Source organism: Peromyscus eremicus, chromosome 6 (assembly GCF_949786415.1).
Source record: "Peromyscus eremicus chromosome 6, PerEre_H2_v1, whole genome shotgun sequence".
Taxonomy (NCBI): domain Eukaryota; kingdom Metazoa; phylum Chordata; class Mammalia; order Rodentia; family Cricetidae; genus Peromyscus; species Peromyscus eremicus.
Genome location: NC_081421.1, coordinates 36681977 through 36754065, shown reverse-complemented (window position 1 = coordinate 36754065; position 72089 = coordinate 36681977). Strand labels below are relative to the sequence as shown.

The window sequence follows — 72089 nt, the reverse complement described above, 5'->3', positions numbered from 1 at the left end:
TATGAGACCTCACAGCTCACCTCCACAGTGACACTCTTCCTCCAACCAGGTCACACCTATTCCAACAAAGCCACACCTCCAAAGAGTGCCACTCCCTTTGGGGGCCACTTTCTTTTAAACCACCACAAGAGAGTAGTTTAAGCCCTTTTGTGCAGAAACTGATAGTAAGTTCTGCCGATGGGCAAGTTACCTGGATGGCCCTACAACCTGGAGGGCTCCCAGTTAGATACAAGGGACTCTGGACAATATTGAAATATAAAATTTATGGTAAAAGACATGGCTCAGCTATTAAGAGTACTTACTGCTCTTACTGAGGACCTGGGTTCAGTTTCCAGCATCCACATGGCAGCTCACAACCATCTGTAACCCCAGTGACAGCCAGGCACCTGGAACACTTTTGACGTACACACATACATAGAGTTCATGCAGACATACACATAAATTAAATATAAATTTTTTTTAAAAAAATTTAAATAAGATGAGTTGCAATGAAGTAGGGCAGATTCTATGAAGTCACTCAGAAATACAAGCTGGCACCAGGGAAGTGCATCCGGACAGTTTAGGCATGACTTGCTGGTGGACAATAAAAAGACATTGGGTGAAATGTGAGAAGTAACTTCAAACCAAAGGCAAAAATCAATTCAGAGGCTACTGAACCAACCCAGGCACCAGGATAAGGGCCTGAACAAAGCAAAGGTCTTTGGAGGAAGAAAACTAAAGCATAAACAGAGGACAGAAATCAAAGAAAACAGTGGACAGTTAGACCAAGGGAAAAAAGGTTAAAGAGTGTTATAATAAGAAATTAATTCCAAAATACCTATCATGTGAAAAGTAATACCATTATAATATCCATTTTTTATGTTAATCCATTTTTATTCAACTATCAAGCAATAAAAGTATACTTACAGAATTGGGCATATATTTTATATAATACATTTGATGCAGAAACTTGTCTGCCATTTGCCAAATGTCATTGCTTAAAATTCTGGTAATTTCCTGAAGTAAGTCTACTTAAAATAATTCTGAAGAGAATAATGATATTAAATTCTAAGTGACTTCCTGTGTAAAGTAATTTAAATTAACCCATCAAAGATTGATTCTATTCTATGTGAATTGCTGATGGGAATGTAGATGGTATTTTTTTGGACTAGGGATTGGAAGTTTCCAGTAAAGGTACTTAACCAATTTCCTAAGAAGTCTTACTTCTACATGCATACCAAGAAAAATGAGAACACCTGTCTCCAAAAATAAAATATTTATTACATATTTATTCAAAACAACAACAACAATACCCTGAATAGATAACAAACCTGAGCATGGACACTCCATTGTTCTCCTGTGGCAGAAACGACAGCTCCATGACCCCACTCAACACAAACGAGTGAACTGTAACAGCATAGACAGGAACAGTAGAGGGATTAGGTTGTGTGGCAGAAATTTAGCCATCAAAGTGTAAGTATTATATGACACCTTCAATATGAAGTTCAAGAGTAAGTGGCAGGCTGAGTCTAGAGTCACAAGCCTATAATCCTAGGACTTAGGAAGTGAAGGCAGAAGGATCAGGTGTCCAAGGCAAGTCCAACCTTGGCTACATAGTGGTTTGCAGGCTACCCTGGGTTATTAGGCATTTTCTTTTTTTTTAATAAATATTTTTTTATTAAGAGATTTTCCATTCATTTTACATACCAACCACAGATTCTCCTCCCGTCCCCCAGCCTTTCCCCTCAACCCACCTCTGATTCCCACCTCCTCCAAGGCAAGGTCTCCCATGGGGAGTCAGCAGAACCTGGTGCATTCAGTTGAGGCAGATCTAAGCCCCTCCATTTTCTTAAACATTTCTCACCTCAAAAACAATAACCAAGGGCCATTCACAGCCACTGTGTTAATTTCTCTGCTGTATTGTGGTGGTAACAACTTATCATATGTTTGAAAACACATTAACTCCCTTTAAATAGACAGAACATGCTCAGGCTGAAATGTCATGGTCATAGCAACTCTAAAGCAGGTAGGCGACAGCTAAGAGGTGGTCTAGAATTCGCCTGTGTTCTAAGCACGGAAAGTGAATGTGTATTGATTAAAAGATTTGGTGGCTGAATCATCTCTAGACAGCGTTAACTTGGAAACTACAGCCACACTTTGTACAAATGCCCTCTGTGTATGGTGTCTTAGGTCTCTGGGATGTGTCCTTCCTAGAGTGCTGCCATCCTCTCCCTCAGCAGAGAGGGGAGGTTTTCTGAAGGGACACTAAGTGCTGCCACAGCCTATGTCTTGGGCAGGAGGCCTGCAAGCCGCATGTCGTTTGTGGTAGATGATTTATTTGGAGCTTGGGATAGGTTCCTCAGGCTTCTAAGGAAAGTGTCATGTACTCTGAAACTCACATCTGTCACTCTGTTCTCATCTTCACCTCCCAACCTCCTTCCCAAGACTCTGGTATCAGCAGTTCATTTGTCCCTAGATTCCGGGCTGTTTAATTCAGCCACTGTTAAGAAGAGCCCCAGTGGAAACCTAAAATTACCAATCGTTTCTCTGCCACCCTGGCACTGTGAGGCCACCTCAGTTTATCACCCTAAAGGGATTTTACTTCCACACATACGCTAGGGCATCATTGATCCGAGACTAACATCTGCACAGCAAAGAATTTGTCTTTTCCAGCCTGTCTGTGCCAGCAACAAGTCCAGACATTACATGCTCACAACTATGAGCTGTAGTGCTGTCTAGCCAGTTACAACAGTGAGGGTGTATGCAAAAATGTCCTCAGCAGCAGCCGCTGTTGCTGTTGAAAAGGCTCCCCAGACACATGCATGTTTTTTTTAATTTTATAATTTAATTTAATTTCACATATCAGCCACAGATTCCCTTGTCCTCCCCACTTCCGCGCCCCCCTTCCCCCCAGTCCCCCCACCCATTCCCATCTCCTCCAGGGCAAAGACTCCCCCATGGACTGAGATCAACCTGGTAGACTCAGTCCAGGCAGGTCCAGTCCCCTCCTCCCAGGCTGAGCCAAGCGATCCTGCATAGGCCCCAGGTTTCAAACAGCCGACTCATGCAATGAGCACAGGACCTGGTCCCACTGCCTGGATGCCTCCCAAACAGATCAAGCTAATCAACTGTCTCACTTACCCAGAGGGCCTGATCCAGTTGGGGGCTCCTCAGCTTTTGGTTCATAGTTCATGTGTTTCCATTTGTTTGGCTGTTTGTCCCTGTGCTTTATCCAACCTTGGTCTCAACAATTCAAACCCTCCTCTTTCTTGCCAATTGGACTCCTGGAGCTCCACCTGGGGCCTGGCCGTGGATCTCTGCATCCGGTTCCCTCAGTCATTGGATGGGGTTTAAGTACAGCTTCTGGCTTCACCGCCTAACAGTATAGCTGTGAATGGAAGGCTAAGCTTTTGATCATGAACTAGCAAATTCTTAAGAACTTATTTTTTCCACATAACATTTTGATTGATTATTTGGGAATTTTACATCATGCACCTCAATAACACTTCCTAGCCCTCTGAATTCCACCCCCCCTTGTGACCTACCTCCCTCAAAAAAGAAGAAGAAAAACCCCACAAGTCCAATGTGTGTTGCCTATAGACTCACTTGATGGTGGTCAAACTCCCAGTGGCCAGCCCCTTAAAGGAAACTGAGTCTTTCATCACCCACCCTCCCCACCTGCCAGAAACCATCATTTTGTAGAGAGCTACATTTCAGCATCCTGATCGAAGTTTGTAAGAGTTCTCTTCAATGGTTTCCTGTCTAGTCTGTTACTTTTTTGTATACGTTGGGGGGTGGGGGAGGGTAAGAGGTGGTCACACAAGCCTTCTATGTCCCTCTTTGTCAACCGTGAGTCTGCTGTCATTGGTGCCACTGCAAAAGTAGCTTCCTTGCTTTGTACAGTCAGGAGGAGAACAGATCACGGACTTACACATGGTTTCTGGTGACAGCACAGACCACAGACATCCACATGGTCTCAGGAGTCAGCATGGACCATGGACACCATCAAAGAGCCCTGGGCAGCTGCACAGGCCAAGGACATCGACAAGGCCTCAGTTGGCTGCATAGGCCACTCACATCAACGTGGCTCCTGGTGGATATCAAAGTGGACAGCATGACTCATGGATATCAGTTAACATGCCTTCAGGCCGCAGCACAGGCCAAGGATATTTGAAGGGTCCTCAGTGGTAACATGGACCACAGACATCAACAAGGCCCTTGGCTGCAGTAGGACTGAGGACCCAGATATGGCTATAGTTAATAGTATAGGCTACTCACATCCATGTGGCCTCTGGTAGCAACTGGGACTATGGACACTAATATGGTCCCCTATGGTAACATAGACTGTGGAAGTCCACGTGGCCTCTGGCAGCTGCAAGGGCCTAGGACATTCACATGGCCTCTAGTGGCAGCCCAGACTAAGAACATCCACGTGAACCTCAGGCTTCAACAGGGCTTTGGGCAGCAGACTGTGGATACCAATGCAGCCTCCAGGGCCAGCACAGACCAAGGAGGTCCAATGCAGAAAATGAACCATTCTCCATCTCGGATACCCTGTCTTTGCTCAGAACCAGGGTGATGGTGCAGCTGGGCAGTGTGTTCAGGGACTGAGTCTGCACAAGCTCCAGCCTGCTACACACCACTCTGTCAGCTGTACTTAGTTAGCAACAACATGTTCCATTTTTCCACCACAGCCTTCTCTCACATCTGTCACCACCATCTTGTATCTAGTTCCACCTCTCTCCACCAAGCACTCACCACTCCATTTCTCCATCTTCCCTACCTCTCCATTGCATGCTCATTTGTTATCGTGGCATTGGAAACTGCAATGTGTCACTGCATATATATATATATATATATATATATATATATATATTTTTTTTTTTTTTTTCCCCAAACAACCTTACATGCAAACATTTATTATAAAGAATTGTTGGTCTGGTTCTAGGTCTCTGGCCTCTGAAAAACCATAAATACTGGACCATTGCTGAGACTCGTCTTGGATATCCCTGCTGTTTTCCAGAGTCCTGGTGTATTGCAGCTAGGCAGGGCATGGGGGTTAGGGGAGGGGTTTGAGAGTGGGAGGTGGAGGGAGTGGAGTTTGGAGGGTGGGGGGCAGGATCCGTGTTAGGTTCCAGCTGCTGAACAACTTCCCACCCTCTGCTGACCCAAGGCTCCCAGGCTCCACCTTTGTGCTTGTAGCAGCTCCCCTGCCCCTTGCTCTCCATCTCCCAACAAGGCAAGCAGCAGAGGCTGCAACCTCAGTAGCTCCATGTTCAGAGCTTGCCAGGAAGTATAGTGCTGACCCTATTCTGTAATGACCTGTTTCTGATGGAGTTCCAAGCCACCATACATCTCCCTGTTTATGGTGCCAGTCCCAAGGCTCATCAAGCACAAGTTTTGTAATTGCAGCCTGCTGGCTGGAACAGACACCTTGGCAAAGGGTATAGGTTGTCATTCTCTGTTTCACGTGACTCTGTTCCTCCATCTTTCTTTCCAGTCTTGTGAGTCCACCTTTTAAAAGCATCTTCTCATATGACTTGCCCAACCCCTCCTTTTTTTTTTTTTTTTTGGTTGTCAGGAGCTACTCTACTGCTTCATCACCCTTTGAAGCCTCCATGGGTCTCTTAGACTCCACCGAAGTCTGCTGGCAGCCATTGGCATCTTTGTTGTCTTTAAGAGCTTATTGTAACACAAATTGCTAAATGGTCTTATTAATAAAAAAAAAAATCCAGGAGCCAGATATTGGGGTGAAAGTTGAAAGATCAGAGAAACAGAACAAGCCACAGCCAACCTCACTTCATCAAATCCTCAGCTGATCTTGATTTTTCAGACTGAAAGCCTCTGAGTCCTTACCCAAATGGATCTCAGCTGAACTGCTGCTTAGTTCCTGTTTCTTCATGCCTTATATACCGTTCTCCACCCAGCCATGTCACTTCCTGGGATTAAAGGCATGTGTGCTTTCCAAACAAAGGCATGAGATTGGTGACCTTGAACTCTCAGAGATCCAGATGGATCTCTGTTTTCTGAGTGATAAGATTAAAGGCATGTGTGCCGTCACTGTCTTGCCTCTATGTCTAATCTAGTGCCTGGCTCTGTCCTCTGATCCCCAGATAAGTTTTATTGGGGTGCACAATATATCAGCACAGCTTATTTTATTTTTTATACTATGCCACTCTTCAGAGTTCCAAGCCAACATCAGTGTTTGAGGTGTAATTCTTAGCCAGTTCCAAAAAATGAAAATAAAGATGTTTTGATGGAAAGAGCTTCTGTATCCTAACTAAACACCACAGGTAACTGGGTAATTTTTATTCTGGAAGAGATTAGTTGAATCAGAATTTTTGAATTCTAGTAACACTGCAAGTGATTCTCAAGAGTCTGCACTGCTGGGAATGAGTAATGTAGGAATAAAAAATGCCTCATTAGAGTGTGCCTGTGGTGCGTCATTCCTTTTCTCTGTCACAGATGCCAGGCACATCTGGCCACAATCAGAGGAAGCATAGTGCCAGCCAAATTCTCAGGAGTCAAATCAGTGAGGACCCAGGTGTGATCTTTCACATTAACCCTGTAGCTGAACCCTGAAAGCTTCATTACGTCTCCAAAGGAAAGAGGGGGGAACAGCACATAATGGCACCACCCTCCAGCATGTGAAAGGCCACCAGCCAATGTCTGAACACAGCAGATAAAGATGCCACCCTCCGCGTGGGAAACTCCACCAGCTGTGTGATAAATACAAGATGAGGCTCAGCAGGAGTAACAGTTCTCACAGGACATTTTCAATTCTGCCTCCTCCAAGCAGACCAATACTCTAGGGATTTGGCTTTTCTCCATAAAATTCTCTCCAATACAGTCAGCTTTCTAAATAATGTTGTACTTTGAACTTTGAATTATGCACCTGTATCAGTCAAGGGGAGATGGAAGATACCTATTTTTCCAGACTGCACAAACATTGCTGATTAATTACCCCCTCCCCAACTTTTAGCTTCATCACAGATGCTATGTAAACATAGCAGTAAGAATCCTCTTTATCAGAAGTCCCAGGGCATGCTAACAAGTATATTGATCCAATTGATTCCCTGTTTAGTGTGTTATTGACAACTTATATATTTTTTCTCAATCTATCAAAATTCACTTGAACTAAAACACATTTCTCTCCTAATTGCAAGGTGGTTACTATAGCAGTATGACTTTGTAACCTCCACCCTCAAAGAGCGAAGTGTCTCAGGGCTGTGCTCAGCTCTATATCACTTTCTAGTCTGTCCCATTCTTAGAGAATGCATTACGCATCTTCACTGGAAGCTCACCATCAGAAGGCTGACTGATTCTGAGTTTTCATGGTACCCAACTGTCTAAACTCAGACTTCCATGTTATGTTCATTTAAAACCATTAACTGGAATATTTTGGAAATGTCTTAATTGTATCCACAAGCATGTAGGTGCATGTAGTCCTATTCAGCTACTAGAAAAAGTTGACTGGATACTGTAATCAGTTTTTCATGCTTTGGGAACTATATTCCTCTGATAGATTTTTACTACTGCTTCAAATTACTATGCATAGATAAATGGGATCAACTCACACACTCCTGTAGCCTTTAGTTTCTGATACGCCATAGCTAGTGAGCCTCCACTGGTCCACATTTTCTGCATGCCCACAGTGAGCCTCCACAGGTCCACATTGTCTGCATGCCCACAGTGAGCCTCCACAGGTCCACATTGTCTGCATGCCCACAGTGAGCCTCCACAGGTCCACATTGTCTGCATGCCCACAGTGAGCCTCCACAGGTCCACATTGTCTGCATGCCCACAGTGAGCCTCCCTGCTGTGGACCCTCAGCATGGTCACGTTTTATTTTCAGCAGCCTCTTCCCAACCACTCTGCATCTAACTCTCTTTTAAGAGTCTCTTACCTACATATGCAAGACCAAACATTTGACCTTGGTATATTTTTTGCACATATTTTTGCTGAAATGGATTATCCCAGCAGGATATTAATCACAACTTTCTGGGTAAGAAACAATTTATATCACCATATTTGTGCCTTTCTTCAAACACCCAGGGGTTATATACTCCCCAGGAACTCTTCTTTAGTGCTCTAGTCTTCTTTTATGCTTCTTTTAGATGTATTTATTTTATTTTTTATATGCATGAATGTTTTTTTTTCCACATGGTGGATATGTGCGCAGAGAAAGAGGTCGCTTCCTCCTCTCCTCTCCCTGCATCACAGGTCTTCCCTCTACTCTGAACTTGCAACTGTTAACTTCTGCCAGGGGTCATGCTGTTCCTAGTCTATTGCTTTTCCAAGGAATCAGATCCCGGAAAACTGTAATTATAGGTGGGTGTGATCCACCACATCAGTGCTGGAATCAAACCTAAGTTCTATGCAAAGAACATCTAAACCACTGGGCCTTCTCTCCAGGCCCCAGTGCTCTGTACATTAAACTGACATTGTGTTTTTTGTCAACCATTTGAAAGCAAATATTGCTATTTTGTCATCCCCGTTTAGTCTTGTACTTCAAGGTTTGGGTGTTAGTTAGCTCAGTCATCTATTAACAGAAAAGAGAGGACTTTCCAGCTAAGCCACACAAGATGTCTAAAAGAGTTGTTAATGCACAAGTAGAATATGTTTCTTTTTCTCTCTCATATTATTATGAGTGTTATAGTCCTGTGTGTGTGTGTGTGTGTGTGTGTGTGTGTGTGTGTGTGTGTGCACATGTGTATAAAAGGATTAGGGCATAGGATATAAGATTAACCTCATTCATAGGCTAGAATACCCAGGGTAACACTGTATAGTTACAGTAGTAATTCTCAATTGGGACAAGTTTGCTACTTTGAACCATTCCTCCTTTTGAAAGTGCTTGGAGGTATGTTTTGGTTGTCTAATCTCGGATGAGGGTTACAGCTGGCACCAAGGGCCTCAAGGCAGGGAAAGCTGCTCAATATTTGCAATGAGCAGAACATCTCCTAACCCACCACTGGAGAATTTGCTTGCCCCAAATAACTGCAGTCAAGGTTTATAAGTACTATGCTGGGTCATCTGGATTCAAAGATCTTTTTCTTGCCTCCTGGCCCATTTGAAAACTTGTAAGTTGCAGTTGTTAGACCAATAAGTGATGTCGTTTCTCTTTGTCTCAGTATTTTGATTCTTTCATTCCTTTAAAATATACCATTCTTCTCCTGTCTGACCTACACACTAGAAACTAAATTTGTGACACACTTCAGAAGCCAGAATTAATTATTTTAGTTAATGGAAATGAATAAGAGTGATATTTGCTTTGTGACCTTAAAAGAGGAAACTCTTAACCCCGTTCCTTCTCTCATGATACAAGTAATGACATGATGTTAGTGGTGTCTGTACTTGCAAATGTGAATAAGAAATTACTGGATATAGCAGAGAAATGGGAAAAGAAGAAACTTATGTCCTTGCATGTCCCCATGGCGCAGTGTCTTAGTCACCTATTTGCATTGCCCTCGCTGTTTCCTGCTGGACTGCTTTGGACCAAAAGCAGTGAACTTCTTTGAACCAAAGCTTTTTTTTTTTATTTTTGAGGGGGGGGGGCACTTTCATTTCTTCAATTTGACTTCTACTAATGCTAACTAGATACTGGATTTACTTTTCTGGATGATGATGAGGAGTAAGTAGCATTACAGGAGACAGATAGCATACTCACATAGTTTAGAATACTTAATACAAAAGTCAGAAAAAATTGATCAATACAGCTGGCTGACAGACAGAAGGAAACAGACAACTTTGCAGAAGAAATCATATTATCCACAGCCACTACTCTTTGTAGCAGTCAGAGAAGACAGGGATCATACAAACTAAGAATCATGAAAAAAAGAAAGAGGGAGGGAGGGGAAAAGGAAGAAAAAGAAACGAAGAAAGAACATTAAGTACATTTAAGTCTTGGTGATGCAGAAATAAAAACAACATGCAACACACACACACACACACACACACACACACACACACACACACACACACACGTATCCACCCCAAATTAGTAATCTCATAATAATGGCTCCCGGGGAGAATGATTCGGAAGAAGGTCCCGATGAAGAATCCAAAAGAGGAGGCTGGCAAGACAGCTCAGTGGTTGAGAGTGAGGACTGCTCTTCCAGGTGAAGTGAGTTTGATTCTCAGCACTCACATTGGGTGGCTTACAATGCCTATAACTCCAGCTTCAGAGGATATAAGTTTATCATTCACCTCTACAGGCACTGCACTCATATAATCAAGCCCACACACTGACACACATATACACATAATTAAAAAAAGAAAACAACAGCTGGGTGTTGTGGTGAACACTTTCAACCCCAGGACTTGGGAGGTGAATGTAGGCAAATATCTGTGGGCTCAAGACCAGCTTGATCTTCACAGCAGGTTCTGTGCCAGCATGGCTGCACAGTGAGATTCTGTGTGATTATAACTATGTTTAAAAACTCAAAGAAGACAAGGGTATGCTCCAGGAAAACAAAAAACAGAGAGTTGAATAAAATAAGGAAAATGCAAAATAGAACAATGCAATTTAAAAAGCATATAGGGTTGGTGAATAAAAGCCAAACTGAAATAAAATGGGAAAACTCAATAAAGCAATAAAAGTCTGAGTGCAAAGTTTCACCCATAGGATGGGTCATGTGAAAAACAAAGTATAAGGCTGGAAGATAAGGTAGAGGGATTGAATGGCAAGGTAAAGACTAGCTCACATTTAGAAAAGAAAATGAACAGAACATGAGAAAACTCTGAGAAACTGTATGACCTAACATTCTGATATGGGCACAGAGGGAAAAAAAAGAGGCATAGAATGGAGTATTTTCAATAACGTCAAAGAAGAAAAAAAATTCAAAATCTTGAGAAACAGATACACATTCAGGTATAAGAGGCCTCAGAATATCAAATAAACAGGACCAGAAAAGAAACTCTCCATGACATAAAGACGTATTACAGTGAAAGCATTAAAATATTGAATAGAGAGAAGATTTTAGAGGTGAAAGACAGACCATTTGGTTTCAGATAATAATTGGTGTGTGTGCACGCGCGCTCGCACACACACACACACACACACACATTCATTCCCAGGGAAGAGCACACCAATTGTGTATGCACATGCAAGTGTGCTCATGTGCATGTAATCAAAGATGAGGCCATTGATCTGAAAGAGAGCAAGGAGGGGTATATGAGGTGGCTTTCAAGGAGGAAAGAAAAAGGGGGGATAATGTAATTGCAATTTCAAAATATAAAAGAACTACAAAAAAGCAAAGGGGAGAAATGTCCATAGCCATTGCATTTGGCTGTTCACCATTACTAGACAGGTAAATAGAGAAATCATTTTGAACTAATGAGGAAATTCTCTCTCTGAGAGCTAGCTTTCATAGTGTAGAAGGAGATCTGCAGGCTGCTGGCATTAGTGGTCTTATCCAGCACTTGACACTGCATGCTACAATACTGACCTGTCAGGATAGATGTGCCCACTGGTACAATAATGGCAAAATGTTTATGGGGTAATCAAAAGCTCTCTTGATTTGATTTGAGGTCTAATTCCACAGGAAAGAATTTATGCTTGGTCATGGTCAAGACCCATGGCTAGAGTCATAAGCCCTGGAGGAAGCAGGGGAGTACTGCTAATTTTCTAAATGGTCATATTGCTAAGCTGCCTTGTAAGTATCTATGGTTTGGGTGACATATTTGTACTGCTCTCAACCTTGAGCAGAGAAGTGTCTTATTACAGTGCTTAGTGGTTAATGCAGAGACTCATGCTGTTCAAAGCATGGAGAATAAATTACTATGGGTGCTCAGCTGCTGGTGGAAGGTCTATAACAACTCACCCCACACCTCCTTCTCGAAGCAGTTGGGAACATTGAAGGGAAGGGTTAAAATATTAGAGCTGGAGAGTAGGGCAGAGCACTGTAAAGTGCTGTATACTAGACATGACGTGACTATTGCACATATGAGCTTACGTTGTGATTGCCTGTATAAGAACAGCACAAGATCAGCCAGTTCAAATTCCCGCATGGAGTGGAGAGGAGAGGTTACTCATGCCCCACCCCTAGCTGATGAGCTTGGGAGCTGATGACTGCCTGGGGACAAAGAATCACTTCCCTCTGTGGAAAGACAGCCACTGGAACTTGCCTATGCCCCAGTGGATGACCTCAAAACCATTCACGTATTAAGTGTATTAGTCGCACTTTTTGGACTTAGTGGGTTAATAAATCAATAAAGGCACCCATAAATAAGACATGAAGTTGGGATGGAGCTGTTTGGGAGGTTATTGGGTGAGTTGGAAGAGGAGAACGGGGATGGATATGATTAAGACACAGTGTGTACGTGTATGGGTTTTTTGAAGAATAAATACAAATGTTATTTTAAAAACACTCATATGAGCCAGGAATTTCAAAAGCCAAGCATCATAACAGTTAAGATTTTGAGATCTCCAAGACTGAGCTACAAAAGGCTTATCCTCCAGAGGTTGCTGAACATAGAGTTTTAAGGATAATTAGGAGAAAATGTGTGCTGATATGAGAATGTTTCCCACACAAAAAGGAAGGAGGTCTTATGAGGAGGGGAAGACTATTTTTAGAGAGATTATTGTTAGTTTGAATGCTGATGGTAAATGACCATCTGAGTGTTAAAATAAAGAGTCCTGGTGGATTTTTAGAGAGCTTGGAATGAAAGAGACAACTTTTCTATGAACCCTGAATGAATACAAAACCGAAAGTTACGACTTCTCATTGAACATGTACCCCATTAAAATTCCTCTGTAACTGTGGAGGAGTGAAAGCAGATGATGAAATAACCCAAGCTCCTCATAAATTTGCACTATCAGACATCTTTAGAAAGATGTCTGCAGCTGGAGTGATGGTGCATAACTTTAGTCACAGCACCCACAAGGAGGGGGTAGTCAATCTCCATGAATCTGAGGTTAACATTGTCTACATAGTGAGTTCCAGAATAGCCGGGGATAACAATGAGACACTGTCAAGAAAAAGAGGAGGAGAAAGACAGAAGAAAATGAGGAAGGAAGGAAAAGTAGGGGAAAAACAACAAGGAGCAGGAGAAGGGGAAGGAGAAGAAAGAAATGAAGGAGAAGAAAGAAAATGAAAAGTTGTCTGAATTTCTGAGAGAAATATGAGAGGTGATGACCCCAAACTCGATCACAGTAAAGAACAGAAGGGAATCAGTGCCACCAGACAGACATGTCCACTCTGGTCAGATGCACTCATGAAAACAGCCACAGCCATCTACACACAGCCACTGAGAAACTGAACAAAACCACTAAAGCACCCATGATTAAAGCACAATCATGAAGTTTTCACATGTAAGCGAACTACAGAGAACAAGGGTAATACAGAACCTTCTCCCAAAATGCATGAGAATCTAGTATTTGCCTTGTCTTTGCTGGAGTTTTAGAAACTAAGTATAATTGATTTAAGCATGTACCTGCTCCACACTTTAGCACAGTTCTCACTTCAAAATGTTAGTGTTTGTACAGGTGTGACTTCTAGGTAGCAGGGCAAAGGGTTAAGGTCAAAAGCTCAGGAGCCTGGGTCTCTTCTTGTCCCAGAGTTTATGCTCAGCTCTGAGCTGAGGCTGGGCTTGTCTCAGCTTTGAGACTAAGAGTAGAATTGTGCCATGTTCTTTCCTAGAAACATGACTGGGCACAGGCCCTGCCTGGCACTAGGATGAGCTTTAGTCTGGGGACTGGAGCAAAGGCTAAGTGAACTGAGACTGGGACTTGGGGTGGAGCCCCGGGCTGGATCTGGATCTGAGCCTGAGTTTCCATAGCAAGCAGAAGTCAAGGGTGCTGCTTAGCTGTGGAGCCTTGACCCTGACCAAACTGAGAAAACCTACAAAATCAGTTCTTTACTTTTGTAAGTGAGTGTGTGTGTGTGTGTGTGTGTGTGTGTGTGTGTTTATGTGTATGTTATGTGAATATGTGTGGCTGTGTCGGGGTGCATGCATGCATGTGTGTGTGCTGTTTGTGTGTTGTGTGTGTCAGTATGTGTGTATATGCGTGTGTATTGTGTTGAGTATGTGTGTGTGTGTGTGTGTGTGTGTGTGTGTGTGTGTGGTGTGACTGTGTGTGGCTGTGTGTGGGTGTGTGCATGCATGTGCATGTTGTTTGTGTGTTGTGTGTGTGTGTCTGTATGTGTGTGTATTGTGTGAGTGTGTATGTAGGGGTGTGGGTACACATGTGCATGTGAGTATGTGTGTGTGGGGTGCATGTGTGCATGCATGTGTTTGTATGAGTGTGTGTATGTATGAGGGTACTTGCGTGCATGTGTGTGTTGTGTTCTGTGTCTGTATGTTTGTATCTATGTGTGTAACGTGTTTGTGTGTGCATGTGTGTGTGTGGTGTGTATGTGTGTAACTCAAGATAAATTAAAAAATTTTGACAGTTTCTTGTTCTTATTTAAGACACACGCAATTGTTTCTGCCAGTCTGTTTGTATTGAAAGAATGCAAATAGATTTTAATACTGAAGTGGGACATTTGCAAGGAAGGAAAATCCGATGTTAAACACCCATATAATTCAGATTTTATTTGTATTTCACTTTGAATAACATTGCCTGTGACATCACTTCATCTTTAGTAGCACGGAAGGTAGAAACATATATTTATATTTTCTATTCCTCATCATGATCTTTCCTAACATTTGTTCTTCTAAACTAGAATTATTTAATTTTTTGTTAATTTTGTTTTTATTTTATGGAGACAAAGATCTCACTCTATAACTATGGCTTTCCTAGAAATCACATCACATACACTTATATCAGGTTGGCCTCAAACTCAGGCCTATCCTCCTGCCTCTGGCTTCTCCTGTTGGTATTGCAGGCTTGAGCCACCTGCTCAACTTCAGTTGAAACATTTTGATCACTGGAACTCTAGCATGTGTATAGAAATAACATGTTCAGTAGCTCTGATTAGTGACTCTGATGTCTAAGAAGTTCAGGGTCATGAGAAAATTATCACCCATGACCTTGGAGAGTTCACACCACTATGAAATTCAAGAATGACATTGTTAAAAATTGTACCATTGCTCAAAATACTTAAAAGTTTTATTTTATTTTAAAATGTGTGTGTGTGTGTGTGTGCGCGCGCGCGCGCGCGTGCGCGCGCGCGCAAATATGTGTGCAGGTGCCAAAGGAGCTCAGACGCTCCCATGCAGCTGGAGTTACAGACATTTGTGAGCTGCCCAATAGGGATGCTGAGGACCAAAGTCAGGTCCTCTGCAAGAGCAGCAGCTACTCTTAACCATTAAGCCATCCTAGCCCTTCATAGTACTTTTTGCTTAAATGTTAATAGGAAATTTTACTGAAGCTGTTTCTTAATGCTGTGTTTAGCCTGAATGACATAGTTTTAATGATTGTCCATGATGCTGGTCTCTGGGTCTATGCATTTTGCCATGAGTCACAGAACCTTGACCTCTGAAGTCTCTCCTGAAAGAACTGAGGATTCCATTTTCTGCTTTCTTTATTAATTTTCCCTTTGTGCAACTTGTGGATAATAAACCATTCAACTAACTGAACTATGATTTGATTATTAGAAACAAAACACTAACAAATGGTGAAAGAAGAAATGGCTGAATAGATTTAAGAAATATCAAGTGTTATGAAGAAGTGGTAGAAACGAATTGTGTGGTCAGAGTTAGATTGACACACACAACTGTCTGAAAGAGTTCTCTGATGTTGCGATAATAAAACCAGAAACTAACTACTTCCTACAATCTCATGCCATCTCTGTTCTCCCTTTGGAGTTTGGTAATGCAGATAACTCTCCCTAAAAGGATGCCATTGCACAATTTGTAGTGCAAAGAATCCTCAGAGGAGAGATGTAGCCCGGTGATGACTGAACGTGAGCCAGAGATGCTCCTAACCCTATGTGCTGATTTCTCTGGGGCTGCAGGAGCCCTCTCCTTCATTAACTTTGCAGACCTTTGCAGCATACTTGAACTCAGAAAGGCCTTCACCTTCTAGTCCTTAAAATGGAGAAAGTAATACCTACTTTGAAATTTGTTAGGAGGCAATGATTCCATTCAGTTAGAACCACTGAAATTTGCAATAGTTAACACTCAATAGATACTATATCTGGATGAGTTTAAAATGTTATAGAGAGACCCTGGATAGAACAATGATAGTTTGGAAATGAATGAGAAGTGTGTGTGTGTGTGTGTGTGTGTGTGTGTGTGTGTGTGTCTGTGTGTGTGTGTGTCTGTGTGTGTGTGTGCCTGTGTTGTGTATGTGTGTTATTTGTGCACATGCTGGGTATCTTATATGAGCTTGGAAGTATGTGCATGAGCATGTGGCTATGCATGTGGAAACAAGGAGTAGAGACAAAATGTCTTCTTCAGTAGCTCTCCACCTTCTATTTTTTCAGACACTGAACCTGAAGCCCACTGATTTGGCTAGGCTGGCAGGCCAGTGAACTTCAGGGATCTGCTTGTCTCTGCTTCTCCTCCCTGGGATTGCAGGGACACACTATTGTACCCAGGTTTTTGTTTTTACATAGGTCCCAGGGATCCAAACTCCAGTCTTCATGCATGTACATCAGGCACATTGCCAAACAATGGCTCTCCCTAACCTGATAATGTTTTAAAAAGAATTGTTCAATTGGCCTCAGGTACAAGAAGTTTGAGATTATTTTCTACATAAAGTAATTTCAATTATAGAATCTCCAAACAGAAAAGAACCTCAAATCCATTTGAGATATGATTTTTCTTCAATGCCTTCAGTTATACAGCACATTGCTTTGCAAGGTAGCCCATTTCATTTTCAGACAATCATTGAGACAGAGTATGTTGTTTTCTAGAACTGGAATAATCTTTTTTTTTGTTTTTATTTTTTTTCTTACAATATATTTTAATCATATCCTGTTCCCTTTTCCAACTCCTCCCAGATCCTTCCATCTCCTTCCCACCCAACTTCAAGTTCTTTCTTTCTCTCAAAAAATAAACAAAAACAGCCACAAAATAAATATCAAAGCAAGCAAACAACAACAAAAACAATTAGACAAAAATAGCAAAGTAAAACTAAACTAAACAAAAAGTACACATGAAAATAATCATGGAGTTTGTTTTGTATTACCCAACTACTCCTGGACATGAGGCCTACTCTGAAGTACAGTTGATATAATTTATTCTTTTCCTTCCCCAACAGGTATCACTTATTAATATCTCCTTAGTTACAGCAGAGACTTAGTGTCTACTTCCCCTTCTCAGTGCTTGGACTTTGGTTTGAACCTGTGCTGGGAATGTGATTGCTGTTGCAGTCTCTGTGAGTTCATATGTATCAATTCCTGTTGTGTCTGGAGGATGCTGTTTTTAAATTTTATGCTGCTTACTGGACACACTCTACCTCATAGCAATACAAATTCAATCTAATTTCTTCTTATTAGGTAGCTCTTTCAAATATTCAAAAATCTTAGTCCATTCTACCCACTACAACAAATTCTCTGCTAATAAAATGTGAGGCTTATAGGTAACAAAAATATATTGCTCACAGTTTGGAGGCAGAGAAGTTCAAGATGAAGATATTGGCAGATTCTAGGTCTAATGCAGGGTGCTTCCTGTTTTACAGACAGCCATTTTCTTGATGTCTTCACATGGTAACAAGGAGAGAAAAAGCTCTCTCATTACTCTTTTATAAGGGCAGTGATTCCTCTTATGAGTATTCCACCCTCAATACCTTACCACCTTCAGAACATTCACATCCTAATATCCTCCCTAGGTAATTTGTTAATAACTGAGAATTATTTTAGTAGTATAGAAATTTTGGGAAGAGGAAGTCTAAAGCAATTATATCTGTTCTAGATTTCTTTCTGTTTCTCTAACAAACACTGTAGCTAAAAGCGTTTTGTGGGAAGAAAGGATTTACTTGGCTTTTACTTCTAGGTTGTAGTCCATAGCCTTGGGCCACTTACCCAGGGAATGGTGCCACCCATGGTGGGCTGGGCTGCCCCACATCAAGTAACAATCAAGGCAACCCACCACAGATGTATCCACAGGCCATTCTGCTATATGTATTAGATTTTACAGAATGCTCTCTTTATTCATAGTTGTCTTAGTTGGGGTTACTATTGCTATGATAAAACACCATGACCAAAAGCAAATTGGGAAGGAAAGGGTTTATTTGGCTTATGCTTCCACATCAGTGTTCCTCACTGAGAGAAGTCAGGTCAGGAACTCAAACTGGACAGGAACCTGGAGGCAGGAGCTAATGGAGAGGCCATGGAGGTGTACTGTTAACTGGGTTTGCTCCCTGTAGATTTCTCAGCCTGCATTTTTATAGAACTTAGAACCACCAGCTGAGAGACAGCACCACCAGCAATAGGCTGGGCCCTACCCCACCACTCACTAAGAAAATGCCCTACAGCATGATCTTAAGGAGGCATTTCTTCAACTGAGGCTTCCTCTTCTAGGATGACATTAGCTTGTGTCAAGTTGACATATAATTATTATAGGGCTGATTGCCTTAGCTTTGTCATAGTTCATCTCCCTGAAGTTAATTCTGAGGCAAAAATGTAGCTCCTGTACGAATCTTGCAAAAGAATGTGACTGTTCAGCTGTGTCCCATGAGTTTGTCAGTCCCCTGAGACTGCATATTCTTTTCTAATCTCAGAATTTGTCTAGCTTATATGGCAGACTTAATCAAGTAGCACAGCTGAGTCTCAGCTCATGGTATAGCACTGCCACTCTAAGGCAGTAGTTCTCAACCTTCCCAACGCTGTGACGCTGTGACCCTATAATACAGCTCTTCATGTTATGGTGACCCCCAACCACAAAATTATTTCTGTTACTACTTCATAACTGTAGTTTTGCTACCTGTGTTTCCCAATGGTCTTAGGCGACCCCTGTGTAAGAGTTGTTTAATCCCAAAGGGTTGAACACCACTGTTCTAAGGTTTGTACATGGCCAAGTTTAATATATAAGTAACAACAAACACTCTGAAATGGTAGGGTACACTCCAAAGGGGCTGGAAAGTTCTGTGATGAGTGATTGTAAACTGGAGTTACTGGAAGACAAAAACAATTCCACATTCTATTAGCCCTCTATTTCAAAAGAAGTTCCTTCAGATACAGTTTGTAACATTTATGGATCAAAAGATAGACTGTCTGGGATGTACTTTAGAGTAATATAGGTGAGGTGACAGAAGAAAAAAATCTTGGCTAGAGAGCTGTCTCAGCAGTTAAGAGCACTGGCTGATCTTCCAGAGGACTCAGGTTCAAATCCTAGCACCAGTATGACAGCTCACAAGAGTCAGCAAATCCAGTTCTAAGGGATCTGATGTCCACTTCCGGCCTTCAATGAGTATTTCTGGTACATGAAGCACAGACATGCAGGCAAATCACCTATAAACATAAAATAAAATCTTAAAAAAGTCTCCTTGAACTGATAAATTTTGAGCGTACATCAAAGCAATATTGAAGTTTCAGTTATTGTTTTTGCTTGTTTGTTTTGTAAAGTGGTGCTGGAGAATGAACCTAGACTCATGTGAACGCTAGTGCTAATGTTTTGCTATTATTGTTATCTTATTATTATTTTTCTAAATTAAAAAAGTAAAGGTTTTTAGATTATTGGAAAGTTAATACAGCTTTCTGGCAGTTAGACAAAAGCCAGCGTGCCTCGGGAACTCATAAAGTCGGTTCCTCTCTATCAAAGGAACCTTTTTCTTATCACTGACAGAAAGGCTATGTGTGCTGCCTATCAGCACACCAAAGTGAATACTGGTCCTCCGGGCTCCCTAGAGATCACAAGTGCCTGTCACACATTCCAGAGTCCATGCTGGCATCCTGGCTTTCGGGGCTCTCAGTCCCATGGAGTTCCCTCTGCCCAGCTCCTCATTTCTCCTTATAACCCTGCTACTTTGGTTACGTTCCCTCTTTTGTCTTCCTCTCTTAATTCTGCCTCTATGCCCTCTTTTGGTCCTCACTCTTGGTCCTCCTTGTCTTCCTCTTTCATTATCCCCCCTCTCTTCTCTGGCATGACCAAATGCAGTCTCCTAGCCATGTTCAGTCTACTGCTTTCTCTCTCTGCTCTGGGACCTTCTAGATGCACGTTGCTATGCTCTTTCTCATATCTACAACAAAAACCATGGGCTTGACCGTACCTTGGAGCAGTCATGCTATGAGATTATACATCTGGTGCCAAAAGCCTCAGTTTATACAAGTTCAATGTACCTTTATCATTGGTACTCCATAAAATTCTAAGCTAATATTTGTTTAATTTTCCAATATATACTTGGAGTTAAACAGTTAAATACCATCTTGGGAAAGAAAGATTTCTCATAAATGAGATGATTTACTGAAAATGAGAAAGTTTTTGAGTTGTGAAAGCCTGGTGAAATGTCAAATGATTTAAAAAAATAGTCATAAAAAGCTCCTTTTGAGAAAAATATGTTACCAACACAAGTGAATGCTTTCCAATGAAGCCACTTCATTCAAAGATCAAATATATTCCCAAATACATACTTAGTAATTATTCTGTAGCTTTGCAAAATGAATACTTTTAGATCTTTTCATCATATCAGTATTACTAAATGCAGCATAAATGTCAACTTACAATCCCTTCTCAAATTCAACATAATCCAGTTGTCAAATTTTAAAATTCATTCATTGTTCTCAAGATATATCACTTCATTTTTCTGTTTGTGATATGATATTTTAGGGATTATTTCACTGTTTACTTTATATACCTAAAATTTAATGTGTTATCTATCCATTATGGTGCTCTTTATAATTTTTTGGAGAGTTTGATATGGAAGTACTATATTTACATGATTTCTGTGCTTCCAAGTACCACCTCTAACTCCTCCCACATCCCCTCTCTCTCTCAAGTTCAAGTTTTTTCTTAATTGTTATTGTTACACCTATTTTATATGCATACATATACATGTATATTCATGTGTGTGTGTATGTATAAAATCTACAGAGTCCATTTAGTGTTACTCTTAAGTATATACATTGTATGTATGTATGTGTGTATGTATGTATGTATGTAACCTATCAGGGGGCTCTTCCCTGGAGAAGATTGATTCTTCTTCTTTCAATAGTCATTGATTTTCTCAAGCTCTTCATCTAGTAGTGAGCCTTCAGATTTTTTCTTTTCTGCATTGGCATGTTGATTGGTGTTGGTATTATTTGGATCTTGTTTAGTAACCACATTGTTAAGAAAAGTTGACCGGGCGGTGGTGGCACATGCCTTTAATCCCAGCACTCGGGAGGCAGAGGCAGGCGGATCTCTGTGAGTTCAAGGCCAGCCTGGTCTCCAAAGCAAGTTCCAGGAAAGGCGCAAAGCTACACAGAGAAACCCTGTCTCAAAAAAAAAAAAAAAAAGAAAGAAAAGAAAAGTCACATGCAAAAGCCTATGTATGAGAATGAATTTCTGGGAGGAAAAACAAGGAAATTGAAGGGTATACTGGAAGCTGTTTATGCCGAATAAAGACAACAGAGAAAGTTGGACAAGGGTAAGATGGTGTCTGATAAAATAATTACTTAACCATTCAGTAAGTTTTGTTTTCTTTCTTGCTTAAGCCTTCTCCCTCTTAAAAAAAAAAAACTTTCTAAAAAGTTCTGATCTAAATAAAAACTCTTGAAGGTTCTATCTGTTCTGCAGTGCAAGCTGCTCAGCTTTCAAATGTGACAACTGTCTTTTCCCAGAGACACCAATGATGATGTCTGAAACTGCACACTGGTGGAATCATTGTCTTTACCATATTGTCCCATTTTTTTGTACAGGCAAACCCCAGCTTCAGTCTCTGATCAATACTCTGGAACATGACAGACCTTTGTAGGATTTTGATTATCTCCAAATTCACAATGATCTGAAATTACATTTCTTCTTCCATGCAATTCTAGTTACCTTGGTACATTTCTGCATTTGCTTAGACTATAATACTCATGTCTGTGTGTATAACACCCTGAGATAATCAAAAGGAAGTATTGTTTATTTATAGCCCAATATACAACAGAATGCCTGGCAAACATTAAGAATCTCAAAGGATATTTATTAAAAAATGGGTTCATTGCAGAGCAGGCAGGCTGTCACAGAATTCCACCTGTACATAAAAACATGACTTTTATGCTTATTTTTAATGAATTAGGACCCATCTCCTTATCAGTGTTTTACTTTATCTCATCAGTCCCTGCTGTAGATAGTTTAATGAGCAAATGGAACACAGGAAGAAAATGATTGACTAATACAGTGAGACTTTGTCAGCTCCACTCATTTGTGAACATGATAGAATTGTAATATGTCAATGAGTTTCCTCCTTTATGTTGTGCCTACTCAGAAGCCCTAAAATCCTGCACAAGAATTAATATGGGGCACCAAATGCTTGTGAAAGCACATGCCTCACTTGCTTTCTTACATAAGCTCACACTTTGTTTTTCCTTTGTTCCAGATCCATTTGCATGCATCCCCTTGGGATTGTTGAATCCAAGAGTTCTGACTAATTCCTTACCCCCATACATCTTCCCTTTCATCTAGCATCCCAGGTTCTCACAGGCACCAAAACCATTACCAGATGATTATACATGTCATCGTTTCAAAATAACTTACTGTTTTTTTTAGGTTAAGTGTGTGAAAATACTCATTTTTGTCTTTCTTTACTTGGGAGTTTGCTACTGTGTATGCTTGTTGTTTACAAAGGTAGGCTGCTTGTGACTCAGTGCTTTGCAATACTGGAAATAAATAACTCATCTGGAATCAGGTCATATTTACCTTTCTTCAAATAATTCAGACATTAGTCTTGCAGGCTCCAGCCAGGAAAAAAAAAATCCATGGGACTAATATTGTGCCTGTCCTTAGCACTGCCTGTGTTCTGTGTGTAAGACCATTTCCCTGGATGAGAAACAACTGAATTTGCCTCTGTGACTGTGTTTTGACAGTGGTGACATTCTGTTTACCCTTCAGAGAACCCTTTCTGCATGCAAACCACATGCTGCTTTCCCCAGTGATAGACATAGTAAATGCTAAGTGTGGTGACAATTCCACAAGTATACGTTAGTCTTACAGAATTTACTAACTTTCTGATAAAATGTTTATTACCCAGTTTGTCACATATTTGAACATGACAGGAAGCTTGCGCAGTATGTGGGAGCTAACCACAGCATCAGCAATGGCTTATCAAGTGTCGGGATGGCTCATCTCGTCATTCCCCACTATCATCATCATCATCTCACAGCCATGAGTGAACTGGAGTGAAGGCTTTTTAATTACACATACCTTTGTACACTTAACTTAATACAACTTTCTATAGAAAGTCATGAAGTTGGCATTCTTTACATTGACTTCAAGCTCTAGTCTCAAAGATTAAACATTATATGACAAAAACTACATTTTTTTTCAGGAACAAAACAATTAAAAATCTTTCCCGAGATCAGTCCTTTCATATAGCAACTATGACTCATAGTTGAGCAAACACCTTGTTGCTTAGATCTCTCGAAATTAAAGGCTAAGGTGGTCATTTGGACAGCATTTCACAAGGAAATGCCATGGAGAATTCATGTTCAAATAGAATGCTAGAGCAAGATTCTGGCATATGTTGAAGTCAGGCAGATCTAAGACTCAAAGTCATCTCTGACCCTGTTTCTGGAAACGTCTTTATGAAATCTCTTAAGGCCTGTTTCATCAGTAGCACATGGGGGAGAGGAATGCCACAGGCCTAGTGGGTTTATGTAGCAAAGCTAGAAACTATGCCCAGAATATCCCTTGCTTCATTTCTCCTTGAGAATGATGCAAATATATCGCGGTAGCAGTACATTTTACTTATTGACCCAGGTAGGATGGGCCAACGTGACATGAAAGTTGATGTGAAACGATTTACCATCTTTAGAAACCAGGTCAAATCGCTATTTTTCTAGCTAGAGCAAATAACCCAGGAAGTTTTGTGATTTAAACATAATGTTACTTTCAATACAAAGCCAGAAAAAAATAGGTCTTCTAATTAAGTACATTTTGTATGACTAGTGCTAGGGCAAATACAGCTATGGCTCATGGATTTTGCTGGAAATCTCATTAAAACAGGACTTTCTGTGTCATGGGGCAGGATTACTTTATTAAAGATCCTTTATACAAACATTACCGAGGTGTTCATTATTTAGGAAAAAAGAAAACTTCTATCTAGACAGAGTACATAGCCTCAAGCTTGTTGTGTCTTGTGAAAATGTTGTTCCTGGGTTCCACCCTCTATGACAAGGTTCAAAACTATTAAAGAATTTCCTACCCTGCCTCTGTAACTGGAATGAATCGGACAAGAGCCCATCCTCACATGGTTTTAAAGAATTTCATATCCTGCCTCTGTACCTGGAATGAATCGGACAAGAGCCCATCCTCACATGGTTTTAAAGAATTTCATATCCTGCCTCTGTACCTGGAATGAATCGGACAAGAGCCCATCCTCACATGGTTTTGGAGTCTTCTTCCATAGTTTTCATGTCAGCAGATTTCACTGAGGTTAATCACATGATGATCTTCCAAGTCAATGTCATCACAGATGATCTAAAGCTGACATGGAAGTATTATTCCTTCCTTGCCCTTGTGGTGTGGTGAGTTTATCAGTCATGGTCTCTGGAGTTCAGCCATATAACCCTGAGCCACCACTAAACTCCACACTTGGATTTCGGCATCTATTAACACCACTAGCTTTGATGATAGCTCGTGTACAAAGCGACAGAGCCTGGCATTCTTTTTTATCTCATGTATTTATTTATTTATTTATTTATTTATTTATTTATTTATTTATTTATTTATTTATTTATTTCACAGCCTGACTGCAGTTTCCCCTCCCACTCAGTCTCCACTCCTCCCCTCTGCCCTTCTACCTACCCCACTTCCATAATTACTCAGCAAGGGACAGGCTTCCCATGGGCTTCAGCAAAGCATGGCATATAAAGCTGCCGCAAGACCAAGCACCTCTCTGTATTCAGGCTGGACAAAGGCAATCCAGCATGAAAACTGGTTCCCAAAAGCCAGTCAAAGTGCCTCTGCTTTCATTGCCAGGAGTTCAACATAGAGGGCAAGCCACACAGTGGTCACCTATATGCAGAGGGCTTAGGTCTGTTCCACGCAGGCTCCCTGGTTGTTGTTTCAGACTCTGTGAGTTCCCATGATCCGAGCCTGGCGTACTTTAAAGTTCTCCCTGAGTGAAGTGCCGTCATTTGGATTAAATATTTAGATGAAACTTGGTGCCTGAATTCTGATCAATAATATGTCTTTCCCTCTAAGGTTCTGAAAAAATTTCTAATAGAAATCCAAAATAAAGAAAAAGAAGAGAACACCTGGTTTGGTACTAATAACCATGGATTCGAAAGTGAACTGGACCCTAAGATCATAGCAAGGTTTCTAGACTAATTTGCACCTGCGGATCTAGTCAGAGACAGCAGCTGGGAAACCTTGGGTGTTGATTGCTTCCGGATCTCTTATGTTGGAATAGGAACAGAAGGAAGACTGTCCCAGGATGGAAGGCAGGTCTGAATAAATGCTGATTTGATTTTATGCATGTGCACATGTTGTGTTGTTTTTCCTGACCTGCTGCACGAATACTTAAACAGCTCGTATTCCTCATTGAATGACAGAATACATCTCTTGCTGATGATAATGGACAGAAGAGAGAGGAGGGGGGGGGATGAAAAAGGAACATGCTGTACTCCAGGACCAGTGTAGTGTACATGATTGAGCTTAATCTTGATGTGACCTTCTGATGCAATCTCATCATTCCTGTGTTCTGTCTATACACTTGTCTCAGCTGGTTTCCTTGTCTTCCTATGGCAATGAGTAGGACAATATTTTAAATGGTAAGTCAAGCTAGTGTGGGATGTAGAGTTACCTTATATTTTTAAGCCTATTTTCTTCTATGGAGAAATTATTCTGCTGGTGGTTTAGTCACATTTCTTACCAAAAAACAGTGTCTGTAAGATCTGAGGACGTGTGAAAAACATGTGAAGAGTTTCCCATGAAAAAATATAAGCCCCAATAATGTGTTTTAAAGTTCTCTGTTTAGAGGAGATGGAAATGGAGGCAACGTTTACTCTATTTCCACAGCATCAGAATGTGACATCAAAATTCCAGACAGCACAATCATCATAGAAACAATGAACTCATTTTGGTGTGCTTTATTTTGCTATGAGTTTCCAACATATTTAGAGTTCTGAAATGGTGGATTTTCTAAATCCATCCTTGGCATGTGTCTTCCATATTTGAGTAAAATTACTATGGAATTTCATCATGGCCGAATTTCCTGAGAGACAAATTAGAACTTACCAATTTCCTTTGTTGAACATTTTACATTCTGCCAACACAAACTAAGATTCCTATTTGCTATAGTCCATCTAAAAGAAAAGGACTGATACATTACAGGTTAATTACAGTCCATGATTAGTACAGAGAAACAAATTACATTGCTTTATTAAGCATTGCTGTTATTTACATTTTTCAAGAACACAATTTCCAAAAATAACAGTTAATGGTGTAGACTGAGTTCCATTTATTTTTCACATAATGTTTTAATATTACAAGAATAAAAATAGCATAGAATATTTCCTAACCATGATAATCAGCCTGGCCAATGATGAAATGCATATAGCATGATAATCTAGCTATCTTTTATTTCTTTTACACTGATAGAAGAGTTCTTAAAATTAACAAAGTTTTGCATCTTAAGTCTCCTAAACATTGACAGCATTAGTTCACTTTTTTCAGTTCTTAGGTGAAGATATCAATACTTTTTAATGCATATTTTCCCATACTCTGGGTACAACCTGAAATAAGGACAGATAGCTGCTCTTCTGATATATGTATACCTATTTAAACAGACTAGCTGGGTGTCAAGACCCAGCTTGTACTCCAGCATTGTGGGTGACAGAGGAGCTAAAGCCTGGAGATAGTGGTCTACTTGGTTTTAACTCAGCTGCAGAGCAATTTAGATGAGTGAAGACCAGCATTCAGCAGCTCATGTCCTGAAGGATGTAAGGGACTTGAAGTACTGTCTCAACTTACTAATCAGCATCTCTCTGAAGTGGTCTCCCATGAGAAAGTAGAAGATGGGGTTGATGGCACTGTTCAGAAAGGCCAGAGGCCGGGTCACGATGTACAAGGTTTTGATGACTTCCTGCGAACATCCCTGTGGCCAGCTATCCAGGCGCGAGGCAATCCTCACATTGCGCATGATATGGTAGGGTGTGAAGAGTACAGAGAAGACCACCACCGCCAGGACCACCAGGCGCAGAGGCTTGTCCAGCGGCAGGGCAGTCACCTGCTGCCTACTCCTCATTCTTAGGAAGACTACCATCTTGTAATAGAAGAAGCACATCACAGAGAGAGGAAGGAGGAAGCCCAGCAAAGTCAGGCACAGGCTGTAAATGAGGTTGTATTTAGGGTTTCCAGAACTTGCGTAGTCTTTGCAGATGGCGTCTTTGTCTGTTGGGTCAGAATTTATGAAAGGGAGTATGGGTAGGACTTCTAAGGTCACTAAGACCCAGACAGCTAAAGAGATTAGAACGGCAAACTCCTTCTTTTGCAGAACATGTTCTCGGAAAGGATACTTCATGAGCAGGTATCGATCGATGCTGATGAAAGTGAGGAAGAGGATGCTGGTGTAGAGGTTGGCATGAAGCAAGTATCGGTTGCCTATGCAGAGAACATCTCCGTAGATCCAGTTCTCGTTGGCATAAGTCCTTATCAGCACCGGAAGGGTGCACAGGAAAGCAAAGTCAGAGATGGAAAGGTTAAAGAGATAGATGTTGCTGCTGTTCCAGTTCTTCAGACAGAAGAGGTACCCGAACACCACGGTGATATTCCCAAACATCCCAAAAATGAACTCCATCCCGTAAAATATGGATAGGTAGTACTTTTTGAGGATATTCTCTGCAGCCAGCCAGTTTTGACAAGATGAATTCTGTGACTAAAGCAGAAAGGAAGTATAAGATCAAACACTAGGCTGTGACCAAGGACAAATGGTAGAACACTAATTGAAAACCTAACACTTAACTGTGGAGAGCTGGCAAAGAATACATACATTAGTTATGCATGATGGGGCATGCCTTTAACACCAGGGCTGGGAAGAAGAGGCAAGCAGACCTATGTGAGTTCCAGGACAATCTAGTCTACAAAGTGAGTTTCAGACAAACCAGGTCTATGAAGTTATGAAGTGAGACCCTGTCTCAAAAAAAAAGCACATGTTCGTACACATTAGTACACTGTATGCAAACACAAATATTATATGTGTATGCAACTATATTATTTCAACAAGTCTTCACTGAACATTTTCAAACTGTATCCTTATCCCTGGGTGTGATAGCAAAGAGTAGAGCAGGGTGGCTAATGTGAGACAATAGATGATTTCCTGGGGAAAATATACAGGATGCTGTATTATAGATATGAACAAAAACGAGTACTAATTAAAATGTTAGAAGACAAAAACTGACTCCTGCAGTTTGTTCTTTGACCTCCACACCTGTACCTGCTCATGTACACATGTGCATGCTCATGCATGAGCATACACACACACACACACACACACACACACACACACATACACACACACACATAAATACGTACATAAATAATAAGTATAATGAAATGTGAGCAAGTTTTGGGATGGAGTGCAGCTTGCTGTCTGGGAAATAAGAACTAGATCTCTACCCGAAGAAGAGTTGTTTCCAGACAAAGGAAGAACATGTGCCAGAGCTCAGCATTGAAACAAAAAGAGGGATTAATAAAAAGGTAAAAGAAAGTGATTAATTAAGCAAGAAGATGACTCTAACTCACCTTTGTATCTTCAGGGCCAGACACAGATCCCTACAAATTTTGCTGAGTTAAACTGAATTGAACTCTAACCCAGGAAATGGAGTAGGGTTGTTGGATACAGTTGTCTTTTTGAATAGCTTGTACCTAGTTGTATATAGTAAAGATTTTTCTCATTTTATTAAACTTAGAACATATTACTCCACTTTAAAATACAGTTTCTTCAGATTTAAAACAAGATACTGGAAACCTAGAAATAATAATGGTCACCATGTCTTGAAAGCTAAGAGAGTAGCAGGCATTGTGCTCAACACTTTCTAAGGACTGCTTCATTTAATACAAGTATGAAGTTGGGACTGGTAGTAGAATCATTTGAGGAAGGATTTCACTGAAGTGTAGAAACTTCAGTATCATGCTATTTGAGTCAATTCCTGTGGCTATGGCAATACATCCTGTAGTGGGCAATTTAGCAATACTAGAACTATTTTACTTCTTTACACAGTTAGGGAAGTAAAGACAAAAGTGCCAGCAGATTCAGTGTCACGCTATTCTCTTAGCAATGACATAAGGGCATGGCAGCTCCCTTCATCCTCCGTTACAAAGACGCTATCCAAATTATGAGAGCAAAACCCTTTGCTTTCACAGAAGTTCTGCCATCCCGTACGATTAGGTCCCAGCTTGTGGATTTTGAGAGCATAACACTCAGAATTAGCCCTCGCTGAGGCCGCGTTCCTAACTTTTCTAGTTTCATTTCTCTTGCTGAGACAAAATGCCCTGACAACAAAGTAGCTTAGGGAGAGTTTATTTAAGCTCACAGTTTCCGTTTCTAGTCCATCACAGCATGGAAGACACATACACAGTCAACAGTAGAGCGAAATCATTGTGTGTGTGCTCATTTTTTTGCTTGCTTTACTCAGCTGGATTTTTCCACATTTTTAGAGCTTAGGGATCTGCCTAGGAAATGGTACTATCTACAGTGGGCTGCATTTCCAACACCACTTATTAAGACAGTCACTCACAGGCCAACTCAATGTAGACAGTCTCTCATTGAGAACCTATGTCCAGGTAATTCTAGGTCATGTCACCTTGACCTTTAAACTCAGCAACACATCAACTAATAAAACATTGTAGTAAGACCCTCTGAATACTGATCCAAGTCTCCAATATTTTGATAAATTCTCATTCTCTAGCAATAAGGCTATACTATAGTTGGAATATTTCAAGGACTTCAGTAATCTGGAAATATGTTGATTTAAAAAAATTAGATCCCAATTATTTCTAATAGAGAAAACAAGATTGAAAACAAAATTTTCTAAAAATTTCCTGTTAAGCAGGTTTCAGAGTATTAGTTAGGGCCAAATAATTGTTTCATTGTCAGTACAAATAACCTGACCTGTTTTCATATGAAGCTTTTATACACTCAGTAGAGTTTTCTCTGAGGAGGATATGTATAAAATATATCTACTTTTGTCAAATTCAAATTTTATTCAAGTTTATTGCTGGTATTTTGGCAGTGTTTTATTTATGAAAATACATCATAAATTTGTAGAAGACATCAGTATTTTATCGTTACTCTTGTGAGGGGTGTGTGTGTGTGTGTGTGTGTGTGTGTGTGTGTGTGTGTGTTGTGTATGTGTATGTGTATAAGTGCCTTTGTGTTCACATATGTATTTGTACATGTGATGGCCAGAGGTTAGCATATATTTCCTCATGCAATCCCTGATTTGTTGAGACAGGCTTTCTCTCTGAACCGGGAGCTCACCATTTGGCTAGAACAATTGTTCAGAAAGCATCAGGGATCCTCCTGTCTCTGCCTCTCCAGCCTTAGGGTTTTCCATGCCCCACCTCTCTTTTTAACATGGGCACTTGGCAACCACCTCAGGCCTTCATGCTGAGCCAGTTCCCATAAACCCCGCTGGAGAACCAAGTATTGTGTTTTCACTTTCAATTCCTCTGTAGATGATGGCAGAGTTCATTACATCTCTCAGTTTCATATTTCTTTCTGCTTTCAGACTTCTTTCCAGCTACTCTACCCTGCTCACCACAACCATCAAACAGCTATCTTTGCTGCTTAGCTCACCAAGATGGAGAGTCTTCTTCATTGGCTCTGGAGCCACCCATTCTCAGGTCCACCTGCTCTTTGGATCACTCCTTTTCTCCAGGACGTTTCAGATTTTTTCCACACATTGGATGTCACATCCCCAATGTTCCAGGTTTATTTCTAGATCCATCCGTCTGTATCTTGTCTACCAGCACTTAAACACCCTTCTCTATCAATCTGAAAATTTTGTCCCAGGTTTAAAGACTTTCCCTGCATCCCAGGTTGCCCTCCTCTTCAGGCTTGGTTTCTGGGGAAATGTCTCACCACGTGCTTTGACATCTGGATCCCATTTTCTGTCTAGTACTCCCTAATCTGGTTTGTGACTCTGAGTTCTTCAAATAGCCACCACATTTCCCAATCCAGTGGTCAGTTTTTACCAGTTGATTTATTAGCCTGCAGTAAGATTGTTAGGAATACACCCTTCATTTGCCTTTTGTGAAAAGGCAGAATCCTGGCTTTCTTTTCCTCTCCCTGGGTGCTTTCTGCATCTTTTGTGGCTCAAGAGTGAGATACTGATGTCCTGTCTCAGTTCTGACCTCCCTTCTCTGCACTCATCTTGGGTGATGTTATTCATGTTCAAGCTTTATTGACTATTTATCTACAACAACTCCCACACTTGTAACCTATCTCAGATCTGTCTGATAATTTCTAGTAGTTTATTCTATTGCTATGGATTCATTTCTTACAGGCATCTCTGACTTCAGAAATCCTATCTTGTTAGCCAACCTTTAAGCACCTTTACCAGTAAAATATTTTTTTCCATTTATCCAAATGCTTACTACAGAAATCCTTATAGTCAGCCACAATTTAATCTCCATCAAGAACAAACTACCAAGCCTTGTTGACTTTAATTTCTGTGTATTTCTCAAATCTGTCACTGTTGCTCACTATATATGATTCCATCAGTCTGCGGAAGAGAGCAGTTGTCATATTTTCCTGCTGTGCCCTCATGCCTTTTCTGGCTCTTGTTCATTTCACCTTTTCCACAAATAACCAATCTTGAAAAATCTATAGCTCAAAAATCAAATCACGTTGAGATCCTGTGTTAAAATCCTTCCAAGGACTGAAGTCCGGATGCTTACAGCCCTCCCGCCACCCCGTCAACCACTTCAGCTCCCCCGCTCTGTTCTAGCTCTGCCTTCCTCCTGCCCTCCCACTGCACAAAACAGGCCCACTGCCCTGGCCCCACCTGCATCTCTTCACTGCTGCTTTTCCCCTCATGCCCACATATTTTACCTGTACTTCTTGCAGATGCCAGTTTAAAGATGCTTTCCCCAAGTCGGCTGTCTGTCCACCAAATCTAAATGAACTAGGTGCCCTCACTGCATGCTTTCCTTACCCATTAAATTTTGTCTAACCCGTTTTTACAAAGTTGTTTTGTTCATTGCTTATCTTCTACATCTGCACAGTAGCTAATAGATAGTATGTGGTCTGGAATTACATGCTGAATAGAGAGGACCGGAAACCTGACTGTTTATAAAGCAGTTTCATAAATACTTCCTCCAAGGCTAGAGAAATAGTAAATCCACAAAATGAGATCTATCAATCTACTTCACCATAAAAGCTTACCCTGTACATAATAGGACACACACACACACACACACACACACACACACACACACACACACATATATATATATAAAATCAGTCACTATGGTAGTAAGACCTCTGATTTATAAACATATTTGTATAAAGCAAACTTTAATATGTAACTTCAAGAATTGGGTTAAGGATTTAAGACATTTAATTAGAGTCTAATCTGAAATTGCTAAACATGTAGAATTCTAAAAATATATATACCAAAATACTAATGGCTCCAGCCTTAGCAGTAAGATTCCAGATCACTTTTATTGTGTTATTTCTCCTTTGATTTATCTTTGTGTTCTAGCTGCCTGTCTGTTCATGCTTATTTAGTTTTTAAATAAACCAAAGTATGCATATAGTTATTAACACAAAACTTTTAAATTACAAAAAAATTAAAAAATGGACCCTGTACATCAGTCCAGTCAGATAAGTATAGCTTCCACCCCTCATTAAAGAAGTTCCTTTTTTCCCAGATGGAGACTATTGCAGATATCCACAACTGGTAAACCTAGAGAATAAGTAACTGTAGGTTATCCAGCCCCAGTCAGTACATATACAACCTCTAAACCTAAGGCTCACACAACATTGTGGAATGGGGGCAGAATGACTTAAAAGGTAGAGGAACAGGTGCCTACTATGAAATTGTATCTTCTAGACATGGCAAGGAAGTTGCACCCAGAAAATCTCAACAAAATGCCTGCCTAAACAAGACTAACATAATGACAATACCTGTTGAGATGCCAGTATGAATGGGAGAGATTTCAGAAGAAGCCACCCTTAGATGAAGAGTTAATGGCAATCCACAACTGTTGGGAGAGGGGAAAATTAGTTTTCTCTAGGGATGAGCCGCCTGGTGATATTGAATCCCAAGTGATCACCTCTAAGCATGTGTATAATCAACACTAGATGGACTTAATGATGGGTTATGTATACATATACATATACATATACCTATGTATCTATATTTGTATGTATCTATTCACTAAATATATGTCTTTCTGTGTGTATGTATGTGTGTCTAACTAAAAACTACAGAAGAATTTGAGGAAAGAAAGAACACAAGAGAAGTTGGATGGGGGCGAGACAGAGGGGGAAGTGATGAAAATATAGTACTTATGGGTGAAATTTTCAAAAATTAAAAAACAGCAAAAAAAAAAAGGAGGGACATGGACTTTTAAACATGCATGGCTCATTAGACAATGAATGTTTCTCACTGTTAGACTCAAATCTGCTGCAGCTTTCAATGTCATGAGTCTGGAAGCTTTTTCCTCCTTGCCTTCTAGAACATTGCAATCTCTTTCTCCCTTTTCCCCATTTGCCAGCTCTTTTGTAGCTAATCCTTACTTGCCTAGGCTTTAATGTTGGAGTTCTTCAAGACTCAGTTAGTGATCATTATGTCATGTAGGAAATACTGATTTGCTGGTGCATGCATTAAATGAAAATTAAGACAATTGAAAGTTTCCTTGAGATAAGAAACTCATTTGTTTCATTTTGAATTTCCTCTTCCTCTTTCTCTGATTATACCGGATCCCATTTAAGCTGAGGAAGTGCCATGGGTTTATGTAATTTATATGGATCACAAAATGGAATGGAAAATATATCCACGAAGACATGTGCAACTCGATGCCCAGCTGCCAGTAGCTACCAATCATCACGTCAGGGGACAAGTGGAAGTGATAGAGAATTCTGTTTTCCAGTGATCCTGAAAGTCTGAAGACTGTTGGTTTAGTAAAAACAGAGACTACCAGGGCCAGTAAAAAAAAATAAATGGCTAAGTTAATTGATTACTTTTATTTATTAATCTGTACCTTTGTCTTGTTTCTCACAGAGTGAATCTTGCTTTAAGAACAAACACCCAGTACTACCTCCACAACTTTCAAAGTGTCTATATTCGGGTTGACTGTGTGGCTTTGGATAAACAGTTGGTATGCTCCTCCCTGAGTAACACTATTGCTCCCACTCTGGACATTCTTTAGTTGACTGTAGTTCTTTGTTAGGGCCGAGAACTCGTGGTCTTTCCCCATCCACTTCCGCATGTCTATTGTCTTTGTTCAGCCCAGTTTTGGCAGTCATGTTGGTGAGACTTTGTGAGTTCAGCTTCTGCCATTACTAGGTGACACAGTCTCACAGGAAACTCTCTGCTCTTACAACCTTACAGTCTTCCACAACAATGCCCCCTCTTCCACAATAAGCCCCAAGTCTTTGTTTTGGAAGTTGCTTTGTAAATAATGTTATATGGACTGAATAGGTCGTATTTTGGAATATACATTTTCATATATGCATGTGACAACAATTAATGAAGAAATAGGCCATGAATTTGAAAGAGAGCAAGGAAGGTTTAGAGAGAGGAAAGGGAAGAGGAAAATAATGTAATTATAATATAATCTCTAAAGTACAAGAAATAATTAAACAAACAAAAACAGAAAATGTGTGGGTAAAGTACATATTAATTGCATAATACAGTGTGGATACAAATAGCAAAACATCAAGGAAAAATTTAAACCAATTAACGCAAACAATAATAGGTCCAGCCTATATTGTTTGATCCCAGGGTCACTGCTGTATACTCCATGGACTTTCACTACCAGCAGCTCACAATAACCCATCAGTCCTAATATTTTTATACTTTAATATTACTGAAATTTTGTTTTTTAAAATGTAATTCTACTTTTCAAGATGTCTTATAAGCTATTTCTTTAATATAAATGTTTCAATTAGTCATTCTTATAGCCCTTTCCACATTCATAATATTAACAGGTTAGGGTTTTCTTGAGATAGGCTATCCAATATTTGTGGGCTGATTCAACATCATGAGGACACACTATTTTGAGAATAATGTATTCCAAATTCAGTAATGTGTATATTGGAGTGTGTTTTTGATATGATGTAATTATACAAATTAGAGAAGCAAAGTGTGTTCGTTTAAGCAAAACTCCCAATACAGGGGGCATTTCTCAAGGAATATTACTAGCCTCTCACTTTCTGGGAGCCATCCTGTTTATAGGCAATGGACATGCTGACTAGTATGCTGTTACTTATTCGAGTGAACCATTAACAGAACATGTTCTTTAAAAAGAACATTGATAACTAAAGTGAAATCATTAGTTCTTAGCCCACAAACACCAAGTCTGTTAGAATTAACATGCTACAAGTAAGCTGAACGCACTCACAGGGGACAATTAGTACTCATTTTTTAATTTGAACTGATGGAAAATTCACTATAATCAGTTCTCCTAAATGTAAAAATAATGTATGCTCTTTACCAGAAATTTAAAAAATTGACATTAATAAAAATCCCCTCTATTCTAATAAAAAGTTTTTCTATATTCTTGACCATTATAGAGAGCCTAACAGAAATTAAAATTTTGACTGCCACTAGAAAGCTACATAGTAATAAAGATATTTCAACAAGTTACTTTCATTATTAAACAATTTAAATGAAACTGTATTTGCATGTATAAAAATACAAGCATTTGGTACTCATTAATTACTTCATTTTTCTATATTCCACAAATGACACCGAAATACTAAAAATTATAGTATGTATCAAGTTACATCTTTCATTAAATTGTTAAAGAATAGTTTATACAGTTTGAAAAGTTCTGGTGAGTAGAATAGCAATCACTTCTTCAATTTATGACTTTAGAAATCTTATTCTTAAATACACTCATTTAAAGTTTGTAATGATTTAAAATTCACCCTATTGTATTTTTCTTTAAATTTACCTGGTAAGTTATTTTTCACGGTGCAAGATAGTTCCCCTCTTCTGTAAATACTTTTATTTATTTAAATCATTCTAATTATTTTTCCTGAGGCATTATCAAATACAGTGTACCTTTAAAAGTAAAGTAAACTTAGCATTTAACCACCAAATCAGTGCATTTAGTGTGAGACATAGGAAGCAGCTGTGGAAGTCAGATGTGACTGCATTGCCCTTTGCTGCTTCACATCTACTTAAGAATAGTTCCCTGAGCACCATTCAGCTCACAGGCCACTTTCAGAAAAAACCCTCCCCACAAAGCCTGGCCTTCCTTAGTATGTCCAGGAGGCATGGGCTATAGTGTCCCTTACCATTCTGCTGACGGCCTCTCTCTTGACAGAAACTCTGCCAGGAACTGGAGACAGCTTCTGACCCAGTGCTGTGTCGCTGGACGTGGCCAGTGCAGTCTGATTTGCATATCATGCAGCCAAGATTAATAATTCAAAAGGCAGGGATAATTTATTCAGATAAATCTACAAGTCATGCAGAGGAGCTCTTGAAGAGTGAAGACACACAACAGATGACTCATTTCGCAGGAAACACTTTTAACAGAGACATCTTGAGAACGCTCTAATTGAAATTATTGTATGCACTTCCAAAACAGCAAAGAAGCATTCTTTCTTTCCACATGTGTGCACACATTTAGATAATAAGGAATAGCAAACACTTTATGTTTAATATATAGTTGGAGTCACTTTTTTTCCTTGCTTTTCACATTTTTGGTGACTTCTGTATTAAGCATACAATAACTAAACTGCTTCGTAGAAATCCTGAGGGAACTATAACATGAACCCTTGGAAGCCAGTCTGAACATACACCCTATCAGTGTGCTGTTGAAAGACTGCTAGAACTTTTGATTGTATCCATTTTATTTCCGATGCTTAAATTCAGGAGACATAAAAAAGTACATCAAATGGCTAGGGATTAAGGAAAGAGGCACTATCTAAGTTGACAATCTCAAGAGATGGCAGTAGACACATCCCAGTCGGTGCCCTGAATAAGCACCCGGCAGAGCCGACCAACCATTTCAGACAGGAAACACACCTGGCCTTTTCTCAGGGCTACATCAGTTTTATATTCAAGTAAACACCTGGTTTGCTTGACCTGAATCATAGGGATTCTACTGAGGATCGTGCTAGGGTCTGAGAAATAATCACAGGCATTTTCTACTTACAGAGGGAAAAGGCTAGAGATTGCTTTTGAGTATCATTTTCAGAAAGAGAATGTGTTGGAGTCGCCAGTCAGGCTGGGTCATTTTAGACATCTCTTAGGCAGACTCCTCCAAGCTGAAAAGGTACAAGTGAGTATTTCATAAATTTTGCCTGCCGTTATGAGGGGGGCAAGGTGATTCCTTCTTTGTGGGTGCCTGGAGTTCCCCAAAGCTTCCTGTTTCTTTGCCCTACTTCCTGATAGTCAAAAAAAAAAGTGGTTTGTACTTCTCTTTTTTTCCAAGAGGAGGGACTGCAACCTGATACCTTTGCTGTCCTGCCCAGTGCGGCATTGCCTCAGGATTCCTCTGCTGACAACCAGGCAGACATAATAAACTGACTAAACCCTGCTCTTCTTTTCCTACCATGCTGCCTTTCTCAGGGTTACAGAGCACAGGTACAGAGAGCAGGCTGAGAGTCTGTCCAGCCAGGCCAGGATTATTGTCCTGCTGCTGGGCCACCTCCCAGGTCCAGCACACAGGCTTTGCACTCTTGATTCCACACAGTGTGGTCACATACTTGTTCTAAATTTTTATTAATTTTATAACAAGGGGCCAAATATTTCCCTTTGTGCTAGATCTGCAAATTCTGCCCAGGAGAGCACAGGAATATAATATTTCAGAGGGAAAAACTTTGGGGTTTTGCTTTCTTTGCTTATAGAAACAAGGTCACACATTGAAGCTCACTACCTATTCCTTTTTAGTTTTTCTATCTGTAAAGTAGGGACACTTGTGACAATCCTAGGGAGCATGTTTGTCTACATAGAAGTGTATATATTAATTATACTGTAGATTGGAGATTGGCTCAGCCCTGTTGACCAATACAGTGTGATAGTTGTTTGCTAAAGATTAATTATTACAGAAATTTTTGATAAATCAAGCTTCCTTCTGAATGCTAACTTTGATTTAATGCTGTCAGTTTCGGCACAGGCATGCTAATTTTAAATGTTCTACTAAGAACCAGCAAGGGAAGAAGATCGCTGAATCCTTGTCCTGATTTTGCATCTTACTGGCTGTGTGAGCTGTGAAACAAACCTGCCTAAGCTGATTTCCTTGTTCAGAAGGGGCAGGGACTCCATTCCATAAAGCTCCCTATGTTCACAGTAGAGGAAAATAAAGCTTGAAAGTCCAGTAAGCATGTACCAGAAGTCCACAGGAGGGAAAAAATCAAATTCACTCAGCAGGGAATTCGAGAAAAAAAAAATTCGGAGGGAAGAGAGAAATCAAATGCCAGTTCCATCCAAGACAATGATTCCCAATGTGTCTTCTGTGGTCTTTAGGGCCACATACCAATTTTCTCCACCTACCAATTCCTTTATATTCACAAAAATGTGGTACAGAGCAAACTATGAATGCCCAAATTTTCAGCTGAAGAAACTGAGGCCCAACAAAACTTACATACATTGTCCATATCACACAGCTGACTAAGGACTGGGCCAGACCTTCCGGGCTTGTGTTTTCTCTTCAAACTGAGCATTAGGCCTTACTCTGGCTCTCATACAAAAGAAGAAACTGCTAGGTCAAAATGTAAAATTAGTGCTATTAAATACTTTTTACCATAAATATGGTAATTTTATGTGATTTTCTCTAATAAAATAAATTTTGAATAATACTATTAAAGTTAGCAATTATTTACAAGATTTATTATTTATCAAATTTAAGAATTAGATTTTTCCATCTAAAACCCAGAGCATTTTACATAAACAAGAGTCAAAGATAAAATATTGAAGTGTTTATGTGATGGTCCTGTTAGCAACACCTCTGGGCATGCTTACAAGATACATTCTTTCATTATAAAAACAGTCTGTATGGAAAAGCAGTTGGCCTGAGGGTCAAGCATTTTCACCGGATAACAAGCCAGGGAAATTATTCATGCCAAGAAAATTTCCCTAAATCCTTAAGGGGAAATATTCATAACAACCCCAAAGGGTCAATTGAACCTAAGAAGATGAAGAACGCCTTCATTTAACAGTGGTTTTGTAGAGATCAGAGCAAAGGGAATACAGTAGAGGAGGGTATGTCTATATTCTTGCAGTTTTTAGACACCAACCCTACTCTACTAGCTGAATTTACTTTATCATGAAATACAGTCTATTTATAATTCCGGCTGAGCAAATATCCATTTCTTCTGTAAAGGGAAAATAGATAAAAATTTGTCATTTGAGAGTCACATTAGCTGGACATGGTGGCATACAACTTCAATCCTAGCATTCAGAAGGTACCGGCAGAAGGATCTCTGAGTTTATGGCTATCTTGGTTTATATATTGAGCTCAAGGCCAGTCAAGAAAACTTCATCTCAAAAAAAAAATTACATTCATAGTGGGAAGTTCCATATTTTTAAAACTTACTTTATTTAGCTGTTGTAATCCAGAGTCTCATATATCCCAGGTTCATCTACACTCCCTATGGATGAGGCCAAGACTAGCTTTAAGATCTTTATTCTCATTCCTCTATGTCACAAGCACTGGAATTGTAGGGGTATACTCTTAGTGGCCCCCCACCTTTCTTTGCACTATTGGAAGTGTTGAATGCAAGACCTCATTTTTGACTAAGTAAACCCTTTACCCCTCTATACCAATGAGATATATCCTCCATCTTATTTTTTTACTTGGTTGTTTTGTTTTGTTTTTGGAACAGGGTCTTACTAAGTTGTCCAGGTTAGCCTTGGATTTACAATCTTTCTGTTTCAATCTCCTAAGCAGCTAGAATATTGGTTTGTATCACTAGGTCTCACTCAAATAATTGCTTTTTGTTTAATTAAAACGTATTATTTGCAAAAATATCTAGTGACAGTTGATTCTGAGTCCTTCCGGTATTAGTGCTGAGAAACACAAAGAACTCACCCTTTGCCTTCCAGTTTAAATTCAGATTTCACCAGGCAAATGGTTGTTAGAGGTTCGAGTAGCACCTAGTTGACCCAAATAATATTTTCTTACTTCCCTGATGGAAATCAAGATCTGTGAAATCCAAACATTTGTGTGAAGTCTAAAATCAAATTACATGCTCATAACGTGATCAAAGAGCCCTATTCATTAAGGTAGGAGAGTGGCCCCCTCAACTTTGAAAAATTCATTTGCTAATTGACTATTCAGCTACTTTGTCTTATTCTGTTTATTTTTATTATATTTCATATACATTGGCTCAATTAATTGTTTATTGAGATTAGGTTCCTGATTGAAGAAAAAAGGCAGGGACTAGAAACAGCTCTCTTTTCTCTCTTAATCTCTACTTCATTCTCATAACTGAGGTGCTATTTCATCACTTATCTCAAACTTCACTTTCTTTTCAATAATAAATTCAAAGACATGTCTCCTAACCAGTTAAAGTCATGGGAAATAAGTGTACACATAGGCATAAAACCCAACATTAAGAATTTTTTCCTACTTATTAAGAATTTCATATATGTTTATTCCATCCCCTCCCACCTCTCTCCTGGGACCCTTCTCATGTGTCGCCTTCCAATCTCATGACCCCTCTTTCTATATCCCACTACATCCAACTGATGATATCTCTGTGTGCTTAAATGTGGAGTCACGAATCAGAACATGGGCAACCTATAGTGGCCACACCGACCAAAACAAATGAGGATCCCTCTCCCAGCCACTATCAACTGCCAGTAGCTCCTCACCTAGGGGTGAGATTTCATAAGCTCCTCCCACATCCATGTGGAATTCCTCCGGTCTTGATCCTGCTCAAATAATCACAGCTGCTGTGTTCACGAGTGCAATAGTCATGTCATGTCCAGAAGACAACCTTCTGCAGCACTCCTCCACATCTTCTAGCTCTTACATTATTTCTGCTTAGTCTCCTGGGATATTTCCTGAGCCCGGGCAAGGGGGTTGATACTGATACCTCATTTAGGGCTGAGCACTTCCAGTAATTTATCCTCAGGACTCTGAGCAGTTATGAATCTCTGCATTGACCACTGCCCAGTGTACAAAGAAACTATTTAACCAAGGCCAACCATAGTACAAATGGAAGTGTGTAAACATGAGTGTTTAGAAGGCAGTTTGACAGCATATCCACTGTGCAAAACCATCACGGTAGGTTCCCACCTGTAGCCTCTGAACTACAGAGCAGGTACTCAACCTAATCAGATGAATGCCCACTAATCAGATGAATGGACAAGCACACATAGCACCTATATGTAACTGACTCTTTCTTGCCTATACAGAAGAATTGAAATTCAAAGGAAAAATGAAACTGAGTGTTGTAACTCAGGTACACAAAGATAAACAGCAAATGTCCCCTCATATGCAAACCTTAACTGCAAGTATTTTCTTTTGTGTGACCCCAAGGAATTGATTGTCTTCTTCTATTCAAGTCCTTGCCAAATTGTCAATGCTTTTGTCAAATGTGAAGTTTCCATTTGCAGTCCATCCGTATCACATCAGCTAGTCTATAACACGGTACTGTTACTGTTTGGATTTCAAAGGATCGAGTTTATGTAATACTATCCTAAGTGACTGTCTTTTCTGCAGTCTCTACTAGCAAATGTGTCATTATGTAGTTTGTTGAGTTAAATATTATCTAACATTTGACTTTGAAAACTTGCCACCATCATTGAGTCTTTGTTGTTATGCACTTGAAGCAAATTTGGGCTGAGTGACAGATGGCAAACAAGAGGTATGAGGACAGTCTTTCTCCACACTTGGTTCCATGTTAGACACAATTTTTCTAGCTTCTATTTGGCCCACTGTGCTAGAATTTAACAACAATAATAAAATCCTTGATTTTCACTACTGGTCAGTTTGAACATAGTTGATCCACTTACTGTGGCTTTAGTCATTTCATTATGTCTGAAATTTTTGTTTAAAACATTTCACAAAATATCAGGGTCTAGATAATGAGTGACTGGTTTAATGTTCACTAATGTTTTTAATATGAACTTTACTCTCTTACTCTAGATTTATAGGGTCACAACTTAAAGGAATCTAGGGCATTGATTAGAATGCTATGCACAGTTAATTTTGTGGCATTTGGGTTTGTGACTAATGAAAGGACAGTGCTATTTTCTGTTCATTACACAAGTCTTTTTTTTTTTAAATAGTGAGAAGAATCATGCATACAAAGAAGGGCAGGAACCCAGTCTATCAGATGGTTTGTGTAACAGGCAAGGCAGGAGAACATGTTCTAACATATTCTACCACTTGGTGAATTTAAAACCAAGCGGGGAGGGGAAGAGATCACAGCAAGGAGCAGAAATCAGGACATCAAAGGTATACTGATATGTATGTAGGCTGGATCTGTGTGCCAGTCCAATGGACAATGGGAAGGGCAAGCATGTCATTGACAGCAAATAAATAGTACATTTGCTAAAATATGTCAGTTTCAAGGAATATAGCTTACTTTCTCTGACCAGTGTCAGTAGTTTAAGTATTTAATTATCACAGTATTCTTCATTTATTTCATAGCTTTTAAGTTTTATCTGCACAGATGGGAAAGATTTTTTTCCAGAATTTATATCCATTTTGTTGACTATAGTTTTCATTCCATGTCTTTAAGAAATTGTTAACACTTGCCATCAATCCATACTATAAAGCTTATTTATAGGTGTTCCATTAGGACAACGTCCTAAGTTTGTTATAAAATGTTATTGTTTTTAATTCTGAGGAAATAAAAATCATCTATTGCTTCCAGTAATTAAACCCCCATGTAACATCTAACACTAGGTTGAGTACAAAAGTAAAAGGGTAAACGAGTTATAGGATGAAGAAATGTAAGTGTCGAGAACAGACTAATGTGGCCAAAGAAGTTTCTACTCAGATTGTGACAACAAACAGTATGAGTATTGCTCATAAATGTGTTTCATTTGTGTATTTCTGCTTCGTCATGTGCGTTCTGGTCACATTCTAATATTAAGTGTCTTATTGGGAATAATTATGATGTCACCGGTAGTCATATGAAACAACTGAGAGAAGCTACAGGTGTCCTTTACTGTCCCCCTGGTCCAACCCTGCAAAGCTGTTGATTCACCCTGGCAGACTTACTTAGGACACAGCACTTTTGTCATCCCAAGGACCAGGATGCCCCCCTTCTGTATTCTGGCCATGCCTCAGTGTTCCCTATCCTTAAATCTTTGTAATATGATATCCATTTCTATAATTTAAGCATGAATTATGAAGCATGCAGTCTTCTAAGACTTTGCGATTCTCTGGGGATACAGCTCTGTGGTTACATTTTCTAATTCATTCATTCATTTTTAAGGCTGAGGACTGTTCAATGGCATGTATATACAAAAGTTCATTTTAACTATTTATTCAATAGTTGAAGGACATCTGGGTTGTTTCCAGATGTTTCCAGTTTGGAGCTAGTAAGAATGAAGTTGCTACAACCACTTGCATATAGGTTTCTCTGTACATGGAAGTTTTTATTTTTCCAGGGTAAATACCTGAGTTTGAACCTTGAGGGCTGTATGAAGGCATCACATTCAGTGCTGTAGGAACTGTACGTGGAGGTGTTGCTTTATTTTTTCACCAGAGTGTATGATTCTCCAAGTTTCTCTCCACCTTCAACAGCATCTAGTGCTTCTCTAATTTTATTTTCAACTCCTTGGAAATATATTTAAACAAATACATTTAATATAGTTAGTTTCCTTTTGCATATCTTTTTTTAGTGAAATGACTGTCCATGTTCTAACTTGACCATATTTTTAGACATTTTTCAGTATGTAATACAGGTTGGCTTTGAACTCCTCTACCTCCTATCTCAGACTCTCAATTGCTGGGATTGGGGTTGTCCAACTTAGTATGAGTATTGAGATTTCTCAAATCATAAGAATCATTTTTTTATCACCTGTATATATGACTATTTTTTATTCAAGACAAATTATGTGAGTTATTTTTACTACTAAATTTTGGGGGTTAGTTACATATTTCACATATTAGACCTTTGTCAGATCTGTATTGCATATGTTTTTACTCATTCTGGATCATTGCTGCTGCCCTTGGAGAACACAGGCTGACAGTGTGATGGAGAACACCTCCTCAGTACTGCATAGTGGTAAAGGTCTCGATGATTCTCTACTCTGTAGGTTTCCTGTGACGCCACTCCAGCAGAGAACCAAGGTGGTGCCTTGTTCATATTAGATGTCTTCAACACCAAACTGCTTGGGCTGCTGTGGTACTCACTACAGCCAGACAACTATGTAAATCCGGGCTCAGCCCTCAGCCTTTTTCTGCTGTGGGCAATGCTGGACCAACCAGGCATTTTTGTGGTGTCTGTTTTAACTGGAGTGGTGTTATCTAAAAACTTCATGTGTTACTATACTAGGCAGACAGATTAGGTTTCCCATTTGTTTGGTGGACACAGATTTCATCGAGATTGCTCATGTTCTTGTCTGTACCCACTGTTCTTTCTGCAATGTCAGTTTCAGTTGTTCCTTGCCTGGCCCACATTAGGCATAAAGCAATCCAAGTGGAGTAGGAACCATGCACGGGCACTTTAATTCCACCGTATTTCCAAACCATACTTTTCACAGGCATGGCTGTTAAACATTTATCAACAAACCACACCATAAGTTTTTGAACTTGCATCTAAACATCACTGACATGCCCTCATATGACACTATCACACACACATACACACACACACACACACACACACACACACACACACACACACGGCTAGTAGAAATATGGCATGCACACACTTATGTGGTCAAATATATATATATATATATATATATATATATATATATAAAATACACATGCAAGAAACCACCATATTTTAAACCACTGTGCACTTGAAAAACTATTATGTCAGAAACTAAATACTTTAGGAAACACAAAATTGACTTGTAAAAGTGCTTTGTTTTGTCTGCACCAGAGGGTCTAACTTTAAAAGCTCTAAGCTTAGCAATAAAAAACAAACAAACAAACAAACAAAAACACCCAGCATGTTTCTTTCCTCCCCTGCCTTATTTACCCCTTAGAGTCATGAGACAAATGTTTCTTGAAAAGGATGGTAATGAAATCCTTACAGAAATGATTACTGGAAAGTTCCTTAGTCTCCTTAGTGCTCACAGTAGACTCTTTCACTGAAATGAGTTAAAAGCTAACAATACTGATATGAAGCATGCGTGTTCCAAGAGTGTCCTGAATCCCATTCTCATAAGTGGACTTCATAGTCAAGGACAGGGGACACCTTCCTCACAGGTTTGCCTCTATGAACCAGAACAAAAAGATGTTGCACTATTGGTGTTTTAAAGATGCACATTTAAGAGAGGAATTGTTTCCAAAACATTATTCTTTGCACTTGTCTGTCAAAGCAGTCAATTCCACCACACACACTTAGAACAGGGGACCTTATCAGAGCCAAGAGTCAACCCTGTTCCATTTATCTATTTTTCTTGTATCATAATAAAATTACACCTCTCTCTACCTTTCTCTTTCATCCATCTAAATACTCCCACAGAACCCTCTTTTTTTTTTAATCCATGGCCTCTTATTCTCATTAATTGTTGTTATATACATGCGTGTGTGCATGCGTGTGTGTATGTACATGTACATTTGCATATATATTCCTAAGTACATAACTCTACCCTTCTCAATCTGTATAGTGCTACTTGTATGCATGTTTTCAGTGCTGACCATCTGATATTGAATAACTGCTTGGTGTGCTCCTCCCTGGAGAAGATGTTCTCCTACTCTCTGCATTCTTTAGTCTGTATTCTTTGTAGGGTTGAAACCTCATGGGCTTTCCCCATCAATTTCAGTGTATCTATTGTTCTTGTGCTTGTTCATTTCATGTTTAGGCAGTCACGGTGGTGAGGATTTATGGGTGTAGCATCTGGCATTTCTAGGAAGCACAATCTCACAGAAAACTGGCTGTTTCTCTGGCTCTTACAATCTTCCTGTGCTTTCTTCCACAATGATCCCTGGGGCTTGGGTGCAGGAATTGTGTTGTAGATGTATCAGTTAGGAACTGTGTGCTATTTTAAAGAATGTGTATTCTTCAACTTGGGCAAAATTAAACCCATCTTTAAGAATTTCCTGGACCATCTATTGAACATACTATTTAATGAAAACAGGTAATAAATGCTTTGGGTTTTTCTGTTTTTCTCAAAGTCAAGCCTAAACTTATTATGTAATAAAAGATGTTAAGAGCATGAACCATACATCATTCTACCCCTTGATGTCGTTACAGAAATATCTTAGATATTCTTCAGTTTTAAAACATAAGGAATTCAGGAATATAAATTAGCAAGATATTTTAAAAAAAAGCTGGTTTTGATTTTTATAAAGTCATGTCTACATGTGTGTGCACAGGGGTCACTGACAGTTCCTACATACCAGAGGTCAAGACTGATGTGGGAGCCCCTTGGATACAGAGCCTTCCAAATTCTGGAATAGAGTTTATCACACAGACTTAATTATAAAGTATCCTTTTGGACTTGCATATTTCCTCTGAGATTTAAAATCCCAGAGATGTAATGTTACAGGCTAAAAATTGAAACTCTCAAGAATATCCACAATAAATATCATTCAAAATGTCATTTTTAATAAGCAGTAATATATTGGAGCAATTTTTAATGTTGTTAACAATAATAGGATTCACATGGCTAAAATCATTCAGTAATAGCTGAAATTTTACACAAATGATTTAAATACATTATTATCTTACATTTTCACTTTAATTTTCGAAGTCTTTCTTTGTTTATGCTTCATAGTTGCTGTGCCTCCATGTCCTGTGGAATTTGGTTCTTTGACCCTTTATATCTTTAAATTCCCACAGCTTGTAACTCAGTGATGTTCTCATTCCAAGGGTTCTTCTTGCCCTGAAAATCTGACTTCTAAGTAGGACAAGCAGTAGAATTACTTGATCAAATGTGTGAACCAGAGATGTACATTTTAAGCTGCTTATATTTGACTGCCATGGTTCTTAGAAATAATTGTGACTAATAGTAACCTTTCTGTAATAAATTATAACATATTATCCAGTGCCTCCCACAAATTGAATAATAGAAACACACTGGCATCCATATCTGTATTTGTTAAATGATAAATACATTAGTGATGTGCTTAAACTATGTCTGCTATTGTTTCCTATTATGCCAGTTTTCTTGAGGAGCATTAAACATGTTTGGAAACGTACCTATATTAAAGCATTGTATTTGCTCGTGTATTTGAAGCCTTCAGTTACAACCCTGGATCCCCCAAGGATGTAGACTCTTGAAGAGTTACTTTGTAGATGATTTTCTAAATTGTCTTATTAAATAAAAAAAACATGTAGCTAAATATAGGGGTAAAAGCGTTAGAGAGATCAGGGAAATAGGGAAAGCCACCAGCCAACCTTACCTCACCAACTCTGCAGCTTCCAAATGCTAGTTACTTCCTGTCTACCCATGCCTATATGCCTTGCTGTTCTACCATCTGATTTGCTCTCTCTCTATTCAGCTACATCACTTCCTCTTCCTGCCCAGCTCTGTCACTTCCTGTCTGTCTGTACAGACCTCCATACCTCCATGGTTAACTAGTGTTGGAATTAAGGCGTGTGCCACCACACCTGGCTCTGTTTCCATTGTGGCCTTGAACACACAGAGATCCTGCTTGCCAAGTGATAGGATTAAAGGCATGTGCTAACATTGCATGACTTCTGCGTTGTGACTCGCTTTTTCCTCTGATCTCCAGGCAAGTTTTATTTATTAAAGCACAAATAAAATATCCCCACATTTCAGCACAAATAAAATATCATCACATTGCTTTACACCTTCCCAGTTTTCTTTAGACTAACTGGCATGCAGATAAACCTTTTCTTACCTAGAAAAATGTGTACTCATAGGGTTGATCTCTACATGCACTGTATTTCATACATTTATGTTTTATCTTCATTAAGCAATCCTGTATAACAAACACCATTGGAAAGAGATTTTGGATCAAATATAGTCTGTCTTGGCTAATTTCATGTCAACTTGAAACAAGCTAGAGTCACCTGAAAAAAGGGAGCCTCAATTGAGAAAATAAGATGTCTCCATGTGATCCAGCTGTAGGGTATTTTATTAATTAGTGATTGATGGAGGAGGCCCTAGCCAATTGTGGGTGGTGCCATCCCTGGGATGGTGGTCCTGGGTTCTATAAGAAGCTGAGCAAGTCATGAGAAGCAAGCCAGAAAGCAGCTCCCCTCCATGGCCTCTACATCAGCTCCTGTCCCTAGATTCCTGTCCTGGCTTCTTTCAGTGGTGGACTACAGTGTGAAAGTGTAAGGCAAATAAACTTTTCTTCATGTTTGGTTATAGTGTTTCATCACAGTAACAGAAACCCTAAGACACAGTCGATTTCTTCAATTATAGAATTTCAGTGATTCTACAAATCCAATGAAATAAATATGATCTTCCATGTCAAATCAACTCCAAAATAAAGAGTATATATATGCAGTTAAAACTTCATCATTGTGACATGAATTTCTTTGTAATATTGTCATGCTAATCTTGCTGACATCAACAATCCATGAGTTTTATTAACCATATGTAATAAGGACATGTTAGATTCCTTTGTGGATTACATGAAACCAAAAATATCTCTGAAAGATCACTTTACCCAGGGATCATAGTTGGGGAAATGATACTTATAAGTGTGCAATTATAGTGAAAAATATGAATACATGACTTAGAAATTTAAAAGTCAACTATTAATGAATGGATGCAATCTATCATCTATGTATGTACATGTGTACCTTATCTATCTCTCTATGTACCTATCTATGTATTTGTGTATCTATCTATCATCTATCTATCTATCTATCTATCTATCTATCTATCTATCATCTATCTATCCATCCATTCAACATCTAGGTACATTGAGCTACAGTGACTTTTCAAAGAGTTTATTTAGGAAGTTTAGGAAGAGCCATAGAGTACATTCATGGAAATGTTTTACAACAGATCATAGGTAAGTCTGTAAAGATTGGAGAAGGAGAAACATTTTAAAATAAATGAGCTGAATGATATTTTTGTGGACTTATTTTAAACCCTGTTGCTTTGTTTGGTCATTGGTGATAGATAGTGGATGTGCTGTTCACCTATTGGAAAGCTGTCCTTTGATTGTGTCTGCATTTTCAGTGAATAAACTGTTAGCTAAAAGTGAGAAAGGTGGGTCACAAGGCTAAGAGGGAAGGAGGCATGAAATATTTATTTGTGTTCAAGTGAACATGAGTAGAATAGGGAAATGTGGGGCAGTTCTCGAAGTTTAAAGGTGCAGTTGGTGTTAGGTGCCATGAATGTGAGAAGGTACAGGATGGTCTGATTTTCCTTAATTTCATTTGTTGTGAGTATGCAAATAGATCATTTTTGCAGAGAGAAAGCAAAGAGCTGTGTTTGAGTGATTAAGATTATGTGAATGTATGCAGGTATCCCAGACCTAGAAAGAAAAATGCAGCAAGTTTTTTTTCTAATATGTGGATATTAGCTGTTAAGTCAATGATAATCAAGCTACAACCCTTAGAATCACAGAGATTAGGTATAGAGTAATGGACTAGTGAGGATATATAGCTCTCATTAGGAAAGGGAAATAGAATAGATAGTCATGGATGCATCAGGGAGTGGAATAAGAGGATCAAGAGGAGAAGGTGAAGAAAGACTGACCAGTAGAAGTTCTACATACATTGGATGTGTTTTCTCACCTGTTACTGCCTCCAACTGTTCAAATACAAGTTCCAAATCAGGGGTTGGAGAGGTGGCAGAATAGTAAAGAGAAGTTCTTACCCTCCAGAGGACCTAGGTTCTGTTCCCAGGCCCCACATGATGGCTCACAACCATCTGTAACTCCAGTTCCGGGGGATGTAATGGCCTCTTCTGGTAGCAGCAGGAATAAAGGTGCTTCACAGACATACATTCAGGTAAAGTATTCATACATGTGAATAAAGTAAAAATAAAACATTTAAGAAAAGAAGTGGCAGATCAAAAAACCATATCTGCTCAATGGTAGATATCAGCTTAGAGTAAAGGGATAGAAAAAGATATATGAAGAAAATGAATGTATATTTCTTAAAAAAAAAAAACCAAAACCAAAACCAAAACCAAAAACCAAAAGCCCAATACAATAACAAAACCTAAAAAAAAAAATATACATCATTGAAATTTAAAAAAAAAACTACAAAAACAAAACTGTAACAACACTAAAAATCTGTTCTTGGTCAACTAGTCTTGAACTTGAGAGCTGTCCTGGAGTAGTTGTTATACAAAATGTCATTCATTCCATTGGAAAAAACTGATTTTCCATCTTCCAGAAGATATAAGTGATGGTTCAGTTGTGAACCTTTACCCTAGTTGCTAGATTTTCATTAATTAATTAATTAATTGGTTTTTAAGATATAATAAAACAAAACCTATTGCATCAAAGTTGGACAAGCCAACAGAAGGAAACCAAAAGCCCAAGAGAAGGTACAAGAGTCAATGACCCACTCATTTACACACTTAAGAATCCCATAAAAACACTAAACTGGAAGCCATAATGTAAACACAGAGGGCCTGGTGTAGACCCCTGCAGGCCCTGTGCATGCTGTTTCAGTCTCTGTGAATTCATATGAGCTTTGCTCGTGTTGACTTCGAGGACCTTGTTGCCTTAATGTTCTCTGTTTCCTACATTCTTCCCACTTCATATCTTTTCTTTTTTTTTTTTTTTTTTTGAACAGTTTTATTTGGATTTGCCCTAGGTCCCTGGGCCATCTTTTCTCAGCTTGTTGGTAACCCAAACCATGTCAGGTGTTAAGTTCTATCTCATGTAATGTGCCTTAAGTCATAACAGTTATGGGTTGATTACTCCCACAAGCTTTGTGCCACCATTACCCTAGCATATCTTGCAGGTGGTACACCATTGTACATAAAGCATTTGTGGATGGCTTGGTGCTTACGTTTCTCTTTTAATAGTGAGCAGATTACCTTCCTGTAACAAAGACATTGGAACACAGGGGTGAAGGCTCTTTGTAGGCACCACCATGCCATCTCAGTGTTCATTGAGTTGTGTAGGCGTTGTCTTTAGCAATGAGGCCTTGCTGTCAGGTTCTGGAGAGCAACCTGCAGTCTTGGCAAAAGCCTGGGTTTTTTTGGGGGTGGGGGTGGGGAAGGCATTCCTGTGGAAACCCCTTGGCCAATATTCAATTAGATGCAATCCAAACCCAGTATTGGATGTTTTATTTGGTGACAAGAGATAGCTAATTGGGGCTCTATCTTCCCCATTATTTGGCAAGTTCGCTTCGATCATTCTTCACATATGTAAGTACTTTAGGAGGTTTCTCCTGTATGAGGCTTTCATACTACTCCTCAAATGCCCCTTAATTTTAGCCACCTCTCCCCATATTCCCTTCTATTACCCTCTCTCCTGTTTCCATCCCCACCTGATCCTCCTTCTATTCCATCCAACCCCCACCATTCATCCATAAATATATATTCTATTTCTCTTTTCTAATGAGATCTGTTCCTTCTAGTCCTTTACTCTACACTTACCTTCTGTGATTCTATGGATTGCAGCTTCCTTATCCCTAACTTCACAGCTAATATCCACATATAAAAGATTCTATACCATACTTGTCTTTCTTAGTGTGGGATACCTTTTATTTTCCCTAGTACATTCCATTTGTTATTATGATGTTAGTTTTTCATGATGTTATTTTTTCTTAAAGACTGAGTAGTATGTCACTGTGTAAATGCACCACATTTTCTTTATTCATTCTTCTGTTGAGGGGCATCTAGGTTGTTTCCAATGGCTTGCTATTATAAAGAGAGCAGCAATGAACGTGGTTGAGCAAGTGTCCCTGTGGTAGGATGAAGCATCCTTTGGGTATATGTCGAAGAATAGTATAGCTGGATCTCCAAGAAGATTAACTTGCATTTTCCTGAGGAAACACCATGTGAAATTCCACAGTGGCTGTACAAATTTGGACTCCTACCAGCAATGTATCGGTGTTCCACTTACTCCACATCCTCACCAGCATGAGCTGTCACTTGTTTTGTTGACCTTAGTCATTCACACAGGTGTAAGATGAAATCCCAAAGCAGTTTTGATTTATATTTCCTAGATGGTTAAGTACATTGAATATTTCTTTAAGTGTCTTTCAACAATTTGAGTTTCCTCTGTTGAAGATTGCATTTGGATATGTACCCCATTTTTATTTGGGTTATTTATTTTCTTGGTATCTAGTTTCTTGAGTTCTTTATATATTTTGGATATTAGCCTTCTGGAAGCTGTTGCTTTGTTCAAATGACAGTGTCCTTTGCCATGCAAAGCTTCTCAGGTTCATGAGGTCCCATTTACTAACTTTATATCTTAATATCTGTTTTAACAATGTTCCGTTCACAGTCTTTTCCTGTGCCAATGAGTTCAAGTCTATTCCCAATTTTCTCTTTTGTTAGGCTCAGTGTATCTGTTTTTTTTTTTTTAAATTGCTGTCTTTGATCCATCTGGAGTTGAGTTTTGTGCAGGGTCATAAGTATGAATGTATTTAGATTCTTCTAATACAGCCATCCATTTTGACCAGCATCATTTGTTAAAGTTGCTTTCTTTTTTCCAGTGTATATTTCTGGCCTCTTTATCAAAAATCAGATGTCCGTAGGTGAGTGGATTTATGTCAGGACCTTTAATTTTATTCCATGATCAACATGTCTGTATTTGTGACAATACCATGCTTTTTATTATTATTATTATTATTATTATTATTATTATTATTATTACTACTACTACTACTACTACTACTACTACTACTACTACTACTATTATAGCTTTGTAGTACAGCTTGAAATTGGGCATGGTGACATCTCCAGCAGTTTTTTCCCTATCATTCAGCATTGTTATAACTATCGCGTTTTTGTTTTTGTTTGTTTGTGTGTGTATGTGGTTTTCATACGTAGTCAAACATAGTCATTTCAAGATCTTTGAAGAATTGTGTTGGAATTTTGGTAGGGATTGCACTGAATATGTTCATTGCTTTTGGTAGGATGGCCATTTTTTTTACACTATTAATCCTCTTGACCTATGAATGTGGGAGACTTTTCCATCTTCTGATATCTTCTGCAATTTATTTCTTCAGTGGCTTGAAGTTTTTATCATATATGTCTTTCACTTGATTGGTTATAGATTCCCCAAGGTATTTTATATTATTTGAGACAATTTTGAAAGTTGTTGTTTCCTTGATTCCTTTCTCAGTTGATTTGTCATTTGTATATAGGAAGGCTACTGATTTTTTGTGAGTGAATTTTGTATCCTGCTACTTTGTTGAAAGCATTTATCAGGTGTAGGAGTTTCCTGGTAGATTTTTTTCAGGTCACTTATGTATATTCTCTTATCATCTGCAAAAAAAAAAAAAAAATACTTTGACTTCTTCCCTTCCAATTTGTATCTGCTTGATGTATTTCAGTTGTCCTATTGCCCTTTCTAAGACTTCAAATGCTATATTGAATAGGAATGGAGAGAGTGGGCAACCTTGGCTTGTTCTAGATTTTAGTGGAATTGCTCTGATCTTCTTGCCAATCATGTTGAGTATGGGCTTTCTGTAAACTGCCTTTATTGTGTTGAGGTATGTTCCTTATATTCCCCAAATTTCCAGTATTTTTCTCATGAAATAGTGTTGGGTTTTCTTGGAGGCCTTTTCTGATCTAATGAGATCATGTAGTTTTTGTCTTTCAGTTGTTTACAAAGTGGATTACATTTATTGATTTATATTTGTTAAAGCATCCCTGCATCTATGAGATGAAGCTTACTTAGTTATGGTGGTTGATATGTTCTTGGATTAGATTTTCAAGCACTTTATTGAGTATTTTTGCATCTATATTCATTAAGGAAACTAATCTGTAATTCTCTTTCTTTCTTGGGTCTTTATGTGGTTTGGATATCAGGGTATTTGTGGCCTGATAAAATGAATTTGGCAATGTTCCTTCTGTTTCTATTTTGTGGAGTAATTTGAGGAGTGTTGGAGTTAACTCCTCTTTGAAAGTTTGGTAGAATTCTGTACTAAAACCATCTGGCCCTAGGCTTCTTTTGTTTTAGATACTTTTCATTAGTCCTTCTGTTTCACTGGGAATTAGAGGTCTGTTTAAATGCTTATCTGATCTTGATTTAACTTTGGTAAGTGGTATGTATTGAGAAAATTATCTATTTCTTTTAGATTTTCCAATTTGTTAGAGTACAGTTTTTAAAGTATGTTTCTCTGGGTTTCCTCTGTGTCTATTGTTATGCCCCACTTTTCAATTCTGATTTTGTTAATTTGGATATTTTTGTCTGCCTGGATAAGGATTTGTTAATCTCATTAATTTTTCTCAAAGAACCAGCTCTTTGTTTCATTGATTCTTTTTATTGTTTTGTTTCCTTTGTTTCTATTTTATTGATTTCATTCCTGAATTTGATTATTTCCTGCAGTCTACTCATTTTTGTGTGATTTCTTCTTTTTGTTCTAGAGCTTTCAAGTGTGCTGTTAAGTTTCTAGTATGAGATGATATCTCCAATAACTTTTTTATGTAGGCACTTAATGAACTTGCCTTTTAGAACTACCTTCATTGTATACCATAAGTTTGGGTATGTTGTGTATTCATTTTCAGTCATTTTGATAAACTCTTTGACTTCTTTTTAATTTGTACCTTGTCCTATTTTTCAGTCAGTATAGAGCTATTTGATTTCTATTAGTTTGTAAACTTTCTGTTATTTCTGTTGTTGTTGATATCCAGCTTTATTCTGTGGAGGCCAGATAGGATGAAGGGTGTTATTTCCATTTTCTTGGATAAGTTAAGACTTGCTTTGTCTCTGTCTTTAATATGTGGACAATTTTGGATAAAGTTCCTTGAGGTGAAGATAAGGAGGTATATCCTTTTGTGTTTGGATAAAATGTTCTGTAAATGTCTGTTAGGTCCATTTCATTTAGCTCTCGAATTTCTGTTTAATTTAATTTCTGTCTGGATGACTTGTCTATTGGTGAGATAGTGGTATCAAATTCTCCCATTACCAGTGTTTGTAGGTCAGTATGTGATTTAAGCTGTAGATGTATTTCTTTTACAAATACGGGTAGCCTTGTTTCAGGGCATAGATGTTAAGAATTGCAGTATCCTCTTGGTAGATTTTCTTTTGATGAGTATGTAGTGTGATTAATTTTGGTTTAAAGTATATTTTGTCAGATATTAAGCTAGCCATGCCAGTTTGTTTTTCCAGTACATTTGCTTGGAATATCTCTTTCCAACCCTTTACCTTTAGGTGATGTGTATTCTTGATGTTGAGGTGTGTGTTTCTTGGATGCAGCAGATGGATGTATCCCTCTCATGGTGTGGGCCTCAAATTAGACCAGTCATTGGTTGGCCACTTCCATAAGTTCTATACCACCATTGTGCCACCATATTTTGCAAGCATGATAGTTATAGGTCAAAGGTTTTGTGGCTGGATTGGTGTCCCAATCCCACCATAGAAGCCTTCCCTGGTTACAGAAGATGGCCAATTCAGGCTCCATTTCCTCCATTACTTGGAGTCCTCACTAAGATCATCATCATAGAATTCTTTATTGTACTAGGTTTCCACATTGCCACCCCCAAATGCCCCCAAATTCCAGTTGTTTCTCCCCATACTCTCTCCCTCCATCTCTCCCTGAACCTGTTCTCATTCCCACATGCTCCCCAGTCCACTTACAAAATCTATTCTATTTCCCCTTCCAGGGAGAGCCATGCATCCCCCTTAGAGCTGTTCTTGTTTCTTAGCCTCTCTGGGTCTGTAGATTGTAGCATGATTATCATTTGCTTAATAGATAATATCCACTTATAAGTGAATATAAGTTAGTACATGTAAAATTTGTCTTTCTGGGTCTGGGTTACCCTCCTCAGGATGATTTTTTTCTAGTTCCATCCATTTGCCTACAAATTTCATGATGTCATTATTTTTTTGTGGGGGGGTATTTTCTTTTGTTTTTTATTTAATTTTTTAATTCATTTTACATACTAACCAAAGATCTCCCTCTCAACCCTCCTTCCACTCCCCCAGCTCCCCTTGAGACCTACCTCTATCCCCTCTTCCAAAACTAGTACATTTAGTTGAGGCAGAACCAAGCTCCTCTCCACTGGATCAAGGGTGAACAAAGTGTCCAACCATAGGTAATGGGCTCCAGAAAAAGCCAGCTCATGCACCAGGGATACATCCTGATCCCACTGCCAGGGGCCCCTCAAACAGACTAAGCTATACAACTGTCTACTGTTTGCAGAGGGCCTAGGTGCAGGCCAGGATGATTTGTTGAAGGAGCAGAGGCAGGAGGATCTGGAGTTGGAGGCTACAGATATCATTATTTTTAACAACTGAGTAATACTCCACTGTGCAAATGTACCACATTTTCTTTATCCATTCTTTGTCTGAGGGATATCTAGGTTGTTTCCAGTTTTGACTAATATGAATAAAGCTGCTATGAACATAGTTGGGCAAGTATCTTTGTAGTTGGATGGAGCATCCTTTGGGTATATGCCCAAGAATAGTATAGCTGGGTCCTGAGGTAGATTGATTCCCAGTTTTCTGAGGAACAATCTTATTGACTTCCATAGTGGTTGTTTTTAGTATACTTTCTTTCTTCTGTACATTCAGTGTTTTGATTATATGCCAAGGGAACTTCCTTTTCTGATCCAGTCATTTTGTTGTTCTGTATGCTTTTTGTACTTTATTAGGCATCTCCTTCTTTAGGTTAGGAAAATTTACTTTTATTATTTTATTGAAAATATTTTTTGTACCTTTGACCTGGGTTTCTTCTCCTTCCTTTATTAGTATTGTCCTTAAATTTGGGTTTTTTCATAATGTCTCAAGTTTCCTGTATATTTTGTGGCAGTAGTTTTTTTAAAAATAACCCATTTGACTGATGTATATTTATTCTATTGTGTCTTCAATGCCTGAGATTCTTTCTTCTGTCTCTTGTATTTTGTTGATGAAGCTTGCCTTGAGGCTCATGTTTGAGTTCCTAAATTTTTCTTTTCTTTTTTTTTTTTTTTTTGGTTTTTCTAGACAGGGTTTCTCTGTGTAGCTTTGCGCCTTTCCTGGATCTCACACTGTAGACCAGGCTGGCCTCGAACTCAGAAAGATCTGCCTGCCTCTGCCTCCCGAGTGCTGGGATTAAAGGCATGCGCCACCACCGCCCGGCCTACATTTCTCTCAGTTTTGGTTTTCTTTATTGATTGTCTTTCATTTTCAGGACTTTCACAGTCTTATTCATTTCCTTCCATTGTTTATTTGTGCTTTCCCTGATTTCTTTAAGGAATTTATTAATTTCCTCTTTATAGACTTCTACCATATTTATAAAGGTTGTTTTAAAGTCTTTATTTGTGTTTCAAGTGTGTTGGAATACTCCGGATCTGTTGTAGGGTTACTGGGCTCTAGTGCATTCCTATTGTCCTGGCTGTTATTGATTGTGCTTTTACGCTGGCATCTAGGCATCTAGGATTGTAGTGATTGTGGTTCCATATGCTGACAGCTGGTCTTATCTTTGTTGGGTGTGTATTTTGTTCCTTTGTTTCTGTATTCTATCAGGTTCTTAGAAGAGTGTGGTGGCTGTATTGCCTGTTGAAAAATCTTCTGAATTCTTGATAAGTGTGAGGACTACAGTTTCTGGTAAAATGTGTTTCTGTCTATTGGGACCTGAGACTTAGGAATGGGAATGGGCTCGGCACCTGGCTGAACTTTCACAAGAGAGCAGAAAGTTGAGTGTTCCACCAAGATCTGCTTAGTTATTCCCCTGAGAGTGAGAGCATAGAGTTAGGAGAAAGCACAGGAAGTCTTCTAGAGAGTTGAGGATGAGTGTGGAATTGGACTTGGAGGAATGGAAGAAGAGGTGAAAACACGTAGTTAATCTGCCTACTTCCCTGTCAGAAGTGGCCTGTGGGTTCCTAGATAGTGCCTGCTGGAGTCGGGTATTGAAATAAACCAAAGAGTGGAGGAGGACAACTAGGAGAGGAATACTGAGGGATCAGCTGGAGAGAGAGGTAAATGGGGAGGGAGGCTGCAGCAGGCATTCTATTGCAAAGCTTGGCATGAGAATGGGGAATTGGAGAGGTGAAGGGCTGCAGGTAGTCTATCTGCTTCTCTGGCAGGAGTGACTCTAGGTGTTTCTTAATGCAGTCAAACTGACAATCATGATCAACTATCACATATACAACAGGGTAAAGAAGAACAAAATTATTTTATTTACAGGAAAATGTATGTAACTGTGGATCATCATGTTAAACAAAACAACTCAATCTCACAAAAATAAGTACCATATTTTCTCTCATATGTGGAACCTGCAAACACACACACACACACACACACACACACACACACACACACACACCCCCCATGAAAATAGAAGAGGAATATTTTTTGCAAATAAGAAAAGGACTAGTGAAAGGCAAGTGAGCAGACAAAAGAGGCTAATGGCAGTTAAATATAGTCAAAGTACATGGTAAACTTGAATGAAAATGCCATTGTAAAGCCTATCATTTTGTACAGTAACTGTACAATAAAAATGATATAAAAGGAAATGGTCAGGGCTGAGGGACATGCTTATTATCTTGAGCTGTTCACGGTTTCCTGGTAGGCAGTTATGTCAAAAATGATACACTTTAAATATGTGGACAAAGATCACACACATGGTGAGTATGGTGTGTGTGTGTGTGTGTGTGTGTGTGTGTGTGTGTGTGTGTGTGTGTGTGTCTTTGTCTGTCTGTCTGTCCAGAAGTCCTAAGATGGAAGGGGTGAGTCTCTTCTCACCATATAACTTCACCCCAGTTTATGAAATGTTGTCCTCTTCAAGTTGCTGTTAGGCAATCACGTCTGTGATCGATGGCTTCAGGAAGGTAGCACCAGCTGGTGCTTTAATCTTTTGTTCTCTGAAAGCAGAGGGAATAATGTTTGCTTTCTCTCTTGTTTGTGTGAACATCATATAAAATAGGAAGGAGGCTTGCTCATCTGCTGTCTTGTTCTTTGGGCCAGATGTGTCTTGTCGTCAGTGTTACTCAAGGTGGTTATTTCCAATCATGACTTAGAAAGGAAGAGGTAGACCAAGTTATATGGACAAGTATAATTTTATCTGCATTTTTATATTTATTTTAATGTGTTTGATAATAAATGAATATATAGAGTGAGAAGTAGTCTTTTACAGCTTAAAAATACATGTGTAAAGAACTACATTTAGTTTTTAAATTAAAGTCATAATTTCAATACTAGTTATATCATTTGTAATATGTGTAGAAATAAAACATAAAGTAATAAGAAATAAGGTAATTATAACATAGTTGGTATTATTTTACAATAAAATATAAATTGTAAAATTTATAATAAAATGTAAATTTGTAGCACAGTGGGTATTGTTTTATAATAAAATGCTTGTGTAGGTAAGAATTTTTATTTTGATAATAATTAAAAGATCACATAAAACGAAAATCACCTCAAGAAAAGTATACCAGGAAAATAATTGAACTGCTCTTTTTTAGCTCCAGAAAACTACATATATGTTCTATTCAATGTTTTTTTTTAAATTACGAATTTTTTTGTGATATGAACAAATTTTATGGACCATAAATTGCTTGTGAATGGAAGTCAAGTTTGAACTTTTGTCTTTGAATTAGTAGATGCTTCTAGAAATAATCCGACTGAAATACACACCTAACAATTCTGTCATTTTCCTTCTGCTTTCGTCTCTCTGGGTGATTTCTGTGTGACCAGTGCGGCCTTCACCGTATGTTTATTCTGGAATCGATAGGCCGACCACCTGTGTTTGGATCAGCTGTCCTTATCAACATTCACTTCATTGCTTTGTAACTTCATCTTGGCACCAGCTTTATTATTTTGATGTTTTCCTAAAGGATCTTTTGTTCTAGTTAAGTATATGTCCTTAAAATTGTTAGCATACCATGCTTGGCACCATAAAAGTCATAAAAGCTCGCTATTTTTGCCTTTTGCTTTCTGTCAGAGTTTACAACATCCCTTCTTCATATTTAAGAAAGAGCACTGGAGATTTCTGTCCCAGTGCTGCAAAGCACAGTGCACAGGTTTCTGATGTTTGATAGCTTTCCTTCACCAACCCTGCTGGAACCTTACCACACACATTCTGAATCTTGTCTTACTTGGCTCCTGTTGTTTCTTTTTTGAATGGTTATAATTGCTGAGAGCTCAAAATGTAGAGGAAAACAATTTTGTTTCTCTTTTACAGTGTGCTGATTTCTGCTGATAACTCTTCTTACCTAGTGAATAATGTTGTAAAATAAACATCAAAAGTTGAAAGTAATTTGAGAAAGGTTTCTCAACTCTGAATTAGTAGGCTATCAATAATACCTTTGATGGAGGTGGGGAGATGGCTCAGAGGTTAAGAGTACTGGCTGTTCTTCCAGAGGTCCTGAGTTCAATTCCCAGCAATCACATGGTGGCTCACAACCATCTGTAATGAGATTTAGTGCCTTTTTCTGGTATGCAGTCATACATACAGGCAAAACACTATATATAGAATAAATAAATAAATCATAAAAAATAATTTGAGGACCAAAAAGACCCAGAAATGTTGTATTGAGAAGCATTGTCTTAGAGCTCAAAACATCACCTTAAGATGGACTGCAAGGTCACACACAGCACTTATAATGTACCTATCCAAACCATCCCCAATTCAAATGTACACTTAGAAGGTTACTGTGGAATATCGTTCTGTATGCTATGAATGTGTGTTGTTCTGATTGGTTGATACATAAAATGCTGATTGGCTAGTAGCCAGGCAGGAAGTATAGGTGGGATAAGCAGATAGGAGAATTCTGGGAAGAGGAAGGCTGAGTCAGGAGTCACCAGCCAGACACAGAGGAAGCAAGATAACAAGGCAGAACTGAGAAAAGGTAGCAAGTCATGTGGCTAAACATAGATAAAAATTATGGGTTAATTTAAGTGTAAGAGCTAGTCAATAATAAGCCTGAGCTAATGGCTGAGCAGTTATAATTAATTTAAGCTACTGAGTGATTATTTTATAAGTGGCTACAGGACCTTGGGGCCAAGCGGGAGAAAATTTTCAGGTATAATTGGCATAACAATGTGGGGCTCTCGAACTTCCATAAGGTCTAAAAGTGTTTAAAAAGGGTTCTAAACACACAATAATGGAGCCAAAAACAGCTTTCAACTTTATGTCTTGTGTAGGCTGAGATATAGAGACGTCAAGGTACAGAGATACCATGGCATGCTGACTTGATCTACAGTATGACAGATTCCCACCGTGGTACACACTCCAAGCTGCTGCACAGTATGCTGTGGGGTCGATTTAGCTTTTGCTAGTACAAAAGAAGAAGAAGAAGAAGAAGAAGAAGAAGAAGAAGAAGAAGAAGAAAAGTTGTTGTTGTTTCTGGGTTACATGCTGCTGGATGGAGGCATAGACTCACTGCCTCCCAGAGTCAGCAGAGAGCATGGTGTCCAGGACTGGCTGTAAACATACTGCCACCATATTGGGAAGCTGAGGTGGGTGGAGTCAGCAGTCATGGCTGCCACTTTTTGTACTAGCCATGAAGTTTAACAATTTAAAATCTCTCCTGGTCAGAGAAAGATTATAGATTTACAATAAGACAGATTCAGATGAAATAAAACTCTAAACTGTTCACAATGTGTGCAAAAATGTACATAGACTTGGAAGAGAGAAGAAAATAAATGTAAACAGTTATATAAAGAAATAGTTTTAAAAAATAAAGTCTTTAAAGAGATAGTAAAGGTAATATTAAAAATAAGCCATGTAAAGATGATTGTCACACAGAGGGTCTGGATTATATTATCTTTGAGATTTTTAAGTGCAGAGAGACTTTTGATTATAAAAGCTGCTGAGTTAAATCAATATGTATATTTTAAAGATATCTTGATTTCAAAATTTATGTCCAAGAATATGTTGCTTTAGAAAAGAGGTTCTGCTTTTGTTTCCACAGAAGATGAAAACCAATGGATTGCTTCTAGGCTAATATGGTTTGATCAAGGAAGAACCTCTGAGAGATCTCCAGATGATCCAACATCTAGAACAACTTCAAGAAAACTGGCTCAGAGAATATAGTGTCACAGACTAATCTGGTCAGGACTTGACCATAATTCTTAATTTTCTCAGGATCCCCATAAGACTATCAGCACCCTCTATCAACAGGAAGTAGCCTAGAACACTACACCAATATTCCCAAAAAATAGATTATGGATATTTGTCTTTGTTAGAGATTGGTTACAAATTGTTATTGGTCATAGTCAATATTTTTCTAAAAGAAAAAAGGGGAATAGAATACAGATATGATAGGATGAAAGGGCAGATTATTGAATCTACTTTTAAAGAGTAACTTGTTTAACATGTTTTATATTGTAGTAAATTTTAGTTTATTGATACAAATTTAAAGTTAATTTTGTTATACTGTATGTATATTTCTACTTTTTTAAAGATATTATGTTTGTGCAGCTCATTTGAAACTGTAACATATAATTAAGAAATACAGATTAATAATTAGTCATCCATTATAATCAAACTTGTTTTATTATGTATGTTTTCAAGATCAAGCAGAGATAGGTAGACAGGTCATCTTCAAACACTTCAAAGACCTACAGAATATGGCATTAAAATGTTTTAAAAACTTAGACTTTTCTGGACAATGAGACACATCTGATTGTGGCAGCACCAATTACTTCAAGGAGAATGATGGACATTAAATAAACTCATTATGGAGTTTGCTTTTTTGTGACAAAATTTAGCCACTTTGCAAAAAAAAAGTTCCCTTGTGTCAACTGATTGACAGTAAGTTGTATAAACTGGACATGCAGGACCCTAGGAAGGTGACCACTGAACTTGGCAAAGTGAGATGGAGATAGTCCTTCAGGTTCCTGTTTTGCAGAAGAAACTGCCATACAACCTACAGAACACAGAGAGAAGTGACTGAGAGACTCTAGGCCTGTGGGCTGAAAATGGATGCCCCAATGTTGCAAAAGAACTTTGGGTGACTGTCCAGGCTGTCAGCTGTCTCTGTCATTCTAGATTTTTGGAAGTTGCTTACAATGCTCTACCTGTTTACTTAGGTAATATTATATCCTTCTGGGGTCTTTGATGTAATTGAAGACTATGTAGTTATAATTATAATTTTCCTTGTTTATGATAAAAGATAAATTAGATTTGAAACTTTAGACTTACAAATATAGGATAGATGATAGAACGTTTTCTTTAATTTTACAAAATACAAATAGACTTGATATGGTAACTGTAATTCTTGCTTGACAACTGTTTTGTTATATGTAATTTTACTATGTTAAAGCTAAAACCTTCCTTTTTGATTAGACAGAAAAGTGGAAGTGCTGTGGGATGTCGTTCTGTATGCTGTGAATATATGTTGCTCTGATTGGTTGATAAATAAAGCTGGCCAATGGTGAGGCAGAATAAGGTTAGGCAGGACATTCCAACTAGAGAGAGAAGAAGGAGAAAGTCAGAGCTGAGGAGACCCTGCTGGCTGCCACCAGGAGAAGCAAGATGTAAAGTACCAGAAAGCCACAAGCCATGTGACATAAGTATATATTTATAGAAATGGGTTAATTTAAGATGTGAGAGCTAGCTAGCGAGAAGCCTGAGCCATTAGGCCATATAGTTTTTAAATAATGTAACTCTGTGTGTTTATTTGGGTCTGAGTGGCTGTGGGACCCAGCATGACACAGGAAAACATCCAGCTGCAGAAGGTTGTAGTTATGAGAGTGAATCATGCAGACACTTCAGTGTGCAAATTTTCATTACAGAAGACACCAGCATACTTTCCTAAAGTAATTGACCAGGTCTTACAATCTTATTTTATAGAGGAGAAAAATGAGTTTAAACAGCTAATGGCCCTGTTTGGGATAACCAAAGCTTATAGGAGCTATAAATAAAAGGAAATGGTGTTTCTGTGCATACCGGTATACTCACATGGGCACATGGCATAGTTTGCATCCCTTGGTTTCCCTTGGCTTTAGGTTTTGAAGTAGTATATTACTTGGTCCTCTGTGTATACGTTATAGCTGTTAGGTTGGTGTTTTTGTGGGACTCCTAACAGTGGGAGTGGGTGCATTCCTGAGTCCTTTGCCTGCTCTTGAGAGTCTTCCTCCTATTGGGTTGTCTTGGCCAGCTTTGACATGAGGGCTTTTGCTTTGTCTTATTGTATTTTGTTTTGTCCTGTTTGGCTATTGTCTCTTGGAGGTATGCTCTTTTCTGAAGAAGAAATGGAGGAAAAATCTGGGAGTGGGGCGTGAGTATGGGGAAGCTGGGAGGAGTATAGGGAGGGGGAAATGTGATCATATTATATGGGAGAAGAATCTATTTTCAATTTTTAAAAAAAAAGAAAAGGCTATTGTCATACTGAATCTCCTGACACCACTTGGTGCTAATGCAAAACCTCTGCTCTGAGCTCAAAGGGAATACGAGATACTTAATGATGAAACCACTATGAGTAGCCATGGCCTGGGAACATGAATCCAGGTTATCCACAATTCCATGCTCCAACATAGTAATAGTTTCATAGTAATAGAATAGTGAAAACTCTAAGTCAAGACACTTTAAAGGCATGTTAAAGTAAGAGAAGGAAATCTCTTCTTTGGGTCTCAAATGCAAGCTGATGACATTCTTTGCTTTTGGGTTTGTAGAAACTACAGATCCATTAGCAGGCTTTACTTGTTTCCCCCGCCAGTCACAGTATATTGGGTGGAACATGTTAAGTGGGCAGTGAATGACTAGTAAGAGGCTAAAGACAGCATAAGATAAGAGTATCTGCAACACTCTGATTCCCCACAATCACAGACATTCTAGTCAATTTATCTTGCAGAATTTTTAACATATCTAGGAATATTTTAACCCTAGGAACTTCTGTTCACATTGGGAAAATGACATTCTAATTACTTATAATCATTTGTTTTCATTCTTATTTATCTCATTTAAGAATTCACTCACTCACCCAAGCCTAGAAAGCTAAAAATCTATGGTGCCACTGAAAAGGCAAACTTAGCATATGTTCTAACTCCCGAGGGAAGAATGTGTACTGGAGAAGATCAAATGAATGAAACATGAATAAGAAAAAACTAAGTTGAGTGTATAATATTGACTGATGATCATGTAGCTTAGAGACTGCCTGTTTAAACAGTTGAAATTTAGAAATCGAAAGACACTAGCCATATTTAGCTATTAGTTACCAAAACATGTCATGAGACAGTTATCACTAAACACTTTTTGTAACCTGTAAGTGTGAACATTTAAAAATTAAGCCAGCCAATGACTGATACCATCTGCTGGAGTCCAAATCTGCCTACCCATCAGTGGATGTGTGATTTGCCTCTTGCTCCCTGGGATAAAAATAACTCAGTTGATTTTTTTTTTCAGAAAATCATAAATACCATAAAAACAATCCATGGTACATTAAGCACATGCAAAAGGCCACCTGTGAAAGGCCACCTGCTGGGTTGCTTCCTGGGCCATTCCTGGCAATTGTTTTGGCATTCTAGTTTCTATAGATTCACTAGAAGAAAAGTCTTGAACTCTATAAAACGTACTTAGAGCTGGGACCCTGTGGTCTTTCTCTTATCTACTTTATATGTCCATTATTGTCCTTATTCAGCTCATGTTTTGGCAGCCATGTTGGTGACACTTTATGGATGTAGCTTCTGACATTACTAGAGCTACAAGCAACTAAGGAATGCTGACGGAGGAAGAATTGTTCTTCCCCGGGGAAGAGCACACTAACTGGCTATCCAATTCCTAATGATCAGTTTTGAAAACATGTCTATGAGTAACATACAGACTGAGCAGGGTATATTTAAGAATACACGCCGGCCGGGCGTTGGTGGCGCACGCCTTTAATCCCAGCACTCGGGAGGCAGAGCCAGGCGGATCTCTGTGAGTTCGAGGCCAGCCTGGGCTACCAAGTGAGTTCCAGGAAAGGCGCAAAGCTACGCAGAGAAACCCTGTCTCGAAAAACCAAAAAAAAAAAAAAAAAAAAAAAAAGAGTACACACACACACACACACAACACACTTGTAACAACAATTAATGAAGGGGCAAAGGGACCCTGAATTTGAAAAAGAGAAAGGAGGGTATATGAAAGGGTTTTGAGAGAGGAAAGAAAATGGAGAAATGATGTAATTGTAGTCTCAAAAAATAAAAGAAACAATAAGGAGAAAAGACAAAGAAAAAGAAGTTAGAGCCAAGTCTATTCGATTTTCTTTTCTTATTAGGAGCTAAAAAAATTTAAGAATGAAGAAAATTTATTGGTGATAGTGCTGAATGCTTAAAATTTAGGAACTGGATATATCTTTATTCAGAGATGATTCTGAGATATTTATAACCTGAAATACTTTTCTCACCCGAGGAAATACAAATATTTTCTTTAAACTCACATTGAATCACACATACGTGGAATTATTAGGTATGTGTTCAAAGTCTACTTATCCTCATTTTAGCTTGTACTGGGTAACAGCCTTGGTGACCACAAGGGGGCAGAAGAGGAGAAAGAATTCTCTAAGTCATGAACACTGTCAGAATGTTTTTTATTTTGTTTTATTTTATCTCCTTTCTAGGAATACTAAACTTGTTCAAGACTCTAGTAAACGTTTTGATTATAATTATCTAACAGTATAACATGTAGAAAACAGATCTGTTGATTTCCAATATATTAATACAGAGTACATGACTGCATATAACACATTCTGGAAAAAAAAGAAGACAACTGTGAATTGAGGTCTAGTCAAAAATAAATAAATAGGATTAAAGTAGTCTGTTATACTACAAATACTTCAGGCAAAATGAAATATAAAATAAAATTTTTTTTAAATCCTCTGTTGAAGTAACTCAGAAGGATGATTATTAGTCCTCCAGGCCTGAACTCCCTGGGTACCTGTGCTTAGTGGCTTGGATTAGGTAAACTTTTGATTTGCTTTGCTTTGCTTCTCTCCTCCTCCTAAAGAAAGAAATGTTCACTTGAGACTAAGAAATTAAAAAAAAAAAAAAAAACCTATAGGATGCCCACAAAAAGTGGTTTACTACTCCCTGTGATATACTATCCAATTTTACAAATCCAGTTTTTAAAATAAACATGAGTGACAGTCCCCTAAGGCAGGCACATGCTGTCCTTCAGTCAGTCTTTAGCAAATTTTGAAAAGGGGCAGTCACAGAACGTTGCCTGGGTTCAGCAGAGACGCTCTCAGTGAACATCGAACAGGAAGAATTCTACATTCTTCAGAAGTCAAACTCCAAACAATTTAGCCCTAACCCAAGCTCCTTTACTTTTAGTCAGCTCTAAAAACTGTCTGGTGAGGGTAGGGTGGAGCAAGACACAGTTACTGCATAGAGCAATCCTTTTAAAAGGCCATCCTTTTAAAAGGTCATCCAGAGCGGAAACGGAATTGCGGGCGTCTCAATGAGTCGAGCAGTGGTTTAACACTAAATGTCAATCCCTTCAGACCTTAAACTGTCTAAGAAACATGCGCCTAAGAAGCATCACCTTGTGATCCTTGCTGACTCCGTGGCTTGGCATTCACCTAGTTAATGTTTCTAACTGCTGTGTTCGCCACCCTGTGGGGATGCCTTGGAATTGTCTCTCTAGGTCTTCACCTGTCCTTCAGGCTTGCCTCCTCTGGAAGGAGACCTGGGTCTGCTTTAGAAGATTCCCATAAGGTTCTTTGTTAAATAGTACCACAGAGGGAGGGGGAACAGGGCACAATGTGTGCACCCGAGCTACTTGTGTGTTTTGTTTCACGCTGCAGAAAGCTCAGTCTGTCCTGCTTCAGGATCTGTAGCCTTGGCAAAACAGCATTGTATAACTATTAACTCCTCCAGCGGCAGATCGTATTTTTAATTATGAGAAAATATTATGAGGGAAATTAAGTGAAACCAATCAACTAGTGACTCTTCAAATAAAAAGACTGAAAGTACGTGTGTTTTATCATCTCACACAACAAGTTCCATCTCTGTTCCCCTGAAATTACCAGAATTTTATTCACAGGAAGTTTTGTTTGTTTGTTTATTTGTTTTCTTTAAGTGAACTTTACAACATTTCCCATGGAATATCTGGAATCTTAAAGAGTGTATGCACTTCCCTTTTCTTTACGGGAAGCTAAAAACTTCAGAGTTCAAGAGACTGGGAAGAAAAACAACACATTAAAAACCATTCTAGAAAATTTACTGCAGAAAATGGCTTTCAGCAGAATAGCAGATATCCAAGATGAAAATAGATGGGTCAGTTTTTTGTTTTATGATCTTTAAATAGTTTTAAAATTCTAACTGTATAGAAATTCATTGATATGTATAGAATTTGGGTCTAGTTTCTTTTGCTGTGATTTTGTTTTTAATTTGCAAGTTATTTATATTAAAGGCTTTATAAACTTTATTATAAAAATCTTGCAAATAAAAAAATTACACATTCAAATTACCCAGACCCAATGCCTTCAAAAAAGTTTTTAAAAAAAAAATTAAAATTTTTTTTACATCCTTGTATATACCTCAGTTACCTGCCCTGAGTAGACATAGGCAGAGATGTCCCAAACTAGGGACTCCGCCTGGCTCTGCCTCCCGAGTGCTGGGATTAAAGGCGTGTGCCACCACTGCTGGGCTTTGGTGATCGATTTCTTAGTGCTGCGGCAAGACTGAAAGAGCTATGTGCCTGTTGAGAACCTCCCCAAATTACCTTTATAGATGATCCCATAATGTAGTTTCTGTCTTTTCTAGCATGTAAGATCTAAAATGGAAAACAGGAACAATGGAACTTCTGTTAGCTCTAAAAGGCACCTCCATACCCAAGTCTGGTTACCATAGCACAGAAACAAGGCTGGAGAGGCAAGTGAGGGCCCCATATAAATGTGCATCTCAGGTTAGGCCTGGGGCCTGGCTGTGGTGCAGGTGGGCTAGACTCATAGAGACTCACCAGAATGAACCAGCACACAAGATGTGTAACCCAGGCTAATCCTGGAATTCGGATATGGCAGTTGAGTGGGCTAGGCTGCAGCAGTCTGAATAGGCTGGGCTGCACCGTAGGATATGTAATTAGGGGGAAGCAGGGCCAAGCATTCTGGACTGATGTGAAAGTTGTACAATCAGGGCCAAACCTGTAGAATCAGAATAGTGAGTACAGGGCTTAACAGTCCTGGCTGATCGTTGACTAGGCCTGGGTGATGAATATTGAACAGACAGGATGTCTTCAGGAAGACTTCTATTATTGTTTGCTTGCACTTTGCTCAGGAGTTGGTTCCCACCCTCTTCAAATTTGCTAAGGTTTTTATTCATATTCTCTTTAAACTTCTCAGATCCTTTGATTATTGTTTATGATTGCTCTTTTAAACTCTGTCCTGGGGTTCATCTAGGTAGTTAAACTGGAGAACATTTCTATAGGACTCATTTTTTTGGGGGAGGGGGTCATATTGTCATAGCCTTTCACACTGATTTTGGTTTTGTTAGATGGTATGGCCATGTGAACTCTTTCATTGTGTGTCTGATATGAGATACTAGCCTGTCTCCGTTGAGTAAAACTTTGGTTCTGTTTTTGTTGTTGCTCAAGCTTGGTTGACTTCAAATCAAGTATGAAGAGTTAGTAGGTCAGTCTTTAGATGCTCATGTTGGTTTTTGTTCAGAGTGATGGCTGTGATTCCAATTCGATGGTAACCAAGAAAGGGTCTTAATGTGGAACTCCTGCCTGGGTCTGCCTGGGCTAATGCAGAAGATGTGCTACCTGGGTGTGTGTTACAGTTTCCTCAGAGATTAAAACCTTGTATCTTGGAGGAAGCTCATTAAGACATAAGATGTTAAAGGGGAGATCAAAAATACATTTTAAGACAAGAGTTTACACAGAAGAGAAACAACAGAATACTCTAAGGGGAGTTGAAACATCCCATTCTGAAGAGAAACTCTAAGCTCAGGAACTCAGTGACTTCAGAAAGTCCCTGAAACTAACCAAATTCACTAGGTCTCTTCCTCCCAAACATGTATAGGCAGTAAGGAGTGTGGATAAACACTCATACAAGCTGAACTGTCTGAAAGAAGCTGAGACCAGTAGATTAAGCTAGAAGAGGCAGAGATGAAATGAGTTCCCTGGGACCTCAGGCCAACTGAGTTACATGGAAAGAACATTTTGCATGTTGGGGTGCCTGCAGATTGTGCAGTGAGCTTCAGGTTTTATCTTCCATCAGTTGTCACCCATGCGGGGGTGTGCTTTGATGATGCAACTGCCTTTGAGTCATTTCTGCTCCTGTAAGTAACCTCTCAGCTATGTTTCTGTAAGTAGCTCTAAAAAACTCAGTGGTTCCACAAGTTGAATTTTAGTCGTAGTATCTCTACATTGGCCTATCTTTGTTTCCCTATTTGGAGTGAATAGACATTTGTTTACATCTCCCCAAAAATAGTGTCGTACAACACCCAGCTGGAACTGGAAATGTGAAGTTTTCATCAGCGATCTTGGACACTCACTTCTCTGAACCACAAGCTGCATGGTCTGAGCTAGGCTTTCTGGGAGTGTGGGGGCATCTTGAGTAGATGGAGGTCTGGGTCACTCACCAGGCTGGGCTGGTGGGGTTAACCTGAGCTAAACCTGAGACAATGTATACACTCAAGAAATTGAATAAATATCTCACTAGAAAAGAACCACAAGACCATCTCAGAGTAGTGGATAGGCAGGCCACAGCTCACCTCTGTAATGATATTTGCCCAGTTTCTGTGGTCCTTTACAAGTAGTTGTGATCCAAACTATTTCAATTAGTTCATTTTAATGTCTGAATACTGTTTATTACAAATAACTGTTTCAAAAAAACATGTGTCTTAGCTCTATCTTTTCTGTTTTTTTTTTCAAAATTTTTCTTTTAATGTTAATTTTTCATAGAACACAGTGTAAGGGGGTTTTGTTGTTTGTTTATTTTAGCTATAAAAAATACAAAAAATATGTTGTTTATTAACATAAATTGAAAAGTCAAGTGACTAGAATTTCTTCATATACATCCTCTTAGATATCTGCATTAAAAAATAGTTAAAATTGGGTGGGGCATTATTCTCAGTGTATTGCATTTGCTTAGCACAAACAAAGTCTTGAGTTTAATCTCTAGTGAATATGTCCATACACACACACACACACACACACACACACACACACACACACACAGAGAGAAAGAGAGAGAGAGAGAGAGAGAGAGAGAGAGAGAGAGAGAGAGAGAGAGAGAGAGAGAGACCAGCAAACTTCAATATAAAATTTTCAAGGCACTAGAAATTTGTAAATTAAATTATTAAATATTCTGAGTTGACAAAACTCTAAACTTACAAAATATTTTACTGTTTTTGATACTGGTTCCTTCACTTGAAGTTCCAAGGTTCCCTAGCACTGTTGAGGAGATATAGTATGCCCAAATAACTCTCGGGAAGCAGAGGCTGGTGGATCTCTGTGAGTTCGAGGCCAGCCTGGTCTACAGAGTAAGATCCAGGACAGGCACCAAAGCTACACAGAGAAACCCTGTCTCAAAAAACAAACAACAACAACAACAAATAACTCTACACTAAGATATAAAAGAATCTTTCTGTCTGAGATGCTCCCTCTGTCTTTTGTATGTTGGCAATATAAACAGATGCCCTTTGAAACACTGATGTCTAGTTTTTAGTTTGATAAAGCCTCTATCATAAAACATTGCACAATTACTCAGTACACATTTCACTGCTCACTTTGAATTTTCTTAGGAAGCACAGGAAAATTATACTTCACAGATATACAAGGAAGAACTTTGCATAGGAAATAGCTCTTATCTGCAAGCTCTAAAAGTCCAACAGCCTTATTATGTTGCTAGGCAGTTAGT

At 38.9% G+C, this 72089-nt stretch overlaps 1 protein-coding gene across 1 annotated transcript; it reads right to left on the bottom strand.

Moving 5' to 3' along the window:
- Positions 1-26055: 26055 nt before the first annotated feature.
- Positions 26056-36533, bottom strand: Sucnr1 (succinate receptor 1). Its single transcript, XM_059264706.1, has 2 exons — positions 36467-36533; positions 26056-27868 (listed from the first exon to the last, which is right to left on the bottom strand). Exons 1-2 carry the CDS (start codon positions 36467-36469, stop codon positions 26918-26920), a joined length of 954 nt encoding a protein of 317 aa, XP_059120689.1. The 5' UTR covers positions 36470-36533; the 3' UTR covers positions 26056-26917.
- Positions 36534-72089: the final 35556 nt, after the last annotated feature.